This window comes from Sciurus carolinensis, chromosome 3, assembly GCF_902686445.1.
Source record: "Sciurus carolinensis chromosome 3, mSciCar1.2, whole genome shotgun sequence".
Lineage (NCBI taxonomy): Eukaryota > Metazoa > Chordata > Mammalia > Rodentia > Sciuridae > Sciurus > Sciurus carolinensis.
In genome coordinates this window covers 25,927,972-25,996,395 of record NC_062215.1, presented here as the reverse complement: position 1 = coordinate 25,996,395, position 68,424 = coordinate 25,927,972, and the positions used below count along the sequence as shown (strand labels likewise).

At 52.8% G+C, this 68,424-nt stretch overlaps 3 protein-coding genes and 1 long non-coding RNA gene across 6 annotated transcripts; 3 read left to right on the top strand and 1 right to left on the bottom strand.

Moving 5' to 3' along the window:
- The first annotated feature begins 22,709 nt into the window (after nt 1-22,709).
- On the top strand, nt 22,710-40,148 carry Col1a1 (collagen type I alpha 1 chain). The gene is made up of 51 exons (XM_047544330.1): nt 22,710-22,934; nt 24,445-24,639; nt 24,753-24,787; nt 24,886-24,921; nt 25,011-25,112; nt 25,882-25,950; nt 26,190-26,234; nt 26,395-26,448; nt 26,586-26,639; nt 27,185-27,238; nt 27,338-27,391; nt 27,712-27,765; nt 27,863-27,907; nt 28,021-28,074; nt 28,190-28,234; nt 28,386-28,439; nt 28,709-28,807; nt 28,895-28,939; nt 29,039-29,137; nt 29,244-29,297; nt 29,471-29,578; nt 29,662-29,715; nt 29,965-30,063; nt 30,201-30,254; nt 30,348-30,446; nt 31,260-31,313; nt 31,522-31,575; nt 31,664-31,717; nt 31,817-31,870; nt 32,324-32,368; nt 32,462-32,560; nt 32,775-32,882; nt 33,287-33,394; nt 33,584-33,637; nt 33,779-33,832; nt 34,069-34,176; nt 34,265-34,318; nt 34,420-34,473; nt 34,608-34,769; nt 34,870-34,977; nt 35,126-35,233; nt 35,333-35,386; nt 35,497-35,604; nt 35,927-35,980; nt 36,070-36,177; nt 36,531-36,584; nt 36,927-37,034; nt 37,126-37,405; nt 37,514-37,704; nt 38,240-38,482; nt 38,607-40,148. Exons 1-51 carry the CDS (start codon nt 22,832-22,834, stop codon nt 38,751-38,753), a joined length of 4,389 nt encoding a protein of 1,462 aa, XP_047400286.1. The 5' UTR covers nt 22,710-22,831; the 3' UTR covers nt 38,754-40,148.
- Nucleotides 40,149-44,096: 3,948 nt separating this feature from the next.
- Sgca (sarcoglycan alpha) lies at nt 44,097-55,969 on the bottom strand. Of its 2 annotated transcripts, XR_007107904.1 has the most exons (11): nt 55,897-55,969; nt 55,002-55,121; nt 54,755-54,909; nt 54,500-54,572; nt 53,908-54,106; nt 53,267-53,429; nt 52,061-52,269; nt 51,764-51,790; nt 46,965-47,157; nt 46,273-46,671; nt 44,101-44,258 (listed from the first exon to the last, which is right to left on the bottom strand). XR_007107904.1 is itself a non-coding variant. In XM_047547139.1 (10 exons), exons 1-9 carry the CDS (start codon nt 55,931-55,933, stop codon nt 46,977-46,979), a joined length of 1,164 nt encoding a protein of 387 aa, XP_047403095.1. In that variant the 5' UTR covers nt 55,934-55,969; the 3' UTR covers nt 44,097-46,671; nt 46,965-46,976. The 2 variants fall into 2 exon arrangements, 1 of the variants encoding a protein (XP_047403095.1); XM_047547139.1 differs by having other exon boundaries at nt 44,097-46,671.
- LOC124980998 (spermatid-specific linker histone H1-like protein) lies at nt 48,674-51,245 on the top strand. Its single transcript, XM_047547140.1, has one exon. It carries the CDS (start codon nt 50,647-50,649, stop codon nt 51,175-51,177), a length of 531 nt encoding a protein of 176 aa, XP_047403096.1. The 5' UTR covers nt 48,674-50,646; the 3' UTR covers nt 51,178-51,245.
- A 1,828-nt stretch (nt 55,970-57,797) lies between the features above and the next one.
- LOC124980999 (uncharacterized) lies at nt 57,798-64,845 on the top strand. 2 transcript variants are annotated; one of them, XR_007107905.1, is made up of 3 exons: nt 57,798-57,845; nt 64,353-64,388; nt 64,502-64,845. It is a non-coding gene; the product is annotated as an uncharacterized LOC124980999 (long non-coding RNA). The 2 variants fall into 2 exon arrangements; XR_007107906.1 differs by lacking the exon at nt 57,798-57,845 and adding an exon at nt 64,053-64,243.
- Nucleotides 64,846-68,424: the final 3,579 nt, after the last annotated feature.

Here is a 68,424-nt window from a genome sequence, read left to right as displayed (position 1 = left end):
ACAAATCAAAAAGACACAGAATATGGCATATGAACAGTTGAGTTTTATTCAGCTATAAAGGAAAATGAAATCATGTCATTTGCAGGAAAATGGATGGAACTTGACAACATTATGTTTAGTGGAATAAGCCAAACTCAGAAAGTCAAGGGTCATATGTTTTCTCTCAGATATAGAAGGTAGAGAGGAAAAATGAAAAGAAAGTTGGAGGGTGGGGACCTCAGGAAAATTGAAGGGAAATCAGATGAAAGGGACCAGGGGAAGGTAGGGAGGAGGAGAGAGAAAGGTAAAATCCTAGGAAATTTATTGGCCAAATTATATTGTTACATGGTGTGCATGACAAATATGTAACAACAAATTCCACCATTGTGTATGGTTATAATGCACCAATAAAAAAAATGGAAAAGAAAAAAGACACAGAAGCCAGCTTGAAGAGGTTCCCACCGTTAAATGTGAACATTTGAACATCTAAATTAAAAATGACCTTAAGATGAATATGAATAAATGAATAAAAAATAAGTCTTTTCCATTATGGTGAACGACAGAAGAAACGATGGAAAACGATGGTCACCAGTTGACAACAGTTGTGGACTGAACGTCGATGCCACACCCTCCCAAATTCATAAGTTGGAAACCGAACGCCCGGGAGGTGATCTAGAGAGGTGGGAACGTCCAGGGGTGATGGGTCATGAGTGGAGCCCTCATGGGCGGAATTTGTGCCCTTATAAAAGAGACCTCAGGGAGCTCACCAGCTTTTTTCTCTGCCACGTGAGGATACCAGGTGGAGTTGGTCCTCTGTAACCAGGAAGAGGACCCTTACTGGAACCTGAGGTGCCAGCACCCCAATCTTGGACCTCCAGCTTCCAGAACTATGAGAAGCAGATTTCTGTTGTGGATAATCCTCCCTATCGATGGCACATTGTTACTTCAGCCCCAACTAAAACAGCCACCTCCAGAATAAAAGATATTTTGGCCAAGAGACATCAGTGGAGACTGAAATTAATGGGCACAATTTTGATGAAGAAGAGGACTTTGCGTGGTCTCAAAGTTCCTCCCAAAAGAAACTTAATTACAAGGGGGAAAGGAGTAACTTTACGGTAGAGAGACCTGGTGGACAACGCCTTCGTCAACAAAGTTCATATCATCAGTAATGGCACACACTGAAATCGGACACCACCCAGTGAGACACACTGAGGAGTTGGGCACCCTGGCACATGCCTGTAACTCCAGCAACTCAGGAGGCCGAGGCATGAGGATCTCGAGTTCAAAGTCAGCCTCAGCAACTTAGGGAGGCCCTAAGCAACTCAGAGAGACCCTGTTCCCAAATAAAAGATAAAGAGGGCTGGGGATGTGGCTCAGTGGTAGAGCACCTCTGGGTTCAATTCCCAGTGCAAATAAATAAATAATAAATCTATCTTGTAAAAAAATGATGCAGTGAGAAGAACTCAGCATCACTTCTGCAACATTCCTTTCCAAAATTCATACCTTGAATCTAAACATGAGGAAATATTAGACAAACCCAAATTGAGGGACACTGTGCAAAATCATGTCCTGTAGTCTTCAAAATTTACAAGATCACACACACAAACAGGAAAGACTGAGGATAGGAGCAATGCATGATCCTGGACTGGATCACTTTACTACAAAGGACATTATTGTGACAAATGGAAAATGATAAATAATAGTCCTGTACCTGCATTTTTATGGTTGTTTGGGAGGAGAATGGAGTTGCAGGATTTACATACCACAGTACGCAGGGGTGATGAGACATCATGGTGCCAATCTACTCTCCATGTTTCCGAAAAAAAAAAAAAAAGTTCTCTGTACTGTTCTTGGAACTTTCCTATAAGTGTGAAATTATTTCCAAATTTAAAAAAATGGTGACAGTAAAACTCATAAAAATTCTGGGTAGGAGAGAAATGTGTGTGTGCATACGTGCTAGCGGCCAAGGGGTGGCATGTTTTGGACAGCGATCATTTCTGCCCTAGCATTCATTCCCCCTTCCAGAAACAGCATCCAGATTTTGGTTTTGGAGAACTTCCCCTCCCCCACCCCGGGTCCCCGGGTGGCTGGCGTGGGCATGTGCCCAAGTCATCTAGCGTACTTCATCAGCCTGGCTGCGGTCATTGGTCTAGGGAGGACATATGACTTAGCCAGCTCACTCTGGGTCAATCTTGGGATTTTTTTTTTTTCCCTTCTTTTCTGAAACTATTGTGAAAGAGGTTCTGTTTTTCTCCTGGGGTTGTTGAGCGTTTAGAAAATAGGCCAGAGTGACGCCTGAGACCACCACGTGGAGTCGAATTATACAGGAGGGGAAAAAAGGCATTTCAGAGAAAAGCAAAAATAAGAGGCAGAGAAACTGCATATACGATGGTGTTAGCCCACAGATCCAGCTGTACTGGCCTTTTGGGTTAAATAAGCCAAATACCTTTAATTTTCTATTTAAGCCACTTTGAGTTAAGCTGTTGGCACTTGCAGCTGAAAGAATCATGACTAATATTAGGAAATTCCTAATTCTGCTGGCTGGAGTTCAGAGGATGGGGACAGGGCGGGGAGAGCTGCAGCCGCAGCCAGACTTGGCAGGGCGTCTGGGCATCAGGATTCAGTGCAAGCTCCGGGGCCAGGGGCACTTGCAGATGCTTCTGGAGAAGTGGTGACAGCAGGTGTCAGGGAGACAATGGCCAGACAAAAGCCCTTGAGTGACTTTGGACAAAACATGGGCTCAGGCTTATTCCCAATCAACCCCACCTCCTAACATGTTGCCCAGCGAGAGCCCAATGGCTACACCCTTGGCACCTCCTTGACCAGAGACGCCTGCAGGCCTGACCCAGCTCCGCCCTGCCAACCTAATGGTACCAGGCTTTGTACTTCTCCACCCAGTCTTGGTTTATGAAGCACCCTGTCTCCAGTCTGTGCAATGGAGCACCAGAACATCAGGAGGGAGGTGGGGTGGAATTATTCCCATTTATAGGAGTGGAAAGTAAGGCTCAGAGAGGTTGAACCACTTTTCTAAAGTCACACAGCTACTTGGTGACAGAAGCGGAACCCAGGGACAGGACTCCTCTCTCAGATCAAAGCTCATTCCAGGGCTCCTTGAGTTGTTTTTTGTTTGTTTGTTTGTTTTGTTTTGTTTTAAGTTATTGATGTACCTTTATTTTATTTATTTAAATCATTTATTTATATGTGGTGCTGAGAATCGAACCCAGTGCCTCACACATGCTAGGCAAGCGCTCTACCACTGAGCCACAACCCCAGCCCCACTCCCTGAGTTTTGACATTTCTGAGACAGGACTGGGAGAGAGCACATGTTCACTGATGTGGAACCTGGGGTGGAAGACAGGATTCTCTCCTTGGATTTTGAGACTGCCCTTGAGTGAGTGTGGATGGGCCAGACTTTCAGGGGCACTGAGCACTTCTGCAGGGGAGTGGGTGAGGATAGGGTCGGGGGCCAGGATGCCCACTGGGGCAGGGCAGGGCAGTTTCGCACCAGAAGAATCCAATTCCAGGGCAGGACCCAGGGACAGCTCCACACCACGCCTGGACTGGGTCTGAAATACTTTAAGTTCTCACCAAACCTCATAAAAAGGATCGATTACCCCTCTTAAGAGAGGAGGCAACTGAGGCACAGAGAAGGGAAGCAACTTGCCCAACGTCACACCGCAGGGAAAAGAAAGAGCTGGAATTCGAACTGAAGTCTGAGCCCAGAGCTGCAGCTCTGGCGAGCTCCATCACAGGGCTCCCACGTGTTCCCTGGGCATTCCCTGCCTGTCCCACGTCGCCCTAGGGCTGGGGACTGACAACCCCAGTGCTCTAAGAGCAGATCCGCGGAAGGGTGGGATGATGGAGTGGGCAGCCAGGCAGAGCGCGGGCTCCGAGAGGGCAGTGCGTGTCCTGTGGGGTACCCCAGGTGGGGAGCGGGCCGGAGGGGGGGCCCAAACCAGTCTGTAAAGAACCAGAGGAGTTGGGAGGTCGGGACGCTACCGGAGGAGGAAAGGGAACAAGGGCGGGCGCAGCTCGTGAAGTTGGCTGCCGGGTGCAGGCAGGGACGTACCTGAACCTCGGGCTGGGGAAAGACTCGGGGGCCGGCCGAGGGGTCCAGGTTCCTAGTGCACCGCGGGGAAGTGGCACGTCTCACTCTCGCCGGCCAGAGCGCAGGCGCAGGGCCTGGGGCGGCTACGGGACGGGGTCCCACCCAGGGGCGCCGCGCAGCGGACAGGGTGGAGCCGGAGGCACCTGGAAAAGATCACCTGGCTGTTGCCTTTTCAAAAAAGAGAGGGGATGAGCGGGGCGGGGCTGGGAGAGGAATAGGGAGCCGGCCACCCCAATTCACAGAGACTGCTAGGCAGCAGGAAGCAAGACTGGGCTGATATCGGGGCCCACAGATGGAGAAATTGGGGGGAAACTCGGAAGCCTGTCTGATGGAAGCTTGTGGTGGGAGTTAAAACCCACGTATGGCTGTCAGACTTAGCGTGAAGTCTGTGTTTCCACTCACTAGCAATGTGACAAAGGACAAGTTGCTTAACCTCGCTGAACCTCGCTTTGGCTCTCTGCAAAGTACGGCGAAGGATGGCTCTCTCTTTCTCAAGGGGCTTTGTTGAAGATTGGAATCTCCTATTAAGTCCCGGTAAACCAAAGCCTTACGTATTCTATAGTTGTTGTTTTGCAACATCTAAGTGCGGAGGAAACGGCCTTTGAAGGCACACAAAAAGTCTTGGGTTCCTATCATAACCACTCCTCTATAAGCTGGGGAGCTTTGGAGAGAAGCTCCAGGGCTTCTGGGGCCTGGTCTGTCAACTGGGAACATGAGCACCTCCCTCCCTGAGTGGAGGTTGTCATGAGGGTCAGCCTAGCTGCCCCGCAGTGGGGCCCCCATGATCCAGCAGGGCTGAGGGATTGCAGGGGCCTCCCTGGATTCCCTGCAGGGATTTCCTTATCTGTGGAATGCAGACCAGACAGTAGGGAAGTGCTCTCCACCCTCTCTGAACACCAGTCACCCTGTCTGTAATGGGCATCGAGCTCACACACCAACCACCAAGTGTAAACCAATTTTTCAAAGAATGTATTTCTCAAATAATAATAATAAAAAAAATGCAACTTCGTAAAAAGCAATCTGAAGAATGATTGGTTTGTAGGAGGGAGAGAGAAGATGTTCTGAAATGAGCTGTGAGGAGTTTTCATATCCTGTCAGTTTCTTTTCTCATTCCTATTTGTACTAAATTAGAAAATCCTAAACCACAATTATAGGTCATTAGAAAGGCAGTAAAGGTTTGGTCACTCTGTCAGATGGTACTGAACTCAGAAAAAAACAAGAATCCAGAAATCACACAGCAATTTCTTCTTGAAGACCACTCTCTTCTGTCTTGCACACCAACTCAACAGGTACAAGACTTCCAAAAGCTGGAAGAGTGAATATTCCACCTGAAAGAGAGTGGCAAACAGAATCATAATTTGTTCTTTGGAGGAATTTGACTCTGGAAAGAATTCTTTAAGTTCTGATGTAATGTTTGGATGTGGTTTTTAAATAGTCTTAATAATATGTCATTGATTCCTTTCTTGTGCTCAGAAACAAAATCTCCAAGCGTTAAGAAAGAATCAAACTTTCATAACGGAGCAGCCACACTGCAGTTGGAGTTCAAGAAATTCTGCTGGACCTGGGGATGGAGTTCAGTGGTAGAGCTTAGCATACCCAAGGCTCTGGGTTCGATCCCCAGCACAAAAATAGAAAAAAAAAAAAAATCAGCTAACTTGATACTGAACAGTAAACATGGGCTGGAATACAGGTCAGTGGTAGAGCACTTGCCTAGCATGTGGGAGGCACTGGGTTCAATCCCCAACACACACACGCGCACACACACACACACAACAACAATAGTAAATGTTACAGTAGTTTGGTGAATCTGGCAATTCAGATGTCGAATATATTGTTGTCTGCCCAGGCCACTCCAGATTGTAGAAGTGGTCTTGAGAAGGCTTATCAATGACATGAAGAAATGGTTTTACTTTATCGCTCTTTTCAAAACTCCTTGTGGAAATGTTTTCCTCCATAGCTGGACTATCTCAGGGAGGTCATGTAGAATCTGGAACTTACCACTCATGTCTTCGCACAGCACACTGAAAAGAAGGATGCACAATCATTATTTTCACTATTTCTTTCAATTCTGTATTGGGTCAGCTTTAGGTTTGGCCCTTCATTACAGAGATTTAAAGTAATGATTACTTGTAAAAGACAGCAGTTCATTTCTCTCTCATCTAACGGTCCAGAGGCAGGTGGTCCAAAGCTGGAAAAGTGATTTCCCATTAATTTGTCCATCTTTTTCCATCTTCTTCTTTTTCCGTCTTCTTCTTCTTCTACCTGTAGGTCTTACCTTCACATATGATCCAAGATGGCTCATATTACCTGAGGGTTTAAGCAGTAGTTGAAAGAAATTGGGAAGGAATGGTATGCCCTCTTTCTGAAGGTCATACTTTAATTCACACCCCCTTGGCCAGAACATAGTCACATGACCACATCTAGCTGAAAGTAGGGATGGGAAATGTCATCTCTATTCTAGGTGGTCATCTGTCCCACCGAAATTGAGAATACTATTACTATGGGAGAGGAGATAAAGAAGCTTAGGAGACAATTGTTAACATTGCCAAAATGCTGAAGAAAGATCAGGAAACAGAATTTGTGTTCAGGCACAACCTCTTTCATCCCTTCCTGGCTCCAAACACAGCTCTCTTTTGGTCATGGACACCAAACTATCTTATCAATTCATATTGTGAGTCACAAAATAATCACTGAGCAAATAACCTTTTTCCTTGTAGCATGGGTTTTTAGAGCTAGAATTGTTATTAGACATTTTCTTTCATACGTGAACTCGTAGATATGCTAAGCATGTTTGGATTTTGCACATTGATTTTTTTTTTGAACCCAGGGGTTCTTAACCACTGAACAACATCTCCAGCCATTTTTTAAAATATATTTTATTTAGAGACAGGGTCTCCCTGAGTTACTTACAGCCCTGCTAAGTTGCTGAGCCTGGCTTTGAACTCACAATCCTCCCGCCTCAGCCTCCAGAGCCACAGGGATTACAGTCTTGTACCATGGCACTAGGCCTGCACATTTATTATTATTATTATTTTTTTTTGCGGTGCTGGGGATCGAACCCAGGGCCTTGTGCTTGCAAGGCAAGCACTCTACCGACTGAGCTCTCTCGCCAGCCCTGCACATTGATTTTTAATCAACTTCATACACATGGGCCCACATGAAGTTTTGAAAAGAGGTGAGATAAAACCATTTCTTCAATTCATGAATTAAACCACTGCAGACCTTCTAAGATCTTAAACTGCTCTCTCTGATGACAATATGTTCACTGTCTGTGATAGTCCAAATCTAACCTTAGAAGAACAAAACTTTACACTTTTTAAATGAGGAGTATAAGATAGGAAGACTTATTAAAATCAAATTATTTTCTCATAATATATGCAATTGATTTTACATAATGTCTAACACTGTCATTTGATAAAGGAGATTTGCCAAAAGTTGGTTCCTCATCCTCTTGGAGCGAATGTGTGTCATTAGTAACACAGCTGTGTTACAAGTTTTTCCAGATAGTGTTACTTTGTATCTATGTTTAACTAAGAGGAATGCAATTTTAAATGCTGTCTCTCTTGTTTGTTTTTCTTCCTGCCTGTTAGTGGGGAAAAAAATCCATTAATTTTGTCCTGGAAAGCTTACTTTGCTCTTGTTCTGGAAAAAAAAAAAAAAAGGTTCTGATGGTTTACCAGAAAGGTCACGGTGCTTTGTTTGAAAATGATGTGAAAATCTTAATGGATTTATGCCATTGTGTGACAAAGTTTCATAACATACAACACACTGGGGATTAAAATGGAATGGATCCTCAGTCCAGTGAAATCCAGTTTCAGATATCCGACATCCTATTCACTATTTACACTTTTCTTTTTCAGCCACTTGTGTGAAATCATCTGACATGCCCCAGTTCTTAGAGATTTACATTTTTGGGGACTAGATCCTCGTTCACTATTTACTTTTATAATACTCTTCTCAGTTGTAGCATTTGGATTGCTATTTTCATGGCTGCTCTTAAGCCTTAATGAACCACTTTTGAATCAGTGACTTATTATTTGGGTCGAGGATATTATACATCACCAAAGTAACAACCAAAAGCTTATAAGTGACTTGAAAATATAAAGACCGAGACAAGCCGCTGAGAAAGATTGACCAAATTCAAATTAGCGTGGGCACAATGTCAAATGATGTGACAGTTATTAAGAACATATGGAACTGCTGTGAAAAATCTCAATACATTTTGCATTTCAAATTTACGAGTCAAGTAATTCCACCTTTTTTCCTCCCTTGGAAACACCCAACACCTGTGGAATACTTGAGGTACACCCTCCTCCATGGTCCATAGACCGCACTTTAGGAAAACTCTATAGCCATTAAGTCTGCTATTTGAATCATGAAACTGATGGGTGGTGAGGGCATCCTCTCACCCTCAGTTCTGGCCATCTACAGCTGGAAGCTCATGTTCTCAGTCAAGTGACATATTAAGTGGGAGAAACATGGATAGACATCTAAGGGGGAAACCAAGAGAGATCTGGGATAATAAGGATGCCCAGAAACCTGGTCGGCAGCTTGGAGAAAACTCATGGAACCATGAGAGTCTGTCGGGACCTAGCTCATGATGGGTAGCTCTGGCCACATGATTACCTGGTGTCCCCTGATGACGTGTTCTGACTACCAGGGGGGTGCTGTGGCATGCAAAAAGCCATTTGGGGCATAGTATATTATTCTCCATTGTAGATGAACCTGAGGGATCTACACCGTGATTCTCCCCTTGGAATGTCAAAGTCTTTTTTGATGCCACAACACCCACCTGCACTATCATAGAGTCTGCAGGTCTTACAGTCAAGGCCACTGGCACCACACATGGAGCTATTTCAGAGCTCTTTCCTGTTCTGGGTCTTGCTCAAATTTGCCATCATATCACCTGTAAATGTACTTCTGAGTGTGGAACATGCTTTCTCCAGACTTAGAGGAGGTTGGTCCGATGTGCTTTCTTATTTGTGACAAGAAGTATGAGATGTAGTAATCTCACTTTTCTGTGGAGGGGATGTCCAGGCATGCCCCAGACTGCTAAACCCCTAGAGATTTCATAAATGTTATAAGTCTCTAAATCTGGATACAGTTTTTCACTTCCACCTTCTGGAATGCATGTCTTACCAAGGCATCTGCCACTTCTTGTCCTTCTGGTCCAATTAATACAATGTCCTCAAAAGAACATACCAATGCATTATTCTGCAGAAAGTTCAGATAAGCCAGGTCCCTTCAGACTATATTATGACGAGAGTGGGAGTGTTAATACACTCTAAGACAAGACCTTATCTGTACACTGGCGTCCATCGTGAGTGCATGCAAATTTGTTTCTGCATCTCCTCCTGGTAGGGATGGGACAGAATGCATTTTCCAGATCAATGGCCATGTACTACACCTGAGCATGTTCATCTGTCTTAGCAAAAAAAAAAAAAAAAAAAAAAAAAAGAAAAGAAAGAAAGAAAAATGCACCCAACTCAGCAGCTGCCATTGTGGCTAGTCCCTGGTTGAAGATGCAATAGGTCCCTTGTCATCCTGCAGGAACTATCTGGTGGACATTTGGCTTGAAATAATATAGCCACTCTAGTTCCATAGCTGCTCCTCTGAACTTACAATCCTGTCTTCTACCGTCTGCTATGACAGTTCTAGCATTTCTTCTTTACTTAGTGTGAAACTAATGGGTGGGTCATCCAGGTCAAAAATCCTATTGGAGAATCTGCTTCTTTTGACCACTTCTGGCACCCCAGTGTCTTGGTTCAGGTCCCAGGGAAGACACTCTGAGCTTGAGATTTATGTGCAGGAATTTGTTGAAGAATGAATGAAATAGGACTGGGCACTGGGAGACTTTTAACTGCAGTGAACTCTTGGCAAAAGCCTCAGCTATGGTCCGGAGCTCTGGAGCTGAGATAGTCCTCTGGGGTCTTTCCCCTTGAGACAATGGGTCAGGACTTTTGTTCCTTCACAACAACCAGTCAAGGGAGGAGGGAGCATGACTTTGAGCAAAGTGACTTCCTTTTGTTGATACCTGGGGAGAGAGAAAGACAGCAGCCTCCAGCCTTAATATCCTCTGTGGCAATGAATGTCTACATCCTGCATGGGTAGAGACCTGCATGGTGCACCACAGCGGTGCCTGCAACAGAGCCTGGGGGGCAGGGAAACAGATGAGAAAGACCTTTCCAGCCACCGGAGCTTTCTCAGAGTAGTCATGGCCCTGTCACTGAATATATATGAGTCCCAGTTTATAATGACCTGTCAGGCTTTTATAGCACAAAGCCATGTACCGAGCAGAGCTTGACCTAAATGAATGGTTCTCAAGCTCAGTTCCATAACACCTTAGGGGTTTCTTCGCATTCTCAGGAGGTCCCATGGTGGTCATAATCAGGTCATCTGGCTCACCTTGCACCCTCTCTCATCATTGCTGTGACCAGGGCAAATCCATTTATATCTATTCATGTCATAAGGCTCTGAGGAAGGTTTCATTTGAGGAAAATGTTTACGGCTGCAAAATAGCAGTAGGACCTTCTACAGAATATCAGACCAGTTCTCAAAACCATCAAAGTCACAACAAAACAGGTCAAGACAGAGATATGTTCACAAACCAAAGGAACTCAGGGAGATTTGAACAACAAATCTAAGGTCCGATCCCGGATGTGATCCTGGAACGGAAAAGGAACAGTAGTAGAAAAGCTTGTGAAGTTTGAATAACATCTGGAATTTAACTCACAGTGATGTCCTAGTGTTGGTGTCTCAGTTTGGGTCAATGCAGCGGGTGACATAGGATGTTAAAGGTAGGGTAGCAGGACCATGGGATATGCAGGAACTTTCTCTACTCTCTTTGCAACTTTTCTGTAAATCAAAAATCAATCCAAAATAAAAAGGTTATTTTAAAAAATAGTATCAGGAAACCATCAGACAGATGAGGCCTAAATATATCCAGGTGGGCTATGCTAGTCCAAGAAGGCTTCCGGGAGGAGGCGGCGCTTGCATCTTGGGTAGGATTGGGATGTCGGGACATTGGAGATATGGGACACTGGAAGCCCAGTCTCCCTGCCCACACAGTTCTTTGTGGAATGCTGGACAGTCATATTCCTATCTGTTCTTATTTCCAGCTACCCCAGGAAAATAAGGACCCAGCTGGGAAGGAGGAAACTGGACGGAAGAGGACTTGAGAAAGCTGGACTTGAAGGCAGTGGGGGGTGGACATTAAAACATTAAAGTAGAGCAGGCTTTGCAAGAGGTGTCCCAGACCACAGCCTGCTGACACCTCCTGGACCTTCAGACATTAGTGCTCAGGGACCAGGAAGGCTTGAGGAGGAGGCCCCCTCCCCTTGTAGACAGAAGACCAGTGGGAAGGGTCCTGGGGCAGAGCTGATGGGCCATGGGAGTGGGTCCTGCTCTGACATGGTTGCCCACTCTGGTTGTGGGTGACCAAGGCCTGGTCCATGATCCCCACAAGGGCTTAGAGCAGATGACCAGCAGCAATGGCTTGGAAAGGCAGGAGACAGACGGGCGCAGAGACAGACGTGGAGAGATGGTCTGCAGTGGAGAGGTCAAGAATGGGAGAGAGCCTCAGACAAAAATGAAGGCAGAGCAGAGACTTCCCACCCCAGTCCCCCAGCCTTGGCCCCAGCGGTCACCGCCTCCTGCTTTGCATCGCCCTGTCTCCACACTGCCCATCCAGGCGCCACCTCAATATTTTCCCTCACTGGGTGTCGGATGGGGTCAGAGCCAAGATTCACATGTCCCAGCGTGCTGGGGAGGAGGCTCCCCAGGAAGAAGGAGAGCGGGAGCATGTGCAGCTTTATCCACTGTGCGGCCAGGCAGGGACAGGGAGGAGGCCCCGTGCCTGTTCATCTCTGTGTGCCAAGGGCCTGCAGAGTGGGCACAGCAAGCCAGTCAGTGCTGACTGAACAGTAATACCCACTCAACATTAGAAAACAGGCCATAATACACAGTGGTTAAAGCCTGCATTCCAATCTCAGTTATACGACTTCCTAGCTGTGTGAATTTGGGCAGGTTACTTAACCTCTCTGATCCTCTGTCTCTACATCTGTAAAATGGGGGAAAGACTATAAACAGAACCTACATCACTCAACTGTTGTAGTCATTCAGTGAGCTATTGCATAAGTGTCACAACAGTGCCGGGCACACTGAAAACACCCGATATCCCTTAGCTTGTATTGCGGAGGGTGGGGCTCCTCCGGGGGTGTGGTTTTCCGGTGCCTGTTCCATGCACATGGGCTCACGGGGCTGTGACGTGTGCAGAGGGGGCTTCTGGGCTGGATGGTAGTGAGGGCAGCAGGTGGTGCGGCCGAGCTAGAAGGGCGCGGAGCAGGCAGGCAGGGACTCCAGTCACGGTTTCAGCACGCCCCAGTGGGCGGTCCCCAGCAGCTGGTTCCCTTACCTACAGAACAGGCAGACCATCTTCCTCAGGGCGTGTCAGTGAGAGGGACCAAAGTGCTGCCGGAAACACCACTCAGAGCTGTGGTTCCTTCCAGGATGAACATGGTCTGCCACGTGGGGGAATGGAAAGAAGACTGATCTGGCTGCCGGGTAGTGGGTCCTGTCTGAGCTCCAGGGAGGGAATCTTGGGCAGTGCCTCATCCTCCTGGGTCTCAAGACCTCCATCTGTGAGACACAAGTGCTAAGATTCACTCCCAGGACCTCAAAGAGGTCTAACTGAGACGTGTGCACCGTGAGGTCCTCAGCAGATGGGCGGGAGGCCAATTGCTGAGACTGGCCGGGTTGCTCTCCAGCCACGTGTGCTGCGATTCTTCCCATGTGTGCACACAGATGGAGAGAGCCTATCTGTGCAAACAGCCACTTCTTCAGACGAGGTGGAGTGGCATCCCTTGGCATCCATCCTGGGTCTCTGGGACCTGTCTGGAGCTCCAGTTGAGCGTAAAGTCTCAGTGTCAGGGTTTGAATCCCAACTCAGACACTCCCTGGCGTGGTGACCTGGGTCAGCTGACTTAACCTCTCTGTGTCTGTCTCTTCTATGAAATTGCAGCCGATAAGAGCACCCACCTGGGGGGTGGCTTTGAGAGGCATACAGACATGTGAAGCTTCCAGCAGAGCCTGGTACAGATGTTCGTTGTTACTCCTGTGCTGCTGCCCAATTTCCACGCCTTTCCTGGCCAGCAGAGATATCGTTCCCTGGAACAGTCCTCCTGAGCTCTGACCAGTCTCCCTTAGGCAGCAGTTCCTAGAAGGGTGCAACCTGGGCAATAGCCAGGGCAGGCTGCCAAAATGATCGCACTTGAAGGGAAGTCCCAGGATGTCCTCAGGGTCAGGTTTTTTGAAAGTGAATGCTAATGGGGCCCAGGAAAGAGAAGTGAAGGGCATGGCTTCTACGGGTCCCCAGATGAGTTGGAAAGAGCAAGCCTTTCTTTGCTTTGTTCCTCAGTCCTCCGTACTCCTCCATCCCGAAGCCTCAGAAGAGTCAAGTGCCCTAGTGGGAAGGACAGTGGTCTTCGGCAGGGTCGGAGGTCTGCCACTCTGAAGTTCAAAGCTCAGAGCCTCCTGTCCTTCCTTGCACATGCCCTGCCAGTGACCTCAGAAGGAGGAGAATGTAAAGGGGGAGCAAAGTGTGCATGTGTGTGATTGAGAGGACAAGCACTGGAATGGGCTGTCAGAAAGAGGGAGGCGAGACTTGTGAGGACCTGCTGCACCCCACAATAGGCAGAGGGCTGTGTGCATGTGCAAATCTATGTGTGAAAGAGTGCATCCGAGAGAGTGTGTGTGTGTGTGTGTATGAGAGAGAGAGAGAGAGAGAGAGAGAGCCAGTCCCCTGGGTATGAATGAGCCTGTGAGTTTGTCTGTCTTACTGTCTTACTGTAAAGACATAGAATCACTGGCCAATCCAAGCACAGTAACTTTCTGTCCACCCCTTTATTTTACAGTTGAGGACACGGAGGCACAGTGCTGGGAAGTGAAATGGCCACGGTCAATGGGCAAGTCAGGCATCAGACCTTTGGTCTCTAGATAGCTAACCCAGGCCTGGGGCTAGGTGGGAAGGAGGGTGAGGGAGAGGGAAGTGAGGGGTGGGGAGGACTCATGCAGGACCGGGAACTTTCCCCAAGGCCTGTCCTTCCTGGTGGTGTCCCTTCCATCCTCCAGCTTCAGGCAAGACCCAGGTGACGGCGAGGTGAGGGGCAGCTGGCAGGGCACAGGGGCTCCGTGGGAAGAGGCCCAGCCCGCTGCCTCCCCCTCTTCTGCAGACGTGGATCCCCACCCCAACCAGGACGTGTCATCTTGGAGCTGCTATGTCCTCTCCAGTTTTTCTGCCAGACCCAGCCTTGAGTGCGGGGAGGGCCCTTCCGAAGAGGCTTGGGCCAGCTCCCAGTTCCGCAAGAGTTGAGCCCTAAAACAGGAGGGGGAAGCCCGAACCCATCAAAGCTCTGACCTTCCCCTACATGCCCCTCCTGGGAAATGGGAGACGGGGCAGGAATTCCATCTGTGAAGGGGGGTGGAGTGGGGGGGGTAAGCCCCCTCAGCCCCTCCTGAAGGCCTGGGGTGAGGGGAGGCCTCAGCACAGTCTTGCATTCGGCTTACTCCCCCCTCCAGAGCCCTCTGCCCTCAGTTTGGGGGAGGAGGGGAAAGAGGGTCCACGGCCAGGGGTGGGAAGCTGCAACCAGAGCAGACATTCCCGATGACTCACAGACCTGGAACGCCTTGAGAGCCAGCAGGGACAGCCCCCTGTCCTGTGGGGGCAGCGGCAGACCCAGACCTGGGGGGTAGGGAGAGAAGAGGGAGGCAGAGGTCAGAGGCAGAGCCACCCTCCAGTTTAGGGATGGGATTGAAGGGAAGGTTTCTGAGGTGTCTGAGGGAGGGGACACAATGTGCCTGGTCACTGCATCTTAGCTGCAAATTGTAATTGTGATGTAGCCAGAAGGAGGAAGCTAGATCTCACAGAGGACCCCCGGTCCAGCCTTCCCAGAACTCTTTCTTGTGAATGGTTTGAGAAGCAGAGGAATATCCCTCCCCTGCCTGTTCCTGGGACTGAGACTAATACCCTCCTGCCCTGAAGAGGCAGGTGGATGGCTGTGATGACCTCTAGGGAACCTGATTCTTGCCCACTCCAACCTGCTTCACGTCTCTCTCCTCCCATAACCGTAGTCCTCTCCATTTACTGGGCCTCTGATTGGGGAGGGGAAACTGAGGCCCAGAGTGGTCTCGACTGCCTGCTGCCAGCTCTTTCTGGCTGGGCAGGGCTTGGGGCCCTGAGAGCCTATGTCCATCTCCTCCTCCCCAGCAAAGGATGCCGCTCAGCCTGCAGTCTACGTGGCAGGCAGGCGAGGGGGCCTGCGAGGGAGGGGAGCTGGGAATGAGGTCAGCGGGTTGGATGAGCCCAGCCGGCAGGGAAGGCATCTGGGCTGCAGCAGGCTGGAAGGTAGGGGCCTCTGGGTGGCCACGCCCAGCCCCAACCCGCCATCTCCCCGCCCACCATGGCCTCCTGCCCGTCTCCTGCCCCTCCCTCCCTGCAACCCACACTCCCGCCCAGGCCAGATGGTTCGCATCAAGCCTTTTCCATGTGGCAGTTCCTCCCTGCCCACCAGGCTCCCTTCCCCCTCTGGCCACATGGCTCAGCTTAGAGAGTTGGGGCATAGCTCTCTCAAACTGTCCTCCAAGGCTTGGGCTAGAATTATATGGGGCCCCTATTTCATGCTGACCACCATCCCTCTTTGCTTCCCAGGCCTGCCAGCTCTTCATCCCCTGCCACACAGGTTTGTGGTTTGAGTGAGTGAAGCGGGAATCTTTCCTCTGAGCCCTCAGTTCCAGTGGTGTGACCTTAGACAGTCTCTTGCTTTCTCTGGGCCTCGATGTTCTCATTTGCAGAAGAAAGGGAGAGTAGAATGAACCCAACAGTTCCTTCCGACAGAACATCTCTTAATCTGTGACATTTCCACCTTGAGACTCTAAAATTCCAGAAACAGAAGTTGAACACATTACTTTGGAGGGGTCATCTGGTCTACCCTTTCGCCTTCTCCCATTCTGTTTTCTTATTGATCCCCAGATTCACAACTCCCAACCACTTTCCTTAAAATTTCCTCTCCCCACAAGAGGCCCAAGAGGATCCAAAAGTTTTTACTTGGATCTTTCTGCTTTCACCAAGTTATCGATCCCCTGCACAAATCTTTGAAAAAGAATTAGAGCCACGCCCGGCTACTCAAAAGCAGTCTCCATTTCCCTATGGACACCAGACGGAGAGTCCCAGGCCTCCAGAAATTAGACCCAGGCTACTTTTCCAGGCTTATCTTCCAGGTCTCCTCTGCCCAATGCCTTGTCTATCTGCTCAATCTGTGTCAGGCCTCCGGACCTGGCGGTGCCCCGCCCTGCCATTTGAACCCTGACTGTAATCCCTGTTGCCCTCTCTTCATGCTTGGTTCAAAAGCACCTCCTCTGTGAAGCCTGCCTTCTCTCCTGCTGGCCTTCTCCTTCTCCTTTGGATCTTTCTGGAGACTTCTATTTACTGAGCAAGACATGGGCAAGCAAGGTGACCTACCACTACCCCATTTCACAGACAAAGTTCAGAGAAAGGAAGCAACTTACTCAAACCCACGGTGCTGCCTTGGCTGAGATGCATCTTCCTGTGCGGCGCATTGCCCTTCAGTCTCAGCTGGTCCTCCACCTCCTCCCAACCTCCTCCTTGCAACGCCTATTGCACCCAGGGACCATAGTGAGCTCTCACAATCTCAGACCTGACTGTGACCTCCCTTGCTTCAGACCCTCTACAGGGAGAGGGGTGCATAACTCCAAGGACAAAGACTAAAACCCCTGATCAGGCTTCTGTGGCCTGCCACTCTGCTTTCTGTGCTCTAGCCACACTGGTCTTCTCTGGATTCTTGGGCATCCAGAACCTTCCATGCTCCCTCCTGCCCCAAAGCCTCTGCCTACGTGGAACCACCCTGTCAGCTCACCTCCCCACCCTGTCCTCTACCCCACTATCTAAGTTATCTCCTCTTAGCCATCAACCTATCCAAAGTCCCCAGGACTAGGACAGTCCCTGCTTTGTAATCTTATGATTGCAACTTCATGTTTATTTATGGGATTTCATTCCTGTCTGCCTCTTTACCAGGCAGAGGTCCACAAGGGTACCCATGGTCTGCGTGGCTCACTCAGTGCTCAGGCACGTAAGTATTGTCGAGTGACTGCAGAGTAAATGCTATAAAATGGATGAGGGGAGGGGAGGCTTTGGGGGAGAAAGCGGGACCATCTTATCCACACTGGATTCTTTCTGTGTCCAAGCCAGTGTCTGTCCAAAGGGGCCTCTGCCCAGGGCTGGTTCAGGTCAGTAGACTGAGACCCCCACCTCTCACCCCAGCCTAACCCCTCCCACTAGAAACTCCCCAATTCCAGGTTTGCCAGGAGGAAGCCCTAGAGGCTGGTGCAGAAGTGAACTATGGGAGACTTCTTGGGGGGCCAGGAAGGGGGGCTCAGGGTGAAGGGAAGAGGTCAATATCTGGCCCGGAACCTCTGCCCTAGACGCTGTCCCTTATTCCCCTTTTATAAAAGTTTTTCAATTTACGTTTCAGAGGAACCTCTGCATTTATTCCCCTGCACCTCAACTGGACATCTGGTGGTGATGCAGGCCCACTGGCTTGTCCCACCCTTCCCCTGGCTGCTGCCTCCCAGCTTGCTTCTGGTGGGGGTGGCCACCCGCCCGGCATCCTGCATCCTACGTGGGGAAGCTGCAGGCAGAGCACCGCCCCCCAGGACTGGATGGAAGCACCAGAGAATCAGAGCCGGCCAGGGAAACAGACGCCGGAAGAGAACATGAGAGAAAAAGAAGGAGGGAGAGAAAGGAGTGCGTGGGTGGAGGGGTGGGACCACGGGCAGAGGCAGAGGAGGGAAAACTGAGAAAAAGAAGAAAACCACGCGAAGAAGACAACGGTTAAGAGAGTGAGGTCGAGGGTGGGAAGAGAAAAGAAAAGGTAAAAGAGGAGAAAAAAGAAAGACAGGGAGGTGTTGAGCAGACCTGGAATAAAACAAGCCCAGAACTGACCCAAACCAGAAGGCGGTAAATGCAAATGCAAACACCTGACTCTCCCAGCCTTAAGAAGACCCCATTCTGCCTTCAGACCCACTGAGGGGCTAGAGATGCAGCTGAGAAGCTGGCAGGGGACTTGTCCCTGTGCATTCATTCTCCAGCAGGAAGGATGGGGACTGGCCCTCACTTTTGGTGACCACAGAGGAGCAACAAGGACTGAGGTCCCCAAGCCCGACAACATCCTCCCTCCAGCAGTTTCTCAGCTGGGACCTGGGGAGGGACTGGATGGGCTTAGGAAGCAGTGCTGGCCAGACTGTCCTGGTGTCACCTGGGAGTCACCCTGCAGCCCTACTCTCTCCAGCTGTCCCAGCTCCTTCCCTGGTTCCTGTCCCAAGTTGTCCCTCTTGAATTGGTGCTCCCAGAGAATGGGGTGGGAAATCAAGTCTTCTCTTCAAGAGGCTGGACTGAGGGCTCGCTCTGGAGGAGAGGTGGGTGCCTGGCCTGCCTGTGGACAGCTGAGGGCTCAGGTCACCTGGAAGAAAAGGAAAGGAGGAGGCGGAGCAAAGAGACCCAGAAAAGAGCCCCAGAGTTGGGGAGGAAGGAGAAAGACAAATTCACAGGGAAGATAAAGAGCAGGGAGGTAGACAAGACAGGCGCAGGGAGAGTGTAAGGAGAGGAAGGACAAGAGGAGGGAGGGACGGTGAGGTTCCCTCTGTCTACTCCCTTCACAGTCCAGCTCCTCCTCTGAGCTGCCTGTCCTCTGACCCCATTTCCTGGTGTCCCACACACCCTCAGCCCTCAGCAGTCTGGCTTCCTCACCCATCTCTGCACCAAAACAGCTCATGCTAGGGGCACCCGTCACCGCCATGTGGCTAAATCCAGGGAACATTTCCCTCCCCATCACACGAGCAGTCTCGGCCGCATCTGCTTCTCCCTCCTCAACACTGGATCCTCTCCTCCTCACCCTCCTTCTTCTCTGTCCATTCTTGTCCTGTGTCCTGTGTGGACTTCTCTTCCACCCAACCCTTTAACCTGAGAGTCCTCCAAGCTCAGTCCAGCTCTGGCTGCCCGCTCTGTGCTTCCTCTGGAGATACCTCCATCCACACCACAGTTTCCGTTACCATCATCCTGGGAGACCCCATCTCTCTCTCTCTTCTCTGAACCCCAGGAGCCCCGGATTTCCCCCACATTTCAGACAGGAGGTCTCACAGGCATTCAGCAATCAACATGAGCAAAACTTAATTCAACATCTCAAACCTAGAAAAGAGGGGAAAGGGGGAAGGAAGTCTCTGGAGGGTGAACCCTTGGGCTGGAGGCAGAGGTATAGGAAGAGCAGAGCCATCCTGGGAGCAAAGGAGCATAACGAAGGGCTCCGACTAGGCCATGTGGAAGAAAGGGGAGGAGAAGGGCACCCACACGCCTGGAGTCTGTCCCAGACTCTGCTCCCGGGTCCCTTAACTGCAGAGCTTCACATGGGGTTTCTGGAGAGCTTTGTGTCCAGGGTCTTCCCTGCAGCCTCAGTCTCAAGCCCCGGCCTTTCTCTCTTCTCTCCTAGGTACCTTCTCCCCATCACTAATCTGGGGCCAGTGGAGGGTCAGAGTTGGGGGGAAGGACAACAAAACCTCAAATGGGGACCAGAGCAGCCAGAAAGGTGTGCAGGAGGCTGGGGTGTGTCCCCACCAGGTGCATTGACACTGCCTCTTCAGACATGCTTCTCCAGCTGTCCCACATCCTCGGAGCCCAGACAGGGGTCTGAGGAGCTCCAGAGGCTTTCCCCTCCCTTTTGGGGGGGCACTTGGGAAAATTTGGAGAGGGAGAGAACTCAGAGCTCAGCACTTTCCTCTTTCTGTTTTTCTTCTTGAGGAATTTTTTTTCCCCAACTGCTGATGACTTTACCATTCTTGGGGGTGGGGGGTGGAGATTCTGGCTTTTGCTCCCCCCCCCCTCCAAGTGCCGGACAAAAATCCTACATTCCACAAGAAGCCAGAGCTTCAGAGTTTCCTAAAGATGAGGTGGCGTCTCCTCCCCTCGTAGCCCCAAGCTCCCCCTCCCCCAGTCTCCAGCCCTCAGCCCTGGCCAGGGAGGCCCAGCCAGGCTGGGAGGAGACCCCAAGCACATTCTTCCTCTCACTGTCATGCTGCAGAAATTAAAGACACATCTTCAGGCTGGGTGCCCGCCAAGCGTTTCAAGTCAAGAAGTGGCAGAGGAGGCCTTGGGCCTCAGCTCTGTGCCACGTGTAAAGGATGCTTGGAAACCCTGGACATTGGGGTGGCAGCTGTCACCTACCACACACACAAAGCCCCAATCCCAGGGGTCCCTGAATATCTGGCAGAACCCCAGGCCCATGATGTAGCATCCACACCTGTGAGGCTTCACCTCTCCTTCAAGGTGTACATGGGACAGGAGGCTAGACAGGAAGCATCTGGGGAGGGGGCTGTGGGTAGAAACCCTTTCCAGGAAGTAAACGCACCAAGCAGGGAGAAGGGCAGGTCACACCAACTCTCACTTTGAGTCCTGCCATATCCTGCCCTGGACAACTACTCCAAATGTCCCCTCTGGGACCAGGGCCCTTGTCCTCTGTTGGGGAGTGGGCTTGGAACTGACCAAGTGGAGGTCAGGACTTTGGTGGGTCCAGGAATTGCCATCTCAGCACCTCAGCCCCCAGTCTGCCCTGCCGTTGCTGGCACTGGGCGGGGGCAGATCCTGGGCCACAAGTTACTGCCACATGGTTGGGATAATTGATGAAGTCCCGTCCTTCCATTGCTGTCTCCAGCCCTGCCTCTCTGGAAACTCTATATTTTCCCTTTAATTATAGCCCCTGCCGTCTCCCTCCGCTGCCCCACCCGCACTGCTCATTCTAGCTGCCCACGGCAGGCCGACGTGGCTCCCTCCCCTTCTGTTCCCTTAGTCTTTATTTTTTTTTTTTTTCCTTTGCCTTCGTTGCACAAAACCAGCTGGGGGAGGGCGTGGAGAGGGGCGGGGGGAGGCAATGGAATCTTGGATGGTTTGGGGGAGGAGGGACTCCCCGCTTCCACGTTTGCAGCTTTAGACCAACAGGGGTGGGGGAGTGGTACAGGAGGGAGAGGAGCTGACGGGGCACCAGGAGGAGACCCCGTTGCCTCCGCTCAGACCCATAGATTTCGGTAGGATGAGAGCCCTGGTAGATTGGGTTGAGGCGGAGTACTGTTGGGGGTTTGAGACATGAGGGAAGAAAGGATGCTGACTTCTAGAGACATCTTCCCCAAATATAGGTTCTTGTTCTCAGGGTCCTCGCTTCCTTTCAGGGTACAAATGATCCTCTCCTGACTCTAGGGGCAGAGAGAAATGGCCAGAGCTTTAGGAAAGCGGTGAAGCAGTGAGAAGTAACCTCCAAAATAAGATTATTCAACCTCCCCTGCACCTCCATCTCAAGCCCTAAAGGCAACATTCCCCAGACACCCAAATCCTCCTATGTGTCCCCAACCCCAAGTCCAGGTACTTCCAGAGAAGGGACTTTATGCAGCTTCTAGGACACGTTCCCTGCTTTCCCTCCACTCGGGTTCTCTCTGGATTGACTGTGCTGGGTAGACACATTTCTAATCAGCCTCTGGCCACCATCATGGCAGACACAAGACCCTTTCCTAAGTCACCAATGATCCCAGGCCCATTCATACATTTATACCAGGCCCCTCATACTCATCCCCCAGTTCTGGGGAGGAGAGGATGGGGAGTGAGTTGTAAGGGGTTGCAAAGCCTGCTGCATACCTCTGAGCCCCCAGCACTCCCCCACCCCTACCCTGCTGCCCTGCCCCATCACCCAACACCAAACTTCCTTCTGGAGAGACAGCCAAGTTTCTCACCCTGAACCTCAGCCTCTCCACCCCATTCCACCCCATCATGCCTGGGGAAGGGAGGACAGCTCCTGAGTCTGTCTCCAAGCCTGGCAGAACTGACACTCTATAAATAAATAAATAAATGTAAAAACATTTTTTAAAAAATACCTTACCGGCGTCCCCTCCAAGTATCTGATTCTTAATGTCTATAAAGGAATGTCTAGTTTGTTCCTCAAATATTCCTAGCTTCCATTCCCCAGACACACCGGGAGATAGCCCCCAAACCAGCCCATATTTTGAATTCCCTGTTTCTTCTGTTCTGGAGAGGCCCTGAGCTGGTCACTTTAGACCCCTTCCTTAGCTCTTGCCAAGGCTTTCAGGAGAGTGAATGAGGCGTGGTCAGGAGGACCTTCTCCTAACGACCCCCAACCCTTCCACCTTTGGAAGCCTCCCCACTCAGTTTTCCAGTTCCACTTCCTCCAGATTGGAGGTCCGGGAAGAAAGGGCAAGGGGCATCCCTACCCACTCTTTAGCCCACACTCTACTGAGGACCCAGCGACACTCCAGCGGCAGCACCTCTGGCCCAGGCTGGGCTGGGGGGCTGGGGAGGCAGAGCTGCAAAGGGGGGAGACGTCGGGTGGACTCCCTTCCCTTCCTTTCCCTTCTCCTCCCCCTCTCCATTCCAAATTGGGGGCCGGGCCAGGCGGCTCTGATTGGCTGGGGGACGGGCGGCCGGCTCCCCCTCTCTAAGGGGCAGGGTTCCTCCCAGTGCTCCATCAGGACCGTATAAAAGGGGCCCGGGCCAGTTGTCGGAGCAGACGGGAGTTTCTCCTCGGGGTCGGAGCAGGAGGCACGCGGAGTGTGAGGCCACGCATGAGCCGACGCTAACCCCCCACCCCAGCCGCAAAGAGTCTACATGTCTAGGGTCTAGACATGTTCAGCTTTGTGGACCTCCGGCTCCTGCTCCTCTTAGCGGCCACCGCCCTCCTGACGCACGGCCAAACGGAAGGCCAGGTCAATGACCAAGAGGGAGACAGTAAGTTTCAAACTTTTGGGAGTCCAGGGCTACTTGGTATCGCGCCCTAATCTTGGTCCAGGGGACCAAGGCTTAAACAGAGACTCGGGATGCTACGGAGACCCAGAGATGGAAAGGAGATGGCGGGGGCTCTTCTTCGGCACCCTGGGAGAAGAGGGACTTTACCGTGGGGTGGAAGTTGTGATGAACACCTCCCAGGAGTGGGAAGTGAGAATACAGCGCGTTGTGAGATGGTACAGGAGGAAATCCCGAGCGTGCACTGTGGAGCACAACGGGGAAAGTGGGGATCTGGGCGCGGGTACGGGCGGAGCACGTCGAAGATGGGGAAGATGGGTTAGGGATGCCGAACTAGGGTTTGGAGCCCAAGATGTAAGAGCGGTCAGGAAGGCTGTGGGATGATTCATAAGGAAAGATTGTTTGCCTCTGTACAGGCTAGACAGTTTTCCTGGGACCGCGGGGGTGCTGGGCTGCGGGGGGATGGGACGCGCGGAGTGGGCGGGTTGGAGGACAGAAAGTTTGGCGCGGACTTGGCAGGGCGGTGTCCTTGCGCCCCCTGCTGATCAACCCTGAGCGCTGCGCTTCTTGGTCCCGCACTTTCTGGCGCGGGAGCTGGAGCTGTTAGAAACTGGGTTACTGCCGGGCGTAGACCCCAGTTCTAGAACTGGAAAATAAAGTCAGGGATGGGGTAACCCCTGCTACTAGAACAAGTAGCCAGTCCAGGGAAATTGGCCCCTCCCCTTTCCCTTTGCTTAGCGTTGCCCGCCACCTAGTGACCGTCTGAATAGATGCTAGCGCGATGGGCTTGGCTAATTTCTTTATTTGAGGTCTTTGGGTTCTTAGGCTAAAGAGTGACCCGGAAGCACTGGTTCGCTTGGGGAGGGGGTTGTTGAGGCCAGTCCCGAAAGCAAGCTTTTAAGATGTTTGAATACTGGAGGTTAGGATGTATGCTACTTTAGGGGGAACTTTTCAAGTCTCTGGGCGGGACGCCACTAAAATTCGCCCCTCCCTACTCTAGCTCCGCCTACGCCATCCCACCTGCCCAAGGAATGGGGTGGAATGAGAGCTGAACCTCCCTTCTCTCCGCCCACCCCCTCCTCTGGTCTCCACGCCAAACCACTCCCCATAGCCTGCCCTCTGGATGGGGCCCCAACTACCCCCCCCCCCCATGGCTTTTTATTTCACTTGGCTTCAGCGCCCGTGGGCTGAGGTTGGAGTTGGAAGCAACCCCGGCTTAGAACTTTGTTTAAATTCCTGAGAACTGGGAAGAGTTACAGCCGCCCTGGCCGGGGGCCTCGCGCTGTCACCGACGCTGATATGGAGCATCCGAGCTTTTAAGAACCTGGGAGACAGTGGGGGGGGGGGGGGGGAGGAGAAGGAGGCGGAAAGTGAAAAATCGAAATGTGTCTCTTAGAGGGAACGAGCGGGTAGGGCTGGGGTCCCTGGTGGCCCGAGAAGAGAGGCGCGGGTCTCGGGTGCCGCTGACCGCCCGCGTCTTCTCCTGCTCGTCCAGTCCCAGGAGTCGACTGCGTACAGAATGGCCTCAGGCGCGCTCATAACGACGTATGGAAACCCGAGCCCTGCCAGATCTGTCTGTGCCACAACGGCGAAGTGATGTGCGATGAAGTGGTCTGTACTGACAACGCCAACTGTCCCGGCGCTAAAATCCCCCCTGGCGAGTGCTGTCCCGTCTGCCCCGACGGCGCCGGTATGTTTCAGGCGCTGGCCTGGGGGAGGTTCGGCTCACCCTGCTTCTCGGAGGCCTTTGCCACCGGGAGCATCGTTAGCAAACCGCCTCTAACTGTGCCTCTTCTCCCCCAGCATCACCTACGGACCAAGACCCCACAGGAGTCGAGGTAATCCTGGGCCCTCTTCTGCTGCCATCAAGTCCAGAACCCCTCACTGTCCTCCCTTCTCTAACCGGTCTCTTGTTTCTTCTCTCCCAACCTCACAGGGACCCAAGGGAGACACTGGCCCCCGCGGCCCAAGGGTAAGCAGTGCATTTTCTGGGCCTTGGGAGACTGGAGTGGGCGTGGCTCCCGCCGGCGCTCACCCCGGCCCCTCCCTCTCCCTTTACAGGGACCCGCAGGCCCCCCTGGACGAGATGGCATCCCTGGACAGCCTGGACTTCCCGGGCCTCCCGGACCCCCTGGACCTCCTGGACCCCCTGGCCTCGGAGGAGTAAGTGGAGAATCGCGACTCCCCCGGAAGGCCACATGTGCCCCCTCTCCTAGTACTTTTTTGCTGTTGTCGTTGGCAGATGGCATAATTTTATGTTTTTGAAATAACCTCAAACTCACAGAAAAATTGCAAGGATAGTGCAGAGAGTTTTCACCTGTCACACTTAGCCACATGTGCTTCATCAATTTCCGTTTATGCATGATGTCATTATATATTTCCTGAACCATTTGAGAATAATTTGTTGATATGATGTCCCTTTGCTTCCAAATATTTCAGAGCTGTTTTCTAAAAACAAGAACGTTTTCTTATGTGACCATAGCACAATGATTAAATTTAACATTGATCCAAACTGATTATCAAATACACAGTCCAAATTTCACCAATAATGTCCTTTATAGCATATTTTTTTCTGATCCAGGATCATGAATTGCATTTAATTGTCATGTCTCTTTAATTCCCATGAGTGTAAACTATTCCTGAGACTCTGTCTTTTGTAACACTGCGTAACACTGCAAGTTTTTAAAGAGTTTAGTTGTTTTCTAAAGGCCAGTAATTTTGTTAACCCGTCCCCCAATTTGGTATTGTATCATTAGATTACATTCAGGCGACTCGTTTCTGGCAGGAAAATCTCACACACCATGTTGTTGTCTGTCAGAACATTCCAAGGGGAAGCATGTGTTGTCAGTCTGTCCCATTACTGGAGATATCCTCTGCGTTTCAATTTCCTGTCTTGTGCTAATTTCTCATGCATTCTCTCTTGTTTTTCCAGAACTTTGCTCCCCAAATGTCTTATGGCTATGATGAAAAATCAGCTGGAGTTTCCGTGCCTGGCCCCATGGTGAGCCACCAGGGGGAGTAGAGATGACAGAAGAAGATGGAGATCCAGAGATGGGCCAGTGATGGGCGGACATATGGGGGTGACCTAGAAAACTTGGGAAGTAAAAGCCACCTTTGGGACCTCAGAGTCTAGAGAGGATGCATGACAACTGTGCTCTCAAAGGGACAAAAGGGGGATAGCAAGGCTTCTTCCATGTGTGTTTTCCCATCGAAGTTTCACCATGGCCCCCTTTCTTCTAGGGTCCCTCTGGTCCTCGTGGTCTCCCTGGCCCCCCTGGTGCACCTGTGAGTATCCAGGAGATCTTCATGTTCCATCTTGGGCTTTGACTGTTGGAGGGAAGATTGGGATGAGGGCGAGAAGGGACTCAGAGAGTTCTTGGGGACATGGGGACAGTTTGGCAGACACCTGCCTTTCTGACCCCACCCCTCTCTCCTTGTTCTCCAGGGTCCCCAAGGTTTCCAAGGCCCCCCTGGTGAGCCCGGCGAGCCTGGAGCCTCAGTAAGCACTCTCCCTGCAGATTCTCCCTTGAAATCTGGGGACCACCTCGTCACCTCCTTCCAATCTGAACCTTCCCCTTCCTTTTTTTTCCCCTTATGCTGAAGATTCTAACCACCTCTCCTTCTATCTCTTAATAGGGTCCCATGGGTCCCCGAGGTCCCCCTGGTGCCCCTGGCAAGAACGGAGATGATGTAAGTAACCCCAGTGAGAAGATGCCATCTGATCCCATGGCCTCCATGAGTTGGGTCCCATAATCTCTCCCAGAATGCCCCCACCACCTCTGTGGCTGATACCAAGAGGAAGAAAGACAAATCCCCCACAACCCTCCTCCGCCATGCCCAGAACTGCTCTCAAACAATGATTTTTACATTTTAATGATGCTTTTCCCTCCCCAACCACCTTAAAGGGATCCCAAACCCCATCCCTCCAATTTTCTCAGGTTTAAGTGCTCTGGGTGCAAAGAAGATGAGATTAAAATGCTGGTGGCAGAAAAAAAAAACACACACACCACACAAGAAAGTCCTCTGGAGGGACTCAAATGTCACCAAGAATAAATAAATAGATAGATAAATAAATAAATAAATGGGAGGTTTCATGGTAGATCTAAACTGAGCTCTAGATTCAAAGAAAGCTTCTGGGCCCCTACACCTGACCTTCAGCAATCCCAAGAACCCTGAGCCCTTCCACACTTTCCCAGCGCGGGGACAGGGCCTGATGGTCTTTTCTCTCCCTCCAGGGCGAAGCTGGCAAACCTGGTCGTCCTGGTGAGCGTGGACCTCCTGGGCCTCAGGTGAGAAGCGGGTGCGGCCGGGCCCGTCCACTTGGCTGCATCTATGCTTAACTGTGTGCTAATGGTTTTTCCTCGCCCTCCTTTGCTTTTTCTCTCCAGGGTGCTCGTGGATTGCCTGGAACAGCTGGCCTCCCTGGAATGAAGGGACACAGAGTAAGTCCCCTTTGCGTCATCTCAGCTCCCAAAGTCCTGGGCTGCCCCTTCCCCAACAGATCTTGGTGGGCGTCTTGGTGGGTGGCAGCTACAGAAATCCCAAGGATGTGGGGGTAGACACCTGAAAGAATTTCCTTCCTTGGGAATGGAATCCCAGTAAAGGAACTGGAGGAATCTTGAGCCAGCTGGGGTTTAGTCTAGCTCAGAGACAGGGGCATGGCTCTGGTGGCCTCCTGAGGCTCCTTCTCAGATCTGGGTGGGTGTCAAGGTGGTCTCCCTCCTCCACAGGCTCTCAAGTTTGTCCCTCTTTCCTATATTAGGGTTTTAGTGGTTTGGATGGTGCCAAGGGAGATGCTGGTCCTGCTGGTCCCAAGGTAAGAGGCTGTGGGAATGTCCTGGTCCTCAGCCCCCCCCCCCCCGCCCCTCAATCCTACCATGCATGAATTCCTCACTCTATTCTCTGTCCTGTAGGGTGAGCCTGGCAGCCCTGGTGAAAACGGAGCTCCTGGCCAGATGGTGAGTATGTCCAGTTCTCCAGGGAGGAGGAGCTGGGTACTGGCGCAAGATGGAGGCTTGGGGGAAAGAGGTTGTCTCCGATCTCACGTGACTTCTCTTGGTTTGGTGGTTAGGGCCCCCGTGGTCTGCCTGGTGAGAGAGGTCGCCCTGGAGCCCCTGGCCCTGCTGTAAGTATGCCTGGACTCTTGGGGAATCTCTGGGCTCTGGACAGGGTTACCCCAAACCTGCAAGAACTGGCCAGCACTCAGCGGACATAACTGGGGCTTCCCCTCTCTCTTGCAGGGTGCACGTGGAAATGATGGTGCTACTGGTGCTGCTGGTCCCCCTGTGAGTATGGCCCTTGGACTTCCGGGCCTGGGAGCGGGGAGGGTCTCAGCGTTGGCTCTTGGGACTGCACCCACCGGGGGCCATGATGTGCCTTCTGTCCCAGGATGTGCCTTGCATCCAACTCTTGCTAATGTCTCCATTTCATTCACAGGGTCCCACTGGTCCCGCTGGTCCTCCTGGCTTCCCTGGTGCTGTTGGTGCTAAGGTGAGACCCCTGTTCTCTTCCGAACATGATTCGCACTAGCCAGGGGATGGGTGGCTCCCTGCTCCCCACACCAGGGGATCCAGAGTGGCAAGAGAGAAACCCAATACCAACACCGTTGTGCTGGGGTCCCATTCTCAGATCCTAGAGTCCTCATTCTTGGTCTCCTATCCGTCTCTCCTTCCCCTGCCCCACTGCCCACCTCCCCACCACCTAGAGGTAAGGTTGGGTTCTCCTACATGGTTTCTGACATAACCTTTCCTCTGATCCAGGGTGAAGCTGGTCCCCAAGGAGCCCGAGGCTCTGAAGGTCCCCAGGGTGTTCGTGGTGAGCCCGGCCCCCCTGGCCCTGCTGGTGCTGCTGGCCCTGCTGTAAGTGTCACCTCTTAGTGTCCCCTGTGCCACTTGCCAACCTTAGAGCCCTTTCCTGTCGCTCACCCTCCTTTCTCTGTGCCACAGGGAAACCCTGGTGCTGATGGACAACCTGGTGCTAAAGGTGCCAACGTAAGTATCCTGCCAGGTCTCAGTCCTCCCCTGATGCCCACCTCCCGCCTGCCTTTGCCCTCCAACCCTTTACTCAACTCTCCGTCCTGCCTCTCACAGGGTGCTCCCGGTATTGCTGGCGCTCCTGGCTTCCCTGGTGCCCGAGGCCCCTCTGGACCCCAGGGCCCCAGCGGTCCTCCTGGTCCCAAGGGTAACAGCGTAAGTACAAACCTCTCCCGTGCACTGGCTCCAGAGCGCCCCATGCGGGCAGCATGAAGATGTGCGCCCCCTGGTCCTCGGCTCATCCTCTCCTTCTGCCACACAGGGTGAACCTGGTGCTCCCGGCCACAAAGGAGACACCGGTGCCAAAGGAGAACCCGTAAGTCCCACACCGACACTCCTGCCCTGGGAACCCTTGAGGGAGGTCCAGGCAGGACGGGATGACCCTCGTCTATTGGGGAGGCCCCCGTGCTGGAGGCCCAGCCTCAGGCAGCCTCCGGGATTGGCACCAGGATGGCCCCTCACCAACGCCGCCTTCTCTGCCTGCTCCAGGGCCCCGCTGGTGTTCAAGGACCCCCTGGCCCTGCTGGAGAAGAAGGAAAACGAGGAGCCCGAGGTGAACCCGGACCTACCGGCCTTCCCGGACCCCCTGGCGAGCGTGTGAGTGCCCCCCCACCGCCCTCAGTGCCCACTGGTGCCCTAGACTATGTTTCCGGGCTCACTGGCCTCTTCTCCTTCTGCAGGGTGGACCTGGTAGCCGTGGTTTCCCTGGTGCAGATGGCGTTGCTGGTCCCAAGGTAACCTCTCTTCATGGCTGGGAGGCTGACCACCACCCACCATGGTCATGAGCTCCCTGCTGTGGCTGCGGATGTGTATCTCCTCCTTTCTCTTCACATCGAGCCTCACTTTGGTGCCACATCCCATCCAATGTCCCTCAAAGCCCACCTGAACCAGCTGCCCACCCCTTTGAAAGGAAGTATCCGCTGGCTCATGGGAACCAGACCCAGCTCAAGACCTCATGCTTCCTGTGACTTCCTCCCAACCAGGGTCCCGCTGGTGAACGTGGTTCTCCTGGCCCTGCTGGTCCCAAAGGTTCTCCTGGTGAAGCTGGTCGCCCTGGTGAAGCTGGCCTACCTGGTGCCAAGGTGAGACCCCAGCCCTCCAGCCCAGCTCAGCCAGGACCCTGCCCTCTGTGGGGTCCAGGATAAGCACTCTGGAAGGGCCCCCTGGCTGGCCCTCGGTGTCCTTCCTCCCACCATTCACGCCTCTGTGTTCCCACTAGGGTCTGACTGGAAGCCCTGGCAGCCCTGGTCCTGATGGCAAAACTGGCCCCCCTGTAAGTATGTCTCCCTGAGCTCGCTGCCCACCTCCACCCTCCTGTCTGCCTCCCTTCTGTCCTCACCACCACTGTCACGCTTTCCACCCTCAGGGTCCTGCTGGTCAAGATGGTCGTCCCGGACCCCCAGGTCCCCCCGGTGCCCGTGGTCAGGCTGGCGTGATGGGATTCCCCGGACCTAAAGGTGCTGCTGTAAGTATTCAGTGAGGAGCAATGCAGAGCCAGGGTCAGGAGGCAAGAGCCCTGGACTCTGGGCCCAGCTCTGATGACTTGCTGTGTGACCTCGAGTCACTCATTGCCCCTTTCTGGGCCTAGTCTCCCCATCCACAAAATGAAAAACTTCTCCTGGCACCATGATCATGGCTCTGTCCCTGGAGATAAGTATTATTGATGCCTCACTCCACAGATAGCATGGGCCTTTTAGGATAGTGACCCCCGAATTTGATGTTTTATTTTGAGGTTCAAAAGGAGATCCCGGAGGAGGTAAAAGTCCTTCGAAGTTCAGTTCACAGCAGGCATAGAGCAGGGAGAAGGAAGGAGAAGGGGGCGAGGGAGGGGGCTGAAAGGGCATCTGGTCAGGGGTGCAGGGAGCTAATGGACCAAGTACTAAAAGCCAGCACTCCCCAGAAACTGCAGCTTGTAAACAGAGCCTGCCTTTGGCCTTTAAAAAAAAAAAAAAAAAAAAAAAAAAAAATATATATATATATATATATATATATATATATATATATACACCCTTAAAAAAGATTCCAAGCTGGGTGCATGGCACATACCTTTAATCTCAGTGGCTGGGGAGGCTGAGGCAGAAGGATCACAAGTTCAAAGATAGCCTCAGCAGTTTAGTGCGACCCTGTCTCAAAATAAAATATAAAAAGGACTGGAGATGTGGCTCAGTAGTTAAGCGCCCTTGGGTTCAATCCCTGATACAAAAAGAAAAAATTTCCGTGAATGCAGGAGACCCAGTTTCACCTCCCTGGGCCTCAACTCTGACCCTCTTCTGCACAGGGAGAGCCTGGCAAAGCTGGAGAGCGTGGTGTTCCCGGACCCCCTGGCGCTGTTGTGAGTATCTCCCCTCAGCCCCTAGCTCCTTCCCATCCTGCCCCTCCCCACAGGAGGGATGCAGAAGTCTCCACCGGCCACCAGTCACCTGGCCCTCAGGAGCCCCTAGGGAGACTATGTCTGGGAGCCCCGGGCCCTGCCCACTGCCCACTGCCCACTGCACCCCTTCCAGCCGCTGCCACCTGAGTCCTTTACTTTCTCCCCACAGGGTCCTGCTGGCAAAGATGGAGAAGCTGGAGCTCAGGGACCCCCCGGCCCTGCTGTAAGTGACTGGGAGGCCTCAGGAGGGACAAGGGAGACCCCTGCCTCTCCTCAGCCTTCCCACGACCACGGCATTCTCTCCATGACAGGGTCCCGCTGGTGAGAGAGGTGAACAAGGTCCTGCTGGCTCCCCTGGATTCCAGGTAAGGCCACATGGCTGTCAGGGTGTTTGGCAAGGGGTCCTCTTTGTTCTTTGCCAGATTCTAAACCTTCTTCTTCCCTCTCCCATTTCCCACTTACAGGGTCTCCCTGGTCCCGCTGGTCCTCCTGGTGAAGCAGGCAAACCTGGTGAACAGGTAAGTAGTAGCAACCAACCAGAGGCATGAGGAAGGCAGAAAATACAGAAGAATAGGCCACAGCCCCTAGCTAAATCAGATGACCAGCAACTAGAGGAATTAAGATTAGACCCCCAGAAGAACTTCCTATCGTGAAGGGAGCTACACAGAGGGAGGCCAGTGCTGTAGGATATGATCTGGAAGGAGCTGCGTGACTCCTAGGCTGAGTGACATTTTTAGTGAGCTGCTGGAATACTCTGACTTTCCCTCAAGCCTTCTGATTGTAAGTCTGGGAGGTCTTTGACAAATCTTGAGGAGTAGAGAGACTGTTTGGAAAAATCTGTTTCATGCTAAGATGTTCATCTCTACTCGTGGGTCCCAAGGGCCAGGTTCCAGGAACAAGGGCAGGAGTTCTTTCTTGTGGGGAGGACCCTGGTGGGTGTTTCTCACTGTCACACTCCCTCTCACCCCCAGGGTGTTCCTGGAGATCTTGGTGCCCCCGGTCCCTCTGGAGCAAGAGTGAGTAGAATCCCTCCCACTTCTTCCACCGTGATGCCCTGGGGGGGGGCCTGTCTCGGGAGCAGCCGTCTCATGGCCTTCCCTCCCCTCTAGGGCGAGAGAGGTTTCCCTGGTGAACGTGGCGTGCAAGGTCCCCCTGGTCCTGCTGGTCCCCGTGGGTCCAACGGTGCTCCTGGCAACGATGGTGCCAAGGTAAGGCAGTGCTGGGAGTGAGATGTGGGAGGGCAGGGGTGGAGACCAGGAGGGCGCTGTGTGCCACCTGTCTCAGCTCGGAGGCTTTCCTCTTAGCTGACACCTGTCATTGGCCTCAGGACCAAACCTGGGAGATGCCAAGAGCAGGCCCCGGGGCTTTGACCCACTCTGGGGGCCCCGGGGTCTCACTCTGGTCTTCTCGGTTGCCACATAGGGTGATGCTGGTGCTCCCGGAGCTCCTGGTAGCCAGGGCGCCCCTGGTCTTCAGGGAATGCCTGGCGAACGTGGTGCAGCTGGTCTTCCAGGCCCCAAGGGAGACAGAGTAAGTTCACCCTTCCCCTCCTCGTGGGTCTCGTGGCTCCCAGGTCTCTCTCTGCTTTGGATCCCTCGGCCTCTCCCCTTCTCCTGGGCTCTTTCCCTCTTATCCTGAATTCTCCCTTCATCCCCTCACTCTCCGTTACTGGAAGATGCTCTGACTGTGGTCCTGTCCCTTTTCCCCATGAGTGACCATAGTGATGAGGGGGGACATCTCCTCAATGGAGGCTTCCTGGTTCGTCCCCTGCACAGTCAGGCACCTCTTCACCCACATTCCACCCAGATCCCGGTCAGACACCTTTCCCCTTAGCGCAGGCAGAGTGAGGCAGAGCTGGCAAGGGCCTCTCGAGGGCTCCTGGACAAAAGCAAAACACCCCACACTGGAAGTCTCAGGCTCTTCTCTATCTTTAGGGTGATGCTGGTCCCAAAGGTGCTGATGGTTCTCCTGGCAAAGATGGCGTCCGTGGTCTGACTGGTCCCATTGGTCCTCCTGGTCCCGCTGGTGCTCCTGGTGACAAGGTGAGTGGCCACCTTCCCATCTTCTTTCCTAACACAGAACTTCCGCCACAAGCCCGGCGGTAGACAGGTCCTGCTGTACCAGGTTAGTGACCTAGGAAGTTAGCAGCAGGGAGAGGCTCTCCTGGACTCATCTGCCAGGAGTATCCAGCATGGCCTGCTGACCGTGAGCCTCTTGTCTCTCCCTCTCAGGGTGAAACTGGTCCCAGTGGCCCTGCTGGTCCCACCGGAGCCCGTGGCGCCCCTGTAAGTATAGAAGCACCTGTTGAGACCCACACTCAACTGCCTCCTGCCTTCTTTTTGTCCCTCTTCCCTGTCCCTTCCCTTTCTCACTTTCCACCTATCCCGATGTCATGGCATCTTCCCAACTTGTTCCTTTTCTTCTAGGGAGACCGTGGTGAGCCTGGTCCCCCTGGTCCTGCTGGCTTCGCTGGCCCCCCTGTAAGTATGGAGACCCCCTTCATTTTCCATCACTAACTGGGACATGGATCAGGAGACCCTGGGGGACTGAATGAGGACAGAGCTGTCAGCCCGAGTCAGGGGAGAAAGGCGGGAGGGATTGCCTCCCACCCAAGCCTCTCCCTATCTTTAGTCGCTGCCCCTCCCCCAGCCCAGAGGGCCCTCCCGGCACCCCTGCGGCTGTATCTTCTCTCCTCACCTCTCTCCCTCCTCCCCAGGGTGCTGATGGTCAACCTGGTGCTAAAGGCGAACCTGGTGATGCTGGTGCTAAAGGCGATGCTGGTCCTCCTGGCCCTGCTGGCCCTGCCGGCCCCCCTGGACCCATTGTGAGTATTTTACCCTCTGCTAGTCAAGCTGCCAGCAGCGCTGGACCCAGAGCCAGCCTGGGCCTCACACCTCTGCTCTTTCCTGCAGGGTAACGTTGGTGCTCCTGGACCCAAAGGTGCTCGTGGCAGCGCTGGTCCTCCTGTGAGTACCACCAGCCCTCTGTGGGGCCTCCCCAGGGACAAGCTTCAGAGGGGCTGGGCCGGTGCGTCGGCTCTTCTGACTGCTGTGTTCTCTCCTGCCAGGGTGCTACTGGTTTCCCTGGTGCTGCTGGCCGAGTCGGTCCCCCCGGCCCCTCTGTGAGTATCTGTGTGGAGTCTGCTCCTCTGCGTCCGGGGTGGCAGGCACACGTCAGGAGGATGGTGAGCCCACCTGAGGCCTCTCTGATGCTTCAGACGTCACTCGAGTGTGTTCCCCTCTTGTCCTCATTCAGGGAAATGCTGGACCCCCTGGCCCTCCTGGCCCTGCTGGCAAAGAAGGCGGCAAAGGTCCCCGTGGTGAGACTGGCCCTGCTGGACGTCCTGGTGAAGTTGGTCCCCCTGGTCCCCCTGGCCCTGCTGGTGAAAAAGGATCCCCTGGTGCTGACGGACCTGCTGTGAGTGCCAGCTCAGATCTCTGAAGCTCTGGAGGTGTCCAGGCTGGGGAGTGGGCCCTGTGTCTCCGTGAGGCACCTCACCCACCTCCGCCTCCCACAGGGCGCTCCTGGTACCCCTGGACCTCAGGGTATTGCTGGACAGCGTGGTGTGGTTGGCCTGCCCGGTCAAAGAGGAGAAAGAGGCTTCCCTGGTCTTCCTGGCCCCTCTGTAAGTGCCCCCTTATCTTGGGATCCCCAAGAAGAACCATCGTAGGACTTGAAGGGTGCAGATGGGTGGGGCATCAAGGAGGACAGAGCTGAAGGAGGCAGTCTGTCCCCACACCCTGTGTCTGGCCTGACTCTTTCCTGTGTCTTAGGGTGAGCCCGGCAAGCAAGGTCCTTCTGGAGCAAGTGGTGAACGTGGTCCCCCTGGTCCCATGGGCCCCCCTGGATTAGCTGGACCCCCTGGCGAATCTGGACGTGAGGTGAGTCCCTAGCCCCTGAGCCAGTGCCCACAGCAGGGCCTCGTGGGTCTGTCCTGAGCTTTCCTCCTGGTGGACTCACTCTCTCCCCTCTCTCTTCAGGGAGCTCCTGGTGCTGAAGGTTCCCCTGGACGAGATGGCTCTCCTGGCCCCAAGGTAAGAGAGCCACGCTCCAGGGCTGCAGCCCCGCCTGCCACAGACCCTCCCAGTCTGGCCCCTTCATCCTGGCCCCGGGGCTGACCACACTCCCTGTCCTCCCCTCCTAGGGTGACCGTGGTGAGACTGGCCCTGCTGGACCCCCTGGTGCTCCCGGTGCTCCTGGTGCTCCCGGCCCTGTCGGCCCTGCTGGCAAGAGCGGTGATCGTGGTGAGACTGTAAGTAGCTGGGCTGGGCTCAGGCCAGGGGCCCTCCAGGCCTACTTAGAGGCATGGGGATGGACAGGTCTTGTAAGATGTCAGGGTCCTCAGCCTCCCTGGAAAAACTGACCTCGAGGCCCCTCTCCACACAGGACCCCCATGTCCCCAGAGAAATGAGGTTTACCCCAGCTCACATAAAGCCTGGCTCTCGGGGGGTTTATCAGGGAGTCAGGAGAGAGAGCCACAGTGGAGGGATGTGGGTAAAGAGGACCCAGCGGAGGGGAGGTCTCAGCCTCAGCAGCTCCTGGCCAGGATCTAATGCTCTCTCTGCTCTCCCCAGGGTCCTGCTGGTCCTGCTGGTCCCATTGGCCCCGCTGGTGCCCGTGGTCCTGCTGTAAGTATCTGCTGCCAACCTCCATGCCCTTGGAACCCTCAGCACCAACAGAACTTCCACCTGACACCCTGGTGCCTCTTCTCTCCTAGGGACCCCAAGGCCCCCGTGGTGACAAGGGTGAGACAGGAGAACAGGGCGACAGAGGCATCAAGGGTCACCGTGGCTTCTCCGGTCTCCAGGGTCCCCCTGGTCCTCCTGTGAGTATGCCCACCCCCCCCACCAAGGTCCCCACTGCCTTCGAGCCTCCTCGTCATCTGCCCGTGCTTGCTGCGTGATGGTGGGGCAGGAAACATGCGCCTCACTCTCCCCCTCTGGGCAGACATTCTCACTCCTCCCTAGTGAGGACTAAAGGCTGAAGATGTGGGGCATTTCCAGTAGCTTCCCAGAGGGAGAGAGGTGGGAGAGGTGTCGGCCCATGGACAGCCTGGGGCTAGATTTCCAGAAGGCGGAGGGGCCGTGGGCTGCCCACACTGCCCCTCACCTCCCCGGCCGTGCCCAGGGGGCATCTGATGCACACTGGGCCTGAACCTCCCTCGCATCTACCTTTCAGGGCTCCCCTGGTGAACAAGGTCCCTCTGGAGCTTCTGGTCCTGCTGGTCCTCGCGTAAGTCCTGCTTTTCTTTCCTCGGCCTGGAACTCCAGTCCAGACTCACCTCGGGGCCCTTTGCCAGGGACACAGGCATCCCTCAGTTCTCGGGACAGGGAATCGGGGAGGCAAAAGGAGTCCTGAACGGTCTTCTGTAGTGCTCGGCCTCCCTGCTCCTCACTCCTTCCCCCACCTAGTGTTTCCTGGCCTGGCCGTGGAAACCACTGAGGTTAGGGCCAGAGGTGAGACTGGCCCTGCGAGGCCTTGGGAACCAGAGTCAGCAGGGACAGTGGTGGTCTCTTTGGTGGGGTGATCTTGGGTTTTCCGTCTGGTTTTCTGCAACTATATCTCCTGGTGCAGGGTCCCCCTGGCTCTGCTGGTGCTCCTGGCAAGGATGGACTCAACGGTCTTCCGGGCCCCATCGGTCCCCCTGGTCCTCGCGGTCGCACTGGTGATGCCGGTCCTGTTGTAAGTAGCCCCACCCTCTCTGCCTCCTGGCTCTCTATCCCCAAGAGCACCAGGACACGGGTGATCCCTGCTCTCTTCTGTTTCTGTGCAGGGTCCCCCAGGCCCTCCTGGACCCCCTGGTCCCCCTGGTCCTCCCAGCGGTGGTTTCGACTTCAGCTTCCTGCCCCAGCCACCTCAAGAGAAGGCTGGCGATGGCCGCTACTACCGGGCCGATGATGCCAACGTGGTCCGTGACCGTGATCTGGAGGTGGACACGACCCTCAAGACCCTGAGCCAGCAGATCGAAAACATCCGCAGCCCCGAAGGCAGCCGCAAGAACCCCGCCCGCACCTGCAGGGACCTCAAGATGTGCCACTCTGACTGGAAGAGCGGTGAGGGCCCGGTCTACCCCTTCCTCCCTTTCCTGCCATGTGTGCCCCTCCTCCCATATGGTGCTGGCCACCCCCCGCCCCTAACTACCTTGTCCTGCCCCACTGCAGGAGAGTACTGGATTGACCCCAACCAAGGCTGCAACCTGGACGCCATTAAGGTCTTCTGCAACATGGAGACAGGTGAAACCTGCGTGTACCCCACTCAGCCCAGCGTGGCCCAGAAGAACTGGTACATCAGCAAGAACCCCAAGGACAAGAGGCACGTCTGGTTCGGCGAGAGCATGACCGGTGGATTCCAGGTGTGTGAGCTGGACCCTAGAACCATTTTTAGGAGATGGGTTAGCCCAGTACTCAGAAGCGGAGAATCCTGGAGTGGCCTAGGGCTTCACGGAGTCTGAGGGACAGAGTTAGACTGGGAGGCTAGAGCTCTGGGTCCTCGACACTGGCTCAGACACAGGGTCCCCTTGGGCAAGTGACATCCCTCTTGACAGAAAAGTTAGTTGGACTGGGAATGGTGTGGTACACCTATAATCCCAGAGACTTGGGTGGCTGAGGCAGGAGGATTCCAAGTTTGAGGACAACTTGGGGAACTTAGCAAGAGCCTGAGTTGGAATGACAAATTTTTAAAAAGGGCTGGGGGCATAAGTCTTGGGTTAAATCTCCAGTTTTTAAAAAGGGCTGGGTGTATATGTTCTTGGTTTCAGTCCCCAGCCCCCCGGGGGGGGGGAGGATGGAGGGAGTTAGTTGGGAATACTCTGGGAGGACTCAGGAGCAGGGAGGCCAGGGACTAGAGGCCCCCATGTGGTCACTCACTGTCTCCCCCACCCCCCGCAGTTCGAGTACGGCAGCGAGGGCTCCGACCCCGCCGATGTGGCCATCCAGCTGACCTTCCTGCGCCTGATGTCCACCGAGGCCTCCCAGAACATCACCTACCACTGCAAGAACAGCGTGGCCTACATGGACCAGCAGACTGGCAACCTCAAGAAGTCCCTGCTCCTCCAGGGCTCCAACGAGATCGAACTCCGGGGCGAGGGCAACAGCCGCTTCACCTACAGCACCATCCACGACGGCTGCACGGTAAGTCCCCAGGCCCTGGCAGGGCCCCGCCGCTCTGGGCCTTGACTTTGGGGCAGGACAGCTCCCCTCAGTCCATCATCCCCCTTGGGTAACAGCCCTCTCCCGTTATCTCCCCTCACCCCAGAGTCACACCGGAGCCTGGGGCAAGACAATCATCGAATACAAAACCACCAAGACCTCCCGCTTGCCCATCATCGATGTGGCCCCCTTGGACATTGGCGCCCCAGACCAGGAATTCGGCATCGACATTGGCCCTGTCTGCTTCGTGTAAACTCCCTCCACCCCAACCTGGCTCCCTCCCACCCGGCCCACTTTCTCCCCACCCTGGAAACAGACAAACAACCCAAACTGAATTCCCCCAAAAGCCAAAAAATGGGAGACAATTTCACATGGACTTTGGAAAATATTTTTTTCCTTGGCATTCATCTCTCAAACTTAGTTTTTATCTTTGACCAACTGAACATGACCAAAAACCAAAAGTGCATTCAACCTTACCAAAGAAAAAAAAAAAAAAAAAAAAAGAATAAATAAATAAATAACTTTTTAAAAAAGGAAGCTTGGTCCACTTGCTTGAAGACCCATGTGGGGGTAAGTCCTTTTCTGCCCATTGGGCTTATGACACCCCAACGCTGCCCTTTCTACTCCTTTCTCCACCCCCTCTTGGGGCCTCTCTTCCACTGCTCCCCAAATCCAAGTCTCCCCCAAAGACACAGAAAACAATGCATTGTCTGCCCAGCAACCAAAGGCAATGCTGAAACATCTAAGTGGCCCCAAGCCCCCAGCCCATTCCACCCAGCACCCCCAAGCCCTGGGGGGACCTGGGGTTCTCAGACTGCCAAAGGAGCCTCACCTTCTGGCATTCCCCCTGTCCTCTGCAGCACACCCCACTTTGTTTTCAAGGGGGCCGTGCGGGGGGAGCCCCCAGCCCCTCACTGGGTTTGGAGGAGAGTCAGGCAGGGCCACGACAGACCAGAAACATCGGTGCCAATCTCCCCATGCGCGCAGGGCTGGGTGGGAGAGATTGTTCTGTTCCTTGTAACTGTGTTGCTGAAAGACTACCTCGTTCTCGTCTTTGTGTCACCGGGGCAACTGTGTGGGGGCGGGGATGGGGGCAGGGTGGCAGCGGCTCCCCATTTTATATCAAAGGTGCTACATCTATGTGATGGGGTGGGGTGGGGAAGGAATCTCTGGTGCTATAGAAGTTGAGATGCCCCCCTAGACCAGCAAATGTTCTTTTTGCTCAGTCTTTGTTTTTATTCTGATTTTTTCCCCCCTTTCCTTCTTTCTCTTTTCCTTTTCTATTTTGTGGATGGGGACTCATGTGAATTTTTTTCTAACGGTGCTATTTAACACGGGGGGAGAGAGGCTGGGCTCCAGCCTGCTGCTCTCCACCCTCTCTCCGCCGGCTTCTGGGTCTGCCGCTCTCTGACCTCTCCCTCCTCTGAAACCCTCCCCTTCTGCAGCTGTGCCCCATCCTCCCCACCTCTCTACTGGTCTGTCCTGCATCCGGGTTTCAGAGCACAACTTCCCAAAGCACAAAGCAGTTTTTCCCTCTAGGGTGGGAGGAAGCAAGAGACTCTGTACCTATTTTGTATGTGTATAATAATTTGAGATGTTTTTAATTATTTTGATTGCTGGAATAAAGCATGTGGAAATGACCCAAACACCTCAGCAGTGGTCTCCTAATTTCCTCCCTGGGAGGGGGGGAGGGCGTGGCCTGGGTGGGGGTGTGGAGCAGGTGGGCTCATCTGCATCCCCTGCCCTTGCTCTCCGCCCACTCCTGCTGGATCCTGCCCTCTGTCTTCCTCTGTTCTGTCTTTCTCATGTCTTAAGCCTTTTTTTCTTTCCTCCTTTTTATTTTTCTCTCTCCTGCAGTCCTCTTTGCATGTTTTCAAATCCTCTTCTTCCCTGCAATGCCGAACAGGTAGCCCCCGCAACCCGCACGCAGCTAGACACACACATGCACGCACACAAGCACGCATGTACGTAAGCACAAACCCCTTCAGATCCTAAGTTGCCAGTCACCAGGCCTCATGCCACCCTCAGCTTGGACACCATCGGCTTTCTATGCTGTGGGCACATTGCAGGGCTGGGCGTGGGGAGGTGCTGCCCGTGGGTACTGGGACAAGTGAGGGGGACATTGGTGCCCCTCTGCAAATCCTTTGCCTGGACAAACATGGAAGGGACACCTGGCCTCTACCCGCTCCTCACCCCAAGGGACCCGCAGTTCAGAACGGGAAAGGGTCTGCTGAGCCTGCCCAGACACCTGGGAGGGGACAGTAGGAAAGGAAGGCTCCTTGCTCAAGGGGACTGTCTCAAAAGAGCCTTCTAGGGACCTTGGAGAGTCTCAGTTAAGATACCTGCAGGTTACTACCCCGGAGGACAGAGGCCCAGCCCCATGGAGAATGGGTGGGCCCTCTTGGTTTTCTGCACACCCAGAACATGAAATGGCAGAGAGCTGGCAGCCTGTAATCATGGTGCCCTACTTCTAACTCTGGCCCTTTTCTTCACTTCTCCTTTTTTGTGCTTTCCCCAAATTCTTGCTTTCTCTTCCTCCTTCTCCCTCCCTCCTCTTTTCCCTTACTCTCTGCCTGCCCCTCCCTGCCCCTGCCTGAGAATCTGAAGGGAAGGTGACCAGCCAGCTCCCCCATGTCAGGGAATGTGAACAGCAGTGTGTGATCAGCAGGGATCAGAAAATCAGAGTTGGAAGCCTGTAGCAAACAGGGTGTTCAGAGATGAGTAACAGGGAGATGACAGCTGCCCCCACCAAACATCCCAAGGCCCAAATCTCAAAGGAAAGAGAAGGCTGACCTGTGTCCTTGCCTCGGGTCTGTAGAGCATGGACAAGTCTGCAGAGCACATCCACCGGCAATACTAATACTGTGTCTATCATTGAAGATTCATGGCCATTAATTATAGCCTTTAATAATTCAACATCAGCACCTCTACCATAGTAGAACAGTGTAAAAACAAAATTAGAAACCTGTCATATACATATAAATGAAGACGTACTGGCATGCAAATTGTCCCGTTGGGAGGATACTATTGAGGGGTTTATCAGTGCATTTACATGGTGACCTCTGCCTGCCTGACACACTGCCCAGGCAACCCCACCTAACTGAACCTTTGGTGCCCAGGACACTTGCTCTCTGGGCCCCTTCCCCATCTGGCCCCATGGGGATCTGAAAACTTCCTGAGCTCAGTATCCAAGGCTCTACCTGGCCAGTACCCACCTGTCCAGGCTCGCTGTTCCCTCTACAGCCCACATCCGTCACACCAGCCAAAAAGGGTGACTGCCATTCCCATATGTGCACCCCTCCACCCACTTTCTGGGTCTTCTGTGCCTGGTGGAACATGATGCTCCTTCTCTCTGCCTGCTCAACCCTCACCCTCCAGGCCAGGCTTAAATGTCCCATTGCCCCTGCCCATTCCCCTGTTCCCGCCCCCGCCCCAGGCTGTGCTTGTCCCTCTGAGCTCCCAGAGATTGCTGCCATACCCATGTCACCACGTTCCAGGCCAGAGGCCAGGTACCTTGTGCAAAATCTGTAGATACTGGGGAGAAGGACTAGTAAGAGTGTGAGAGAGGCGTCCCTCAGGGTGCGTGGGGGCTGTGCACACCTGTGCGCAGCTGTGGCAAGTGGGGAAGAGCAGTGTAAACCGCCCGTGCAGGGGAGCAGCAGGCAATGACGGACAGGTCCTCTACCTGTGCCCCTGGGTTACTGAGCATTTGAAATGTGACTAGTGATCAAGGGATGCAAAACTGACTTTTATTAACTGTAATTAATTTAAACAATTATGTGTGGGTTGGTGGCTACTGAGTTGGGCAGCATAGCTCTAGGTGGACGAGTGACCACGCCTCTTGCTACATGCATGCAGATCTACCTGTGTGTGTGCCCATCTGTGGGCACAGGAACCCTGCATCGGGGCTGTAGAGGTGGCAGGCTCATGTGGCAGCGCCCCACCTTGTGACTCCGTGTCTGCGTCACATGGTATGGGGATGGTGTGTGGTTTCAGTGTGTGTTCAGGACAGGAGGGGAGGGGGACAATGAAGCCATTGTACCACACTCCCAACTCAAACCCTCCTTTCCGCTGACATCACAGCTGCCCTAAATACAGCTGCCAGACCCTGTCCGGGGACCCTCACTGTGCCCTGCGTGGTGGCATGGTGCCTGCTGCTCCCAGCTCTGCTCTGCAGGATTTGCCTTCGTTTTCTCTGTGAGCAGGAAGACTAAGTTCCTATGGATAACTTTCCAGTCAAATCCAGATGGAAAACTCTAGAAAAGAAGGAGACTTCACTTGAATTTTTTACTTTTGCCACCATCCTGGAACCCTGGGTCCCTTTGAAGGCCTGATTCCATCCACTCCTGGCAGGATTTTCTATATCCAGAATCTGGTGGGTTTTCCCTCCTTCTGCCCCCCCCCCCACCCCCCAGCATCTCAACCCTCAGTTTTCCGGGTCCTCTGACTTCCCTAGATATTACAGCTGGGGAGGTAGAGGAGGGGACAGGCCAGGAGGGCTGGCATGGGGAGTGAGGGGCTACATATGGGACAATGTGGGGCTGTTCACAGGGGCACCCACTTGGGGTGGCCTGTGTGATGCTGCGAGGGGGTGAGGCAGGTGCCTCTGATGGTCCCCATTGGGCCTCCTGGTAGGTGCCTGTGAAGGTGAATGTGCCTCACTCGGCCCACCCACGTGTGCCCCTATCCCGGCACCAGGTCCTGCATACAAGTGGAGGGCCGTATGTTGTGGGGGGAGTCCATATACAAGGGCAGCTTCCTCACACACAGGGCGGGGAGGAGATGCCATAGGAGCTGTGGAAGACATAGGTCCTGGCTTTTGGGACATATATGTCCATAGGCATAGGAGGGTCCTTCTGTGTGAAGGAGGATGGACGGGGTGTGAGTAGGGAGGGGCGCGGCAAGACTAGGGGAGGGTGAGCGTGGGAATAGACTACCACCTTAAAGTCTCAGCCCCAGTGGGAGCCTGGTGCTAGTGAGAAGCTGTGTCTCTGTGGCCCTCTGGGGGTGTGCTCTGGAAGTTACCAAGTTGGGCTGGGGGGCATGTCGATGATCCAAGAGGCAAGACCCTGGACGAGGGCTTGCCCTTTTCTGGGACAGCCGTGGATCCTTAGACCCCTGGAAATTTCCACATTGTGCAGAGGCTGTGCAAGCCAAGCCAGGAAGGAGGTGAGTTTGGTCCCCACGGGTGCAGGAAAAACTGGGATTCTCCCTGCACGGGACAGCGAAGGGAATTGAGAAGAAGGACTGCTGAAGGAGAAGGGCAGAGGAGCAAGGAAGAGGACAGTGAAGGCCACGGTCAGGACCAAAGCACATTCTAGAGCAAGGAGGCTACACATCCAAGTTCTAGGGTCTCGTTTCTGTGGGGCAGACGCTTCTGCTCCCCACCAGGGCTTCTTGGATGCCAGCAGGAGGCCTGGAAGAGCAGGGGAACACAGAAAGCATGGAAAGGATTGAGTTCTAGGCCTGAGTTGATCTGAAATGGAACCTGCACCTTCCCATAAAAATTGAATATGAGCCGCACATGTCATTTTGTATTGCCTAGCGGCCATGTTAAAAAAAGAAAAATAGAAACAGGCAAAACTGATTTTTAATAATGTTTTTTATTTAACCTGGTATATCCCAAAATTTCATCCTTCCACTTACAGCACATCTGTTTGGACCAGGCACTTTCAAGTGCTCCCTGGCAGTGTGGCAGCACCAATGTAGCAATATGTAGCAGTTCTGTATCCAGGAGGGTGCAAATCTAAGCTTCCACCTTAAATTCGCAGGGAAAAAGGGAACTTTTCAGAAGGCATAGGTGGAAATGGAGCTGGAGAGATTGTGGCCACCCCGGGAGCCACCCTCACAACAGCCCCACGGCAGGTATGAACTAACTCTCAGTGGTTGCGGCAGCTGAAGGGCGGCAAAGCCCTGACTGGGTCCTGCTCTGGGGAAGTGCGCCTACGGGGGCTGGGGCCTGCCGTAGGTGGTGCCCTGTGTCCCCAGGTCTGGCCAATTGAAGGTGGTGAGGAAATGTGTAAAGAGTCAGGCCATGTGCGTCAGGTCTTGTCAGGCCCAGCCGTGGGCCTGGGGGAGACAGGATGGCAGAGTGTGGGGCTGTCTTGGGGTGGAGGTGGGGTTGGTCAGGGCCTGTGGGGGGTGGGGTGGGACCACTGGGTAGAATCTTGCCCTCCTGGGAGGGGCTGCTGCGCAGTGGCAGAGCACACTAAGTGTGACTGTGTCCTCCCCGGGCGCCACTGGGCAGCTGGCTGTTCGTGCGCGTGTGCCTGGGCACGACTCTCTGTCCTCTGCAGTCACGCCATCCTCCCGGCTACTTGTCTGGGCCACTTCCTCTCAGGCAGGCAGCCAGACTCCCGTGTGCTCCTTGGAGCTGAGCAGGGAGGAAGGCGCTGCCAAGACCCCAAGGCAGGGCCGGGAAGCAGGAGGAGGGGGAGCTGGCCTCACAGTCCCTCGTCTCTGGCCAATACAGGAAGAGCACAGAGGAGGGCCAAGGTCTGCCTGGCTGCAGGGGCAAGATGGTGACTGGGGAGACTGCCGTCCCCTCCTCAAGGGGCCAGGGTGGAGGGAGCCAGCCCAGGCAGCAGGCTGGCTGCTCTAAGCCTCCAGTCTAAGTAGATTCCATGCAGCTCCTGTGCTTTCCGTCAGATGATGGGCCCGGGAGGAAGGAGACGGCAAACGAGAAGCAGAGGCAGGCTGTGTCCGTCTGAGTTTGTGCCTGGTTCTTAAAGAGGCTGTTCCTCCTCTCTGGGCAAAGGGCTGAGCAAGCCTATCGCTAAAGCTTCTTCTGCCCCTGCCCCCAGTGCACCATATCCATTAGCTAGTTAATTAATGCACAGAACATTGCGTCATTAGCATTCATGGAGGCTGGCAGAGGCACAGAGCTGGCACAAGTGTATGTGCCCATGTGGGTAAGGACTGGGCACCTAGAGCCACCCCTCAGCCAGCGTTCACTGAGCTCACACGTTGTGTCACGGTAAGCCTGAGAGGCATCTCTCAGAGAGCAAGGAGGGCTGTGAAAGGGCCCCAAGGCCAAAGGCAGGCAGGGAGGCCTCTTTGAGAATATGCCAGTAGGGCAGGGACCAGAACTGCAGCAGGCGGGATGTGTGTGGGTAAGGGAATGCTGGGGTCCCCCCAGCGGAGAAGGGCTGAAGCCGGCTAGGGTGCTAGGTGCTAGGCTCTTGCTGGATTCTCTTGCAGTTGCCACCAAGAGAAACCTGAGCCACGAGTCTTTGCTCCTCTGCTGTCCCCCCCTGTATCTGGGTCGCCTCTCAGGTTTGGTCTCAGACCTGCCCTCACATGGGAGTGGTAAAACGTGAGACTGGATGCAGCACAGATGGCAGTAGCTGGCCCACTTTGGTTGTTGCCACATGGAAAAATAACCTTGGGGCTCTGCATGGCCAGCTGAGCTCTCCCGGGCTCCTGGGGACAAGATACTCTGGTGGCACTCAGTTCAACAAGTGTTCTAGGCTGCCGGATTCTCTGCACCTGGTCCTTCTCTGGAGGAGCCACCAGGAGCCTTCAAACCTAGGGCGTTCTGTCCTGCCTTCAAACCTCTCTCCCTTTCTATATTGGCTTCTCTCTCAACACAACCTACAAAGGGACTCCCTCCAAGGGATTGTGACAGGTGTTGACTAAGTTTCTAGGTCAGAGCCTGGATCTTCTGCTTTGCAAGCCCCTCTGTCCTCTGCAAGCAGTGTGGGCAGATGTGCCAGGTTCGAATCCAAACCTTGCCACCTGCTTGCTTTGTGACCTTGGGAAAAATCACTTACTCTCCATAGTTCTCAGTTTTCTTGTCCATAAAATGGGCATAATGATCCAGGCATCTCTCATGGTCAGGTTCATATGAGGGTCGCATATAGCAGGTCCTTCCCTCTTCCAGAAAATTCGAGAAAACAGCAAAATGCTAGGAGTCCAGAGTAGGCTGTCAGCCTTTGGGGACTCCCAAAAGGTCAAAGGGGAAATGTAGACAGTGAGGACAGTGGGAGGCCGCTGGGAGGAGCATGTGGGCAGCAACATATGAGCAGGGCAGCAAGTATTTTATTCCGGAGGTCCTGACTCCAAACACCCGTGGTCCTTCCCACCTCATCCCTGCTTGTTCAGAGCCTGCAGTCCAACTGGGCCAGGAGCCAGCATTAACCAGTGGGATGTGGCCATGGGTCAGCAGCTCTCTGAGTGGAGAGAAAAAGAAGCCTGAGGCCAGGGCTGGAACTAGAAGCAGGGGGAGACAGACAGGAGGACGGAGAGAGCCCAATTTGCCTGCCTTTCCCACCCTGACCCTCTGACCCCGAGTGCTTGGCAGTGGGAGGTCTAACCTTGACGCTGCTGAGCACCCGCTGCCTGCGGCCGCCTCACAGGAACAGGCAGATCTCTGTGCCCCTTCCCCTGACCTCATCGCCCCAGCTTTGAGACACAGGCCATCTTCTTTCCTGAAATGAGGCTGGCACGGCCCAGCTGGACCTACCTGGCAGGGCGCTCAGTGCTGGTCCAGGATGAGGGGCACCTGGGCACTATCCACGCAGGGAGGCAGCCGCTGGCCTGTGCGCACGTTGAACATGGGCTCAGTGGAGAGAGGCCGGGGCACCTGGCGGGTGGCTGCCATCTGCCGCAGCTCCTCTGTGTTCCCATGAATGGTGAAATGGTGAAGCATCTGGATACTGGAGGCACAGGGCGAGGGGACGTCAAGTCTCAGAGTTGGCCTGCCAGGGCCTAGCCTGGCACTCCCCTGAGCCACCCTGCAGGCTGCCCCACCACTTCTTTGTGGGGGGCGGTGAGGGGGCTTAAACACAGAATGTGGGATCAGGGAACAAACAGGACACTCCATGGTGTTCATTTGTGCCCAGTGATTGGGGTACAGGCTCTGAGTGCCGACGGCTTGTGCTCAAAGCTATGTGTTCTCAGCAAGTTGCTTAACCACACTGTGGCTGTTTCCTCAACAGTAAATTGGGATAATAATGCCCACCCTCCAGATTGTCCTGAAGATTAAATGAGAAAATGTGACTTGGTTTAGAAGAGTGGGCAGCACAGGGTAAGCTTTCATGAGATACCAGCCTTGAATATATCCACAGTGGATATATTTGGAGAGGCCAGCGTCTTCTAGGCTTTATTTTCTACGTTTTGGTTTTTTGGGTTTGTTTTTTAACGTTGTTATTTTATTTTATTCTCCATACTGGGAATTGAACCCAGGGGAGCTCTGACACTGAGCTACATCCCCTTATTTTTTATTTTGAGACGAGGTCTCACTAAGTTGCTTAGGGCCTTGTTATATTGCCAAGCCTCAAATTTGCACCTGTCCTGCCTCAGCCTCCTGAGTTGCTGGGATTACAGGCATGCTCTTGCCAAGCCTGACTGTATTCTGCTTTTATATTCTGATGACTCCTATCCCTTCTAGCACTGAGCTCCTTCTCTCGATACTGGTTCCAAACACGGATCATCTAACCCTCTCCCTTCCCTCCTGTCCCTGTGTCTGTCTGGTAAACCTACCTTCTCTTTGGCCTTCTCTCACTTCCTAGCTTTGGCCAAGCTGTCTCCCCTCCCAGGAACACCTTCCCCATGTCCTGCCAAGTCATGGGCATCTCATAATTTGGCTCCTTAGGCCTGCTCTCTGCCCTCTTTATACCCTGTCCCCCTCTCAGCCCCAGCTCAACCTACTCCATCACTGACCCTTGTCCCTGTCTGTTTCAGACCAGGGCTCCTTTAGGCCCAGCCTCAGGCTCCACCCTCAGTGGTTGGAAGTCCCAACAGCACTGAGTGGCCACACCTATGGGGAAGTCCTTCCTGAGCTCCAGCTTCTGTGGTCCTCCTCAGAAGACTCAGCATTACTTTCAGTTGATGCTCTCGTGCACCTGCTTTCTGCTGTAGGGCCAAGTTTCAGTTCTTCTGAGAAGCAGGAGAGAACCACAGTTAAACAGGAGGACAGCCTTCAGGTTGGAACCTAGGTTCCACTGCTTACTACTATGTGACCTTGAGCAAATGACAACTCCTCTGTGCTTCCATTTCCTCACCAGCAATGGAGTTATATGAATTAAATGAGTTAATCCAGGAAAAGCACCTGGGCCATCTCCTGGTCAGGCTTGTAGCCAGCAGTATCTATGGTTATAGGAAACCTACCCCAGGAGTGTTTCCAAGCCCTTTTTACATGAACCCGTCCATATTTGTTGGCCCAGCTTTTTTTTCTTTCCGGTGCTGGGGATTGAACCCAGGGCCTTGTGCTTGCAAGGCAAGCACTCTACCAACTGAGCTATATCCCCAGTCCCTTATTGGCCCAGCTTGGTGACATTTCCCTGGACCACCAGGTTCCCAGGACATTTAGAGCAGGGACTTTTCATCATAAACAATAAGAATTGATTTTAATAAAAGTGGCTGGGGCCCTGGGCAGGTTGAAGCAACCTCACTTGCCACTCAGGTACTGATCAGATGCGGGAGGGAAAATCATCCCCACCCCTGGCCTAGTTTCAGTCAGGGCCCCATTTAGAGCCTGAGAGGTTAGACGACAGAAAGATGTGCCGCCTCGCACGGAATGGGACGCACTCCCCAGGGGAAGCCCGGCCAGGTCGGGGAAGAAGAAGCTCTATCACCGAGTGAGGCCAGGGGAAGGTTAAGATGAGCTCTTGAGTCTGGAATTTGGCAAATGGAGTTCTCCAACACACAATTTTCCATTCCTGGGCAAGGAGAGGCTGAGGGGGAAGGTGGAGAAGTGTTTGGATGCTGAGGTGGGGAGCCAGGTGATGCCCGGAGAGGAAGGGACTCAGTCAGTGGGCCCCTCCCACCCCGCTCCACATCCGGGTCTCATTACTCTGCCACACACAGGTGGAAAAATGTTCTGGGATGTTTTTGTAGCACAAAAGCAGATACCAGACCCCTAGGTGCTTCCCTCACAGGGCTTCCACATCAGCACTAGAAAAGAGGGATGTGCAGACAGGCATTCCCACACACAGGTGGCCCGAGGTCTCACCCAGTCAATATGTGACCCTCTAGGCCCTGCACCTGGCACAGTGTCACTGGGGCCTGGAGGACTCTGTCACCAGTAAAATCTGATACAAGTGAAAAATAGGCCATAGAATCACAATTTGTGGATAATTTGGAAAATGGCAGACATCAAACAAAGCAGAACAACTGAATGTGGTGGAAATAAACGGCACAAAACCCGAAACGATAAAGGCTAATATCACGCATGGCAAAATCAGTTATTGATTCCAGATTGACCAGGGAAGCTGATTTTCCCGACAATATCAGAACTACACATTTGACCCAGGAAAGCTGGAGGCAAAGAAAATACTGGTCACAAGAGAAAACCCCCAACAAAGATACCATTGTTGGAATTGGGTACAGCCCTCCAAAACTGAGGAACAAAATCTTCCTCGTGAAATTTACATGGAAAATCATTGATCTCAACTTGGGGGGAGGGGGAGTCTGCAAAAAAAAAAAAAAATGAACATAGAAAATAAAAGCAAAGCCTTTGGACTGCTTCGCCTAGAGAGTTATTTGAGCTATGAAATTGACTTACATAGATCAAGGAATTACATTTCTGTGTACTCTGGAAACCATATTCCCCATAAAAATGGTGTGGGCATAATTCTGCTGTTTAAATGTTTGTATCCTCCGACTCAGAGGAACAAAGACCCAGAGGGCAGAGATGGCCCGATCAAGATGGGGGCGGTTAAAGCTGAGGGCTGGGAACACCCTGAAGTTCTCTGCGCACGTGTAGGTATGTGCGTGCACACCAGTGTGGACCCATCCATCGGCCCACACAGACACAGCCCTCCTCCACCGGGCACCTGGCAGGTCAGATGCCCACACATCAGGCTGCCCTCCTGTCTGCCCCACCCAGGAAGAAACAATGGGGCCACTGTGACCCCTGCAGGATTCTGGCGGCCTCACAATGTCTCCCTGAGGTCACCGCAGAGATAAACTCACCAGCCCTTGAACCCACAGCATAAGTCTGCTGAGGCCAACCGTGGGTGATCACCTCGGTCCTCCTCCTGGCCACCCAGGGGAAGGCGTGGCCGAAGCCCTACAAGGAAGCCTCTGAGGAGACCGGGAGCCAGGACGCAGCTCGCCCACCACAGAGTGCGAGGCAGTGGAGACTTCCGGCCGCCATCCTGGAGGTCCCCGCACCGAGCTCCCTTCAGCCATCCCAGGGAGAGATGCAGAAAGACACTTCGCTGCAGTCCCCATCTATACCCTCGGCCTCAAACGCTACCATGGGTGGAGGCCGGCAGGCCAGTGCATCAGGAGTCCCTAACAAGAGTGAGAATGGACACGGCCCCTCCCCCAAAGCCCACCGGAAGCCCAGTATGTCCAAGGTGATCATGAGGGCTATGGCAGACAAAGGGACACGCAACCGTGTATCCCTGGCCGCTCTGAAGAAGGCTGTCACCAGCAATGGCTACAACATGACCCACAACATCTGGCGTTTCAAGCGTGTGCTCAAGAAGCTGGTGGACAACGGTATGCTCCAGCAGGTGACCGGCAGGGGAACCTCAGGCTCCTTCCGCCTGGGCAAGAAGCAGGCCTCCAAGCTTAAGGCCAAGAGAAGACAGCAGCGGCGGCGGTCCAGCCAGCGCCGGTCTGGGCAGCGCCGGTCTGGGCAGCACAGGTCACTACTGGGCTCCAAACAGGGCCACAAGCGGCTTTTCAAGGGGGTTCGCAGGGTGGCCAAATGCCGCCGCCATTAACAAGGCAGGCCAGCCAAGCAGGCCGGAGTGCCGGGCAGCCACAGGCTCAGGGCAGTGAGAATAAAAAAGATCCCAACTTATTCACTCTGGCCTTCTGGAATCTTTGAGCTCAGGGAGAGGGAGAGGGCTGGGCATTTGGAAGGAGGGGCAAGGCCATGTAGGGGGAACCTGGAGCAAAATAAGAGTAAGAGGGATTTGGGACGAGCAGGCAGAACGGAAAGCATGCAGAGCCGTCAGCTCCACCTACAACCTCTTGCACATGGAGAATCTGAGGCCAGAAAGGCCGATGGAGTCACTGTAGAGCTCAGCCTGGAGGGGGTGGGTGGGTGGGTGGGAGGCTGGCTGGGAGCTTCTCAAGCACTTTCCCCTGCATAGTGACAGGTCCCCTTCCCCTTTGTTACAACAGACTCTTCTATGACCAGAAAATTGTGCAAGATCAGTCGGCCTGGGGTCAGGGTTCAGAGTTCAAGGGTGGTCCCCATCATCTCAGAGTAATCTGGTTTGTCTCTGTTGCTCATGGAGGTTGGAGGACCCAATGTAACAGTCAAGGGGGTTCCCACCCAGCCCTCAGCTTTCTCCTACTTACTCAGAGGTGGCCAGGTCTCTCTTCAACCTGTGGAAAAGAGAGGGAGAGGGTTAGTCCTGCTCTGGGCTCACCCCAGGGTGACCCCAGGGCTGCAATGTGTATTGATTTTTGTGTGTGTTCATCATAATCTCTTCTGGTTCCAGGACAGGCAGGCCTAGAGTCCCAGTTGCCCATAAAGGGGTCCCTCACTCTTCCTCTGACTGAGAACCCCACTCCCTTAGGGGGTCGCACATAGCACAAGGGCCACAGGGGTCCCACGATGTGAGCACCACCCTGGCCTCCATTGCCCACACTCACCGTCCTTCCCGCCGGCAGCACATGATGTAGGCCAGCAGCAGGGTGAGCAGCAGGGCCACCAACAGAGGCACCAGGAGGGTGACCAGGAAGTCTGCTAGGAAGTCTCGGGCAGTAGCCTCAGTGGGCGGGCAGAAGAAGGGGTCGTGCTCCAGGATCCCATCGCCTGGGGTGGGCAGCTCATCCACGGGCTCTGGCACTGACTTATCCACCTGCACAGAGAGCCCAAGGCTGACCCAGAAGCTGCTGGCTAGACACAGAGCCCTCCAGGGACAGGGCAGAGGTTGCAGGGCTGTTCTGTCACCCCATGCAACCACAGGATTTCTTCCTGTCTGCTGCTCCTAGCTCATGTGACCTAGCAGGACAAACACTGGACCAGGAGACAAGGGAGGCCAACCCTAGGAGAAGCAGCATTGTACAATGGTTAGCATCCAGTTCTAGGGTCTTGACTGCCTAGGTGTGAGTCCTGACTCAGTTTAGAGCTACACCAGGGTGGCTTGCCTCTGTACCTGAGTTTCCTCCTCTGTAAACTCAGAGTGATCACAGTGGAACTGTGAGGTTGAAACATGCTTACTATGCAATGCCCAGCACATAGCGAGTGCTCAGATGTCTTCGGTGACGAGTCCCTGATTGTGGGTCCATGAATGAGTCCCTGCCTGTTGGTCCATTCCCAGGAGCAGAGGATACCAGCGGTTTCTATCCTGGGAATTGGAATCTCCAGGGACCCTCAACAGGCCAAAGCGCTGTAGTGAGCCTCCTTGGTTTATAACTTGGAAACTACCTGCTTCTACAGCAGGTGTGTATGCTAACTGGCACCTCAGAGGGAAGCAAAGCTGTCATACAGAAGCTCTCAGGGGGCAAAGGGTTTGGGAACTGCCTTATGGGTAGTTAATTGCTGGGTTTAGCTGTTGGGCTGGGCAGATCTGGGAAACTAGGAGCTAGAGACCCCAGATGTGGATTGTAGACTCTGTCGCCCTCTTGTGGGAGAAGGTAGAACTTCAGGGTGTGTGTGTGTGTGTGTGTGTGTGTGTGTGTGTGTGTGTGTGTGTTGTGAACAAGACTGAGAGCACAGACTAAAGCTGAGACTGAGACCAGGGACACACACAGGACTGGAAAAGTTAGAAAGGCTGGAGTGAGACGCAGTGGAGAGGGAGAAACTTGAGGGGACCATGCCCCACACCCAGGCCTGGAGTCAGGGTCACTCCTCACCAGGGACACATTGCACCAGTCAACACGGAAGTGAGGTGCCAGGTTGTCATAGCAGGACAGAAGTGGAGGCTGGCCCTGGGCACAGCGGGCGTGGCTGTCAGGGGAGGCGACCATCTTCAGGCAGGTAGAGAAGGGTGAGGCAGAGCCCACCTTGATGTACACCCTGGGCACAAGTGGAAACCACTGTCAACAGCATGGGGTTGGGGGCATGGGTACCACTCTGCAAAAGGTGTTGATGCTGACCTGCTTGTAGGCAGGGGCCTGGGGGTGGGATGGGGAGTGGGGCAGAAGCATGGTGCAGCTGGGGCCCAGCAGATATCCCAGCCTCCCCTCCCTGGGAGCTGGGGTAATGGTGACACAGAGCACCCCACTCTTTATTCCCTCAGGGATGTTCTCGGACGGATCTGCGGGAAGTGCAGAATTCAGGGTAATGGGTTGGGGCCCATGAAGGACAAGAAGGAGGCAAGGGGTTGACTGGAGGTGACTGGACAGCCATGTGACTCCAGGAGATGGTCATGCAAGGAGGATGTGCGCTGGTGGTGAAGCCCTACCTGGAAATTAGGGGGACCGTTTCATGCCCAGCACCCTGACCCAAAGTGGGCAGCCTCTCCTTTAGGAAGCCCTGCTGGACGCACACTGACCCTTCCTTACGGCCCTCAATGGGAAGAGGGACACGGCCCCCTCGGTCCAAGGCAGAAGTGACGTTGAGCAGCTGGAGTTCCCCGGGCTCCCAGAGCCCCGCCAAGGCTGTGAGGAAGCGGTTGGCGGGCGTCGAGGGCAGCACCTCCTCCACGTCATGGCTGCGCACCAGGAACTCAGCTTGGTAAGGCAGCCAGGGGCCTGGGAAGCCAGGTGAACACTTCAGGCCGCCCCAGCCCTAGCTCTGCACCCCCAGATCTTTCCCAAGCCGCCCCTAAGCTCCTTCCCACTCCCCACACACACCTTCCCGCCCCCAGCACCCTGTACATCACAGGTCTCTAATGCCCTTCCCGGACCCCCATGGCCTCAGTGACTCATCCAGTCTTGCCATCTGTGGGCAGAGTGACCAATAGCACAAACTGAGATGGAACCCCAGCCAGCGCTCATTCCCGAAAAGCTATCACCGTCACATCTGGCTTCTCCCCTCTCTCTACTGCTTTCCAAGCCTCTCCTGTCCACAACCATGCCCCCTCCCAGGGGAGGTCCCCCAAGATTGGCATGAGTGGGGAAAGAGTGGGTTGGGGCTGAAGATACCTTCCGGGTCCCCAATCAATAGCAGCAGCCTCTGCCGAGTGGTATCAAAGCTGTCGCGGTTGTAGGCTGTGACCTGGAGGGTAGCAAGAGCGATGTGGGTTTAGCGGGGAACGTGGGACAGCTGGGCCTGGCAGAGAGAACTATAAGGAAACTAAGTTAGAGGTAATATAAATTATATGTCAATGAACGTGAAGGAACACCCAATCCCAGCTGGTGAGGCTGCCCCTCGGAGGTTCCGAGGGTCCCTGCTGGCACCTCGATGACCTGGCGTCCACAATCTTCTGCAGTGGCAGTACCGTAGAGGAAACCAGGGTGATAGGGGCTGCGCTGGGTGTAGCGGAGCCACCGGGGCAGGTCTGGGTGTCCCTGCAGGTGGGCATGGTAGGTGATGCGCACGGTGGGCGGGACAGCTGGTGGAGGAAAGGAGAGGGGATTGGATTCATGACCAGAGCCCAGGGCAAGGCCACCCCAGCCCACCAGGTGTCCACCAGGCCCCACTCACCGACGTGTTCAGGAAGGCGCAGGAAGGTCGCGTGATCCAGTGTGTGCACAAAGACACGACCCACCAGTGGGTGCAGGGTAATCTGCTGGGCCTCAGTGCCCCCCAATCCTGCCAGGACACCTGAGGGCACCCCACAAACCCCAAACAGGACAGATGGCCTCTGTCCTGTCTGAGGATAAGCTCCCTTCCCCACCAAGTCCCTGCTCCTAAAAAGCTGAGAGAAGGGGTCTCCTCTGCTGACCCCCAGCAAAGGAGGGCATGTTGGATTTATGGGAGGGCTCCCCCTTCAACAATCTTTCCACCCCTCATTTTAGGCCCCCTTTGGGTGTTGCCCTGGGCAGGGACTAATGTCTGACTGGGAGGGGTATGTGGGGTGTGTGTGTTAAAGACACTTGAAAAGAACCCCATGCTAAATGTCTAGGAGGCCAGAGGGGACAGCAGGGTGAAGGAGCCTTTAAAGGAGCTATTCTGGAATCCCAAGCACCCACCCCCCATCTTCCCTAATATGCAGGGAAGACCAGGGCCTACCCTAGAGGCCAAGGGAAGCCCAGCAAAGAGGACAGGCCTCAGCCGCCCCACCCTCCCTCTTAGGGCCAAATTTAGCCTTGAAGAAGCAGTATACCAGCCAGCTCATTAAAGGGCCCATGACCCTATGGGACTGTGCAGTTAGGCCCACCTCGGCCCTAGAATACCTTCAGGCCTCAGAGCTTCCAGGCCCCACAGCCCAGAGCCAGCTCCCAGCCCCTGGATCCTGGCCTGCCTTCATGCTAACAACACCCCGAAGTCCTTCAGGCCCTACCTGACTCTCCCCAGATCCCTCCCCTAAGGACCCCCATTCTTCCGTCTCATCCCACCCTTCACCCTGGGCCTCCCCCTGAGGAAGTCCCCAACTTGCCTACAAAGAGAGGAATCCAGATTAGTACTGCTACCATGGCTGCCCCAGCCTGGCCGGCCCACTGAGTGACAGAGACAGGGGCAGGGAGAAAAGGAGGGAGGGAGGGAGGGACTTGGGGAGGTGACCCAGAGCAGCTGGGTCCCAGCCTCAGCCACAGGGCCCTCCTCTTCTCCACCTAGAGCAGGCACTGAATCTGGGGTGGACGCCCTCCTCACAGTGTCCTTCCAGTCACCCCCTCCCCATGGCCATAGTGTTTTCTAAACCACAAACCTGCCTACTTGGGACCTTCTAAAATCCTAATGGCCCCCATTGTCCTTGAGTTCCTGATGACTTTCAGGTTCATCCTGTCTAAATCTCTCCACTACACTATAGACACACCACACACACACACACACACACACACACACACAGGCTCCTCCATCTCACTCTGCCCCTCCCTAGCTGATAAGCTCTTTCCTCTTCTGCTCACCTTTGATTAGTCTGGATAGGCTCCCTCCTCTCTGAGGCCAGGTTCCCCTTAGCTCCTGTGTGCATCCCTGTGCACAATCCAAGGCCACAGTGGGGGTGGTGTGGGTGCTCTGGGTTCCTAGGGCACTACCATCACTTTACCTTCCTATCCCTGACCTGACACAGGTCTCAGCAACTAGTATGTGTAAGGGACAGGTGACAGCTTCCTGAACGGCAAATGGAAGTGTCTGTTCACCTTGTGCTCATTCCCAGGCCAAGCATCCCTGGCACATAGGTCTGGGAAGAGCGAGCCTTGCATGAGGCCAGTCTTGGAGCAGAGGAGGTGTCCTCTCTGGTTCGTGCAGCTGGGGCTCAGTGAATAGGCTTGGAAGTCTGCTTGGCTGGGCATAGGTCCCACCTTGAGGACCCCCAAGATGTGGCCTTGAGCGAGTCACTTGTCCTCTTAGGCCTCTGTCCACAAGTACAAGCCTGCACGAATCATGCTTGCCTGCCAGTGTCATTGTGGAGGATCCCCACGATCATGTTTGCAGCCTATCTACAACAGAGCATCCACCAGGTTCCAGGTGCCAAAGAGGCAGAGCTGTGCAAAATCCAGGCGCGTGAAGCTTGCGTGTGAAGTTAGGACAGCTGAACTGCCTGCCACTGTGCTCAAAGGCTCGTGTAGTTTTACACCTCTTACCCTGTGGCATACCACAGTGGTTCCACGAGGCAGCATTAGTATTGTCGCCATTTACAGATGGTAACACTGAGGCACAGGGCTGTATTACTTCCCAAAGCCAAGCTGCTGATGAGCAGCGCACCCTTCCTTCCTCCTGTATCTGCTGAAGGATTTTGGTCCATGCGTGAAGAAAGCCAGGGTGCTCTTCTCTCCCAAAGCCTCCATTCAGAGAAGGCTGAGGGGCACTCTTCCCAGGTGTGAGAGAAGGAGGTAGGAACCCAGGGTGGCCAGTGGCCCACGGTCCTTGGTATCCGTGTAAGTCATTCTCCAGGCCTCAAAGTGAAAAGTGCTTCCCGCCTCACCCCACAACCACGCAACGCCGGCAAGGATGTCAGGAGTACCCTAGATTGGGCCTAAGCGTGTAGGCCTGCAGATGGGGTTGGGGCCCCTGCAGATGGGGTTGGCAGGTAGGTTGCGTCATCTTTGTCCTCTCTCTTCTCACCTGACCACCTCACCTGTCTCTGGAGAGCTACCAAATTCCCAGAGTCAGCAACCACTGTGGATCTCGGACAGGTGTTTGTCCCTGAATCACCTTGGCATCTCTCTGACTTCTCAAAGATGAAGGGAGAGAGGAAGAGCAATTCTGGAGGCAGAGGCCCATGGGGGCAGGCGGAGGTGCCCAAGTTGGGCAGCTGCCCAGGCCTCAGGCCCTGAGCTCCCCATGTGACTCCCCTCCCTCTCCCCTGCTATTTTTGGAGCCACATACTCACACCCTCAGCTGTCTTAAGGCAGCAGTGCCTGCACCCAGTGTCACCAGGCCCACGTAAGTCACCCTACCACAATGGAAAAGCTGTAGCCAATCCCCCTCTGATCCTCCCCAATACCACCCCCATTCAGGAGAGACAGGGATTGTCCAGGAGCTCGCTGGAAATAACCAGGAAGCCTCCTCAGTCCCCTAGATCACCAGATGGACTCCCTACCTCAAAACTATCTGGATCTCAGCTCGCTATGGAACACATAGCACTTTCTGTTTGTTGAAGCCTCGGCCTGGGATGGGCAGGGATGGGCGGGGTGGCAGGGTCTTTAAACTTATTTTGGAAGCTTTAAAAAAAGTATACAGAATAATATAATGAGCTGCTATGTATCCATCACCTAATTTCAACTATTATCAACTCATGGCTAATCTAGTATCATCTATGCCCCTCCCAATTGCCCTCTGCCCTCTCCCATTTAATTTCATCTGTCAATGTTCCAGTACATATGTTTAAAAGATAATGACTCTTTTTAACATAATCACAAAACATAATTATTACTATAATCAATAATCCCTTAATAGTAAACATATTTCAAGTGTTTGTTTTCAAGAGATAGGATCTCATTATGTTGCCCAGACTGGTCTCAAACTCTTGGGCTCAAGTGATCCTCCTGCCTCAGCCTCCTAAGTAGCTGGGACTAAGGACACAGGCCTAGGTGCCCATCTAAGTTCTTGTTTTTTACAATGTATTTGTTTGAATGAGGATCTAATAAGATGGACATATTACAACTGATTGATAGGCTAAGTATCTCCAAATCCCTGGCATGCGTGAGGCCCTGGGTTCAATCCCCAGTACCACCGAAGAAATAAGTAAATAAATAAAAATAAAAATAAGCTCAAAAACCAACCAACTAACAAACAAAACCCTCCAAATCCATAGGTTCCTTTTCCATCTCTTTCTTTCTCCTCTCCTCCCTCCTCCTTCCTCCTTGCTTCTCTTCTTTCCCCTCTCCATCTTTCTTCACACCCTTTCCCTAGTACTCTCTCCTTCCTTGAAAGAACAAGCTCTTCTGCAGTTTTCTACAGTCTGGATTTTGCTGATTGCATCTCTCTGATGTTCTTTAACATGTTCCTCTGACCTCTGCACTTTCCGTAAATGGTATTTCCTGTACATTGTAGTTGGATCCAGAGGCCTGATCAGATTTAGGTTCAATTTTCTTCCGCAAAACCACTTTATAGGTGCTGGAAGTGTCTTCCATCTGAAGGCAGATCATGCACCATCAGCTTTTTTAGTTTAGATGTTGTTTTCTTATTTCCTTGAAAAAATGATGATATTCAAATTCGATCATTCCTTTCTTTACTAGCTGGAATACTTCCAGGTAGAAAAACTGAGCCAGGTATGATGGCACATACCTGTAATCCCAGCAACCAGGAAGACTCAGGCAGGAGGGTCTTAAGTTGGAAGCCAGCCTCAGCAATTTAGCAAGACCCTGCCTCAAAATAAAATAAAAAGGGCTGGGGATATAGATCAGTAGTAGAGGGCCCCTGGGTTCAATCCTGGGTACTAAAATTCATCATCATCTTCATCGATACTGCCCCTCACTCGTGATTTGGTTATCTGAATGGCACAGTTCTTATAGGAAAAACAGGGTCAATGTTTGATTTGTTTCCTGTATTTACCAGTTTCAAAATAATAGGCTGATTCCCTAGCATCCTCCAAACCGTGGCTAATAGCTTTCTTTTCGCTATTAATATAATTATGAATTTATGGTTTAAATATATTTGCTTCAATCCATTGCGACTAGCGTCCCTCCTGGTGTCCACTTTGCCCGTCTTTAGCTCTCGGTTTAGCTGTCCTCACCAGCTGGAGCATCCGGCCAGGATGGGAGGGGCGGTACTGGAGGGTCAGGTCTCCGCATGTGTGCCTCTCAGCCTTGTCTCTGCAAGCTCAGCCGGAGCTTCCCTCGCCTCTGCTTCACTCCTGCGACCCCAGCCCTGCCCTGGCCTAACTGGTTTTCTGTCTTCGCTTCTTTGCCAACCGCGTTCATCTCCCCAGCTTCCTACACTGTCTCTTCCCTCGCAACGAATCCTGCGTGAATGAATGCGTGCACGACATCCCCAACTCTGTCTCATTCCACTCCAGTATCCATGGGCCTGTCTCCCTAAGTCTCTTGATTTCTGAGGGCCATATTTTCTTTATCTGCATCTAAAACAGGGGATTATACGTTGTGGTGAGGGACAAAGGAAAGGCATTTTCGTCACTGTGATCTGATTCTCGCATCTGCTTCCCAAGCTCCACCCACATCATTCTCCCCCATCCTCTTCGTCGCCCCCAGCGCAACAACAAAGGATGCGACTCGGTCAGTTGGCCAGGAGAGGGCGCGTTCGCCGGCTCCAGCCGGTCTTGCGCCTGCGCAATGGAGGGGCGGAGCGGAGCGCTGAGCCGAGAGCTGAGAGCCGAGAGGCGGGAGGGAGACGGAGGGCGGCGGGGCGCCCCGCCCGGGTTTAGGGATGCGCTACTGTGGTGCATGCGTGCTGAACGCGAGGGTCGAAGGGGCAACGCAGAAGGGCACCCAAGGCCACGCACCCCAAGTCGTCTTCCTCTTCCCTATTCAGAGAATGTTCTTCCCTATGGAGAACTAGCATGGAAGCAGGAGGCTGACAGAATGATCTCTTCCCCACCTGTCTCCCACCCACCCATCATCTGGGCCAATCCTCCGACTTCCAAGGACATTTCCATATCCCCCTAACCCCGCAGACACTTTGGGGCGCCAACCTAAAGACTTAGATCTACCCAGAATTTTTAACCCGTTCTTATCAGTGGATTTCAGCCCTCTAAAGGGTTTCTTGACTCTCTGACCTCCCGAAGCTCTCAAACCTGAGTTCGAGAATGCTAGAGACTTCTGCCCAAACTTTAGATTCCAGAAGACGGAGAAGGGGAGGGACTGTCGGAGGTCAGTGTCATAGCCATTTCCTCGGAGACACTCCCTCTCTGTAAAGGGGTGTAAGAAGGATCAATGAGATAATGGAAGCGAAAGTGCTTTGTAAACTGTAAAGCTCTGAAGAAAGTAAGGGATCTTTATTTATTTATAACAGACAATGCAAGACTAACTTACCCGGGGCCAGCCCACTGGCAGGGCCTGAGAGCTAGGGCAGGTCAAATTTAGAAGCCAGCACTCACTGATAAAAGGATTGAGAACATAAAAGAGACACAATTTCTGACATCTTTTGTAGATGGTATGATTATTTACATAGAAAACCCAAGAGACTTCTACAGGCATTATTATTATTAGTGTTACTAAGAAAACCCAGCAGGGTTGCTGGACAAAGATCAGCATCCAACTACAAATAAAATGCAAAACTCTAGTGTTTCGGTGTACTAGCAATAATTTATTAGAAATTATACATTTTTTAAATAAGTCATTCACAAAACAATTTAAATAATAGAAAATCGGAAGAAAACCTTACACAAGACATTTCAAGATATTTGTGCAGGGGAAAAATAAAAGTTACTGTAGCCTATAAAAGAAATAAATGGTAAGCAGTAGAGAATGGTTGAGTTTAGGGATGGGATTCCTCAGTGTTGTTTTCATTCAATGATTCTCTCACCTGATGTGGTGGCACAGGCTTGTAATCCCAGCGGCCAAGGCAGGAGGATCACAAGTTCAAAGCCAGCCTCAGCAACTTAGAGAGGCCCTAAGCAACTCAGTGAGACCCTGTCTCTAAATAAAATACAAAAAAGGGCTGGGGATGTGTCTCAGTGGTTGAGTGCCCCTAGGTTCAAACCCCAGTACCAAAAGAAAAAAGAAAAAAAAAAAAAAAAGATTCCACATTAATCTGTTGATTCAATGTATGTCCAATACATTTCACAGAGCTGGGCAGACTAATTCTAAAATTCATATGGAAGAGCAAAGGGCTAAGAAAGAGCTAAAGAATTCTGAAGAAGAACAGGAAGGGAACCTGACCCTAACAGATACCAGGACTTTTTTGAAAGCCATAGTGATTAAAACAGTGTGGTATTGGTGCCCTGCTAGACAAAGGGATCAATAGAATAGAGGGCTCGGAAACAGATGCAAGCATATGTGGGGATTTGATTTATGATGGTGGTGGCATTGCAACCCAGTGAGAGAGAACAGACTATTCAATGAAGAGTATTGGGACAATTGGCTTTTCATAGGAAAACTCTTCACATCATCCATAAATATTAAATACAGATGGATTAAATATCTACAAGTGAAAAACAAAACTTTAAAATAATTAGAGGTTAGGAAAGCAGCATTTCTTAGACAAAAGGCACAAGTTGTAAAAGACGGTCTGATTTTATTACATGACCCCCTGAAAAGCCTTCTGCTATTAAAATGACAAATAACAGCCTGGGTGGCAATGTTGGCAGCACATGAAACAGATCAAAGGTTAGTATTCAAAATATATAAAGACCTCCCAGAAACCAATAAAGAAAGGACAGATCTTTTGAATGTCCCTTTCCCTTCTCCCCACTAGAATCTTGATCTGATTCAGGGGTTAGGGCTTTGGGGAAGGATGAGCTTTGCCTGGTCTCAGTAGTGAACTGTTAAGTCTAAACACAGCAAAAGGTTTTTTTTCCTCTGGTCATTGATTGGGTTAGATATAGACTTGTATGCGATTCTGGTCACCAAGACTAGATGGATATTCCCTTGGTGGGGCTTCTGGGAAAGAGTCTAAGAAGAAAGTGTCCACTTTCTTCTACCTCTGGATATTGCTGCCTATACAAGATACATGAGCTGAGGCAGCAATTTTGGGATCATGAGGGAGCCAGTTTAAGAGGCAAGCAAACATGATGAGGGCGGCATTATCCTCATGAAAGAAAAATGGAGACGAAATATGGGAGAACCTAGTCCTTGAAGTCGCAGAAGGAACCCACTCGAAGACTTCCTGTTATGTAAGAAAATCCTTTTTGCTTAAGCCACTTCTAGCTGGGCTCTCTGTAACTTGTATCAAAAGCTACAAAGGATAGAGAAGGATATGAACATAAGTGATTCATCCGGGGGAAATTCAGAGGGCCAATGAACATGATAAGAAGCTTGACCTCATAGGAAGGGAATGCAGATTCAAATGAGATACCACTTCACATCCCTCAGATTGGCAAAGATAAAATATCTAACAAGAGCAAAAGTTGGCAAGGATGAGGCCAGACAGGACATCTTGTACAAATGCTGGTTGTGGGAGAACCAGTGGTTTAGTTACTGTAGAGAGCAGTTTGGCAGTACTAGTCAGTACTAGTCAGCCTACCTGCCCACCGCCGCCGAGCTTCACGCTAAAGGTGGTTCAGAGGGCTGGGGAGATAGCTCAGCTGGTAGAGTGCTTGCCTCACAAGCACAAGGCCCTGAGTTCGATCCCCAGTACCGCAAAAATAAATAAATAAATAAATAAATAAAGGTGGTTCAGAGAGCTGTCCAAGGATGTTCATTGCAGCCAAACATGGAAATGATCTAAACAACCGTCAGTGGAGAAACTGATACATAAATTGTGGCTCATTCACATAATCAAATAATAAACAGAAATTAAAATGACCAAACTGAAGCTATAAGCATCAACATGGCTGAATTGTGAAAAACACCTCATGTAGGAAAAGGCACAAAATGGTATACATGGCATGATGGTTATCACCTTATTGTGAAGTGACAGAAAGCACTACCGTTCTATGAAATTTAAAGGTATGGGAAACTATGAAATTATGCGCTATTTTATTTTTTGTGGTACCAGGGATTAAACCCAAGGGCACTTAACTACTGAGCCACATCCCCAGTCCTTTTTATGTTTTACTTAGACACAGGGTCTCACTAAATTGCTTAGGGTCTCACTAAATTGCTGAGGCTGGCTTTGAATTTGTGATCCTCCTGTCTCAGCCTCGTGAGCTGCTGGGATTACAAGCATGTACCAGCGCGGACCTGCCGGACTATCCTTCAAGAAGAAGAGAATTCGGACACATGCCCTGACACACATGAACCTTGAAGACACTACGCTAAGTGAAATGAACTAGTCACAAAAGGACAAATTCTGTGTGGTTCTGCTCATATGAGATGCCCAGAGTGGTCAAATTCATAGAACAAGAAGAATGGTGGTTGCCAGGGCCGCTGGGAGAGGGGAGGGGAGTTACTGTTGGACCAATATGGAGTCACGGTTTGGGAAGACAAAGAAAAAGTTTTGGAGACCGTAGTGATGGTCACACAATGTCAATGTGCTTGATGCCACTGACTTGTACACTTGTGAATGGTTAAAATGGGGAATTTTATGTTATGCTAGTTTGCTACAATTATAAAACAATAATAAAAAATTAGGAGCTACCAAGGATGTATTCCAAGCTTGTGAGAGTAGAAAGGACAGGCAAGCAAGATGCGGAAAAGGAACCAGGACTTCACTCAAACTGGAATGGCCACTTTCTATTATAGGGAAGAACCTGGAGCAAAAATGTCACACTGCTAGCATTTGTAAATTCCGATTCTGATATTCTGAACTTGTCTTTCAAGAAACTTTTCAAACTACATGTTAAAAAATAAGAACTAATAAGTTATTTTTTTGTCGTTTTTGTTTTTGCAGTGCTGGGGATTGAACCAAGAGCCTTGTGCTTGGGAGGTAAGCACTCTGCCAACTGAGCTATGTCCCCAGCCCTTAATAAGTTATTTTTTAATTAGAAAGTTCCCCCCCCCCTCTCTCTCTCTCCCCCTCTTTGTCTCTCTCTGAAGTAGAACTGTCCTGAAGTATCAGAATCTCTCAGGGACTGAGACCACCTGAAGTGCAAGGAGCTGAGTATGGGGGACCCATGACCAGACAGTACTGGAGGCTACACATGTCCTGGATGCCACACTAGCCCAGTCAGGACAGAAGATGGCAGGATGCTTTTCCCCCTGATCCAGGGCAGGTCATGCAAAAGCTGGCAGAAGAAGGTGACTCTGAGAGTTAGTTGCCTCCTCAGGCACCCACTGCACAAGATCCAGAGAACAGATGAAAAATAGAAACCATCAAAACATAGAAGTGTGTATTATTAGCAGTTGGAGCAGGCAGTAGAAAGAGTTCTTCGAATCTGCTGATGACAAAATACATTGCCTAATCTTTCTGGTTCTTTCTTTCTTTCTTTCTTTCTTTTTTTTTTTTTTTTTTTTTTTTTTGCGACCTCCCTGCATGTCTCTGGAACTCCCATGGCTATGGCTGTCTGTGTTGCAAAATACATATTTACAGGCCCTCTAAGCCAAGCTAAATATAGGCTTTCCTTTACAACAACTGATGATTTGGAGAAATCTTTCCTCTGTCCCACCCTTTGCCCCATCCCCAACACACACACACACACTCACACACACACACTCCTTCTCAGTTCCTCTTGCCAATCTCCAATATGTATCTGAACTTCCAAGGGACACTAGAATGAAGTGTGGGAGACTGATGGAAAGAAAAGGGGCAAACCAGAAAGAAGAGGCAGCAGGAGTCTCTCAGCTACATGAGGACCTCACTGCCCCTCTCCTGGACAGACAGAAATGAAAGATCCTTTGGGAAGCAGAGAAAGGAGGTGACCATCACTGTAAGAATGATCCCAAGAGACTTGAAGGAGTTGCAGGCAGGGGGTACTTGAATTTCAGAATTTCACATAATGGGCCTTAAAAAGAAACCAGAGTCCCAAAGTTCCATGAAGACAGATTTAGAGCTACGAATATCAATTTTCAATTTCAGCCACACCTGCCCTTGTGTGTGTGCGCGCACACACACACACACACACACACACACTCAGATATGTGTGCAATCAATAACAGCTGACACCCCAGGCTCCTCTGTGTTTTATGCTTTTAGCACCCACTAATCCTCACAACAACTTTGTGAGGTTGGTACATTACATTTAAGTCCCCTAGCTTGGAAGTGGCACCTTGGGGGTTTTAACAAAAATGATGTAACTTCAAACATCACGTCCTGCTCTGTTCCACACACAGACTGGGGGACACTCAGGGTCATCCATGCTCAGGAGATGATCAGACATTCAAGTTGAGCCAGTTGTGGAAATTGAGGGTTAGGAAGGGGAAATGAGTAGTCCAAGGTCACTTACCAAATGGGTGACCCTTGTGAACCCTAGCCTGGTCTCTTTCCTCAAAAATGAGTAAGCCACTACTCAGCCCTCCTCATTCCTCTGTGAAAGGGTCAGACGAGGGCTTCTAAAGGCCCCGCCAACACTGACTCACGGGAGTTGAGCTCTATGTGAGTGTACACGCATAAGCACACCTTCCCCGTGCCCTACGGCCAGCCCAAGGCCCTGGCAGATAAAGGGAGAAATTGGGGCTACTGGCTCACCACAAAACGTCTGAAGGACAGGGTCTAGACCTGCCTCTGCTCAGATGACCGTGCCCAGGGAAAAAACACTTTCGGAGGCTGTCCCAAGGCCCCAGGGCTGGGAAGAGAAGGCAGCCTTGGCACCCAGCCCAGGCCTCGGCCCAGGTGCTGAAGCCTCGGGACTTATCACACACCAGGCCTCTCCCCGCCTGTGCTGCTGTTGTTGCAGCTACACCCCATGTTTAAAGCAAGCAAGCCTCAAGGAACAGTCCTCAAAGAGCATCTTCCCAGGGGCCTCATCAGAACGAGGGTGTGTGGGAAGACAGAATTATATCTGCCTTTGGCCTTTTAGCAAGCTCTGGGAAAGCTTCACCTTTCCCATGTACCTAGCTGTCTGGGTTGCAGTCATTGTCACCTCTCCTGGGCCTTGATTCATCCTCTCAGAGCACAGAGGGGTTACATGACTTGTCCAAGGTCGCAGAGCTAAAAGGTTATAGGGTCAAGGTCAGAACCCTGTTAGCCTAGCTCCTGGTCAACCTTGGGAGCCACTCTGTCCTCTACTCTGGCACAATAGAAATGAAAAAAATATCAATCAGAAAACCACCAGGCCCTTGACCCTCAAGGTTTCTCCACCAGGACCATGGGAATAACAAAAGTGTGTCAAGTTATCCTGGGGCGCTGAGCAAGAGGGAATAGGTGGGTGTCATAGCCTGAGGGGTGTAAATAGGGTGGAAAGCCTTCAGTTTGGACAGTAACTCTCCCAAATGTAGCCCCCTCCTCACAGGTGAGATCACTGCTCCATGGAGGCAGAGAGGATGGAGGAGGACATGACGCCCATTCCCCACCCATCTTACAGTGCAGACGCTTGGTGCCCTAGCCCAGGGGAAGAGTGCACTTACAGCTCCCTAAAAGCTTCTTCAGGAATCCTAGCTGGAGGTTGCTCAGCTAACCAGGAGCCCATGAAATAAGAATCCAGTTCATTAGCCTCAGTCACCCAAAGCCAGGGCTGGCTCCACCTTTTCGCATCCCAAAGCCATTAAAGCGGTTTCACCCTCACAAATCTCTGGACAAGGGAGACCTGAGCATCCTAGTAATTCTAATTCACTCCAAGTTGCTGCAGAGATGTTGTTAGGGGTCCCAGGGTGCCTGCATCTGACAGTTGGTTTTCAGTGCCTCCTCCCACCCTCAGAAGTTGGGGGCTCCCCACCTGGCCAGAAGCGTGGGCACAGACCCCTTGGGCTGGGACTAGTTAAGATGACTCACTACAAAGGGTGTGGGAGATTCTGGGCAGAACACCCAGGGGCCTGCGCCCTCCTCCAATCCACAGGAGCTTCTGAGGACACTGCCCAAGTTCCCAACCCCCAACCGGGTAAGCTTTTAGACCTCTCCCAACTGCCATAGCAGGTTTTGGAGTGGGGGTTCAAGCCCCAAACTTAAGCTTGGAAACCCAAATCCCAAAGTTTTCTCCTGAAAGAGGCCTCCTAAACAGCATTAAAAAGTTGGTCCCGTGGGGAGTCTGAGGTTGGCTTCCTAGCTCTGTCCCATCCAGAAGTGCAAAATTGGGGAGGGGAATCGTCTCCTGTGTGACTGGGCAAAAGAGGTAGATGGCATTGCAAAGCCTGAGGTCTGGGTTCATTTCCAGTTCCAGCTCAGAACCCACATCTTCCCTCCCCATTGGCACCAGCCTTGAGATCCACTCTTGTGGTTCCTGGCCCCTTCCCATCCCGATATTCAGGGTTCCCAGGCGGCTTCCCCACACCCCATCCCCCCCCCCCCCCAGCTCTTTAGCACGTGCTGATGGGTCAGTATCCCGCAAAACCCACATCCACCCCCTACAGTGGAGGGGTACCAGGCCAATGCTGAGGCAGTGGGAGATTAGGAAGAGGATGGAAGGGAAGGAGGGAGGTGGGGGGGGATGGCAGGCAGAGGCCGCAGGAAGGCCCGAGATGCAGGAAGCAGCTGGGAGTGGGGGGGTGAGGCTTTGTGCCTGAGTTGTTCTCTGGGTCCTAGAGTCCACTCTGTTCATCTGGGATCTGCAGACTGGATCAACACATCTGGACATGTCCAGAGGACATGTCCATGTTCACCCCAGGACTCGGACAGCTGTGGAAGGATAAAGGGCAGTCTTAAGCCCCTAATTGTGAATGTGAGGAATGAGGGAGCTTCAAAGCAGCTTTCTGGGTTTCCAGGACAGGGCATGTGTAGGTCACTGTCACCCCCCCCACACTTGCAGGCTGTGTCCAGGATCCTTTAAATTAGAGACCCAAGTTAGAACTCTCACTGGGGAAACTTTGGCCCCAGGCCTCTAGAATTCCTTCTCCCCAACCCCTTTTTCCTGTTTGAGAGACAAGAATGTCCT

Excerpts from the sequence above, each read along its gene's own strand:
- Col1a1 (XM_047544330.1), top strand. The coding sequence starts at position 22,832 with ATGTTCAGCTTTGTGGACCTCCGGCTCCTGCTCCTCTTAGCGGCCACC. Across the intron at positions 24,640-24,752 it reads CGTCTGCCCCGACGGCGCCG|CATCACCTACGGACCAAGAC; the intron begins GTATGTTTCAGG and ends CTTCTCCCCCAG. Across the intron at positions 35,981-36,069 it reads CTGGTGCCCGTGGTCCTGCT|GGACCCCAAGGCCCCCGTGG; the intron begins GTAAGTATCTGC and ends CTTCTCTCCTAG.
- LOC124980998 (XM_047547140.1), top strand. The coding sequence starts at position 50,647 with ATGCAGAAAGACACTTCGCTGCAGTCCCCATCTATACCCTCGGCCTCA.
- Sgca (XM_047547139.1), bottom strand. The coding sequence starts at position 55,933 with ATGGTAGCAGTACTAATCTGGATTCCTCTCTTTGTAG. Across the intron at positions 54,573-54,754 it reads GTGGACGCCAGGTCATCGAG|GTCACAGCCTACAACCGCGA; the intron begins GTGCCAGCAGGG and ends GCTACCCTCCAG. Across the intron at positions 53,430-53,907 it reads ATTGAGGGCCGTAAGGAAGG|GGTGTACATCAAGGTGGGCT; the intron begins GTCAGTGTGCGT and ends ACTTGTGCCCAG.